The sequence below is a fragment of the Phaseolus vulgaris genome, chromosome 4, assembly GCF_000499845.2.
Source record: "Phaseolus vulgaris cultivar G19833 chromosome 4, P. vulgaris v2.0, whole genome shotgun sequence".
Taxonomy (NCBI): domain Eukaryota; kingdom Viridiplantae; phylum Streptophyta; class Magnoliopsida; order Fabales; family Fabaceae; genus Phaseolus; species Phaseolus vulgaris.
In genome coordinates, this window is record NC_023756.2 from 17766622 (window position 1) to 17838710 (window position 72089).

Sequence of the window (72089 nt, forward strand, 5' to 3'; positions counted from 1 at the left end):
TTCAGGCTGTTCGACTAAGTTACCCATGCAAGGAGTAACTCGGTGCATAGCTGCCTTGGAGCGCGATCTCTTCTAGTGGCGAGCACGGGGTGTCACCATGTACACCTTCTCTGTGGTCTCGTTTGCCGCTATCACGATGTGCTTTACTTGCTCATCGTGTATGTTCTGGTAAGCTGTTCCCTTGCCTCAACCTTTGGCTAGGGAATTATCATCTGATAACTTCGTCCTTCGTACTCGTACCCTCTGAAGGCCCTAAGCAAGCGTTCCTGATCCTTCGGCGATGTCCGTCTTTCGGCGGTCTCTGATCACTTGGTCTCCTAAACTCACATACGGCGACTATGACACAAGCCTGGTGGCCGCCGGTTAGATATGCTAGAGATCGGGAAACGCCAACTTAACGATTGGCGACTACACAGACTTCCCGATGTACTTCCCTTCTGTCAGCCAGGTGTTCCGCTCAACACGCCTATATTATCGCTCGCTGCCACGTCATCACTCCCGACTACCTGGTCGGTACACAAGCCCCCAAGTCTTAGGCAGAGACTTGTCCAGAGAAAAGACTAAGAGGTCACGTCACCGTCGATCTACGTGGCGCTGGTACGAATTTCCGTACGTCCGTACCCTCTTCCTTTCTGACGCTCCACCAAACCCCTTTTTTTAATCGCTCTACACGTGGCTTCATTCACGGTCGTCTTCAGTTGTCGTTTGCCCTTCCGAAAACGTTCAAAAAACCCTTAAACCCCTTGCACTTCCACTGTTCCATCATCTTTCTGCACTCTCAAACGTTCTAAGTGTTTCCTCTGCAACCCACGAAGCTTCTCAACTCTCTCAATCTCCAACTCTCTTCAACGCTCATCCGATCACAAAAAGGTACCCCTTTTACTTCTTCTGTTGATATTTGCTGCATTTTAACCGATTCGCATCATCCATTATCTGTCTGAAGCATACGTTGTGGGCTGTTTTTTCCTTTTCTCCTTTTCTCGTAACCTAGAGCTTCGTTCTTCATAACGTTAATCCCAGCGAACTCTTTTTCGCTCATCCTGTCTTCTTCGTCCTCAATCGAGTCGTCTCTGTTGTCCTCATTTCATCCCTTTCTCTTTCCTTTGCAGTTCCTGCGATGGCTCACACGAAGTCCACCGCGAACCCTCCTCCTCCGTCGCGAACCCTCCTCCTCCGTCGCGAAACCCTCCACCCCAAGCGCGTAGGGTTGCTCCTGGGGAAAATCCTCCACCAGCGCGCAATCCACCACGAGCCTCTCGTGCTCCTTCTAACCAGGCTGAGAGGCCTGCTTCTTCTCACGCCAACCCCACTCAGGCAACTCCTCCAGTCGCCGGAGGAGCTTCCCTTCCTCCACGAGACTACGAAGAACTCTACCCTTGGGCCACCCCAACCTTGCTAAAAGAGACTTCTTCAATAAACACCGAGCTGGGCGTGCACCGATTGAGGAAAGGAGACTAGCCCGACTTTTCCTTCCATAAAGAACATGACAGCAAGGTTGTCGTGCTTCCCTGCTTCCCGGGTGAACCGGTCTGCACGGATGATAAGGGGAGCAACGGCGAGTAGTTCTGCTTCATCTACACCACCGTGTTCAAGAAAGTGAAGCTTAGGCTTCCTTTTACTCGCTTCGAGAGAGAGCTGCTAACCGAGCTCAACATCGCCCCCGCCCAGCTTCATCCCAACAGCTGGGTGTTTATAAGGGCATTCCAAATTCTTTGTGCACATCTGCTGTTACCGACCTCCGTCGACGTCTTTCTCTTCTTATTTGAGGCAAAAAACCCTAGAGATCGCCTCTGGGTCAGTCTGAATGGGATTGCTGGGAGATCCATCTTCTCAATCTTCCAGCAATCTTACAAAGATTGGAAGGGGAAGTTCGTGAAGGTGTGCCAGAACGACCAAGATCCTTCCCTGCTCGACGGCTTCCCCTTATATTGGGTACATAAGGGGGACAAGGACGCTAAGGACAGCTTCAGAAGACCAAGGAGCCCTGACAACATGGGGGAGTTGGACAAGGACCTTTGCCTCTTCTGGAAGAGTGTAGCTGCCACCAACATCACCTTCCCCACTGCCTCAATCATTCCCTACGAGTTCTTCGAAAGCCAACTCGAAATACACATAGGTTAGCTCCTACCTCCACACCAAGTCCTTCACTTCGAGTTAACACTTAACTTAGCGTCTTTCCCGCTCTCCTTTGGCATTTTATTACTCTGTGTTGACTCTGATCTTTCCATCTATGTATTGCTTATGTTGTCTCTATATAAACATGCTTGTATTATCTGCTTCTGTTTTGATTACTCAATCGTTTTTTACCTCAAGAAGATAATATGTTGGGAAAGGGGAAATTAGCAGAACTGAGGGCGATCGCCCGATCCCATAAGCTAGCGGCGGGCTCCCAAGCCGTGCCTAACCCGGTGGTGGCGATCGCTGCTAGTCAAGACAAAACGCCGCCCGGAGGTGCAACCTCTTCCGGGGTACTACCCGTCCCTCAAAGAAAAAAGCTTATCTTGAGGAAACCAAAGAGGAAAACTCCTCAAGTGGTACGAGAAGAAGAAGATGATGAGGCGACTGAGGACGGCCTTGTCACCAAAAGAACAAGGGTGGCTCCCTCTTCACCACCTGCACTCCCAACACCAACACCGCCCTCACCTCCAGCTCCAACACAACCAGTCCAAGCAACACCCTTGGCTGTCGCACCCCCCGTGGTTGAAAACAGCGACCCCAATTTCATAGAGAACCCTCCAAGCGCCTCCACGCCGTTTGTATCTGCTGGAGAGGATCCTCCTTCAACCACCTCTATCGCTGGGGCCGCACCAGGAGGAGATGAGGGTGCTCACAACTCTCCAATACTCATAACCGAATCTCCAACCTCACCACCACGCCAAGAAGCCCCCCTTGCTCTGCAAACTCAAGAGGGTGGTGGTGAGAGTCAGCACCAAGCTCCCCCAGCACCTCCTCCAGCAACAACCTCAAGCCTCTCATCTTCCGTCGACGAGGTCTTGGGGCCCTTCACAGCCAAGCTGAAGATGATGGCGGAGGATCTCCCTTCAATCGTATCGAAGGCCGTGAAGGACTCCCTCAAGAAGCTCCAAGAGGAGAACTCAGCGCTCCAGGAGTCAAACCGCCTGATAAGGATTGAGGCGGAAAAGCTTTCTTGCAACCTGATGGTGGCAGAGATCAATCATTCAAGGCTGGAGGACGCCATGGGCGCTGAGCTAAGGGGCGCGCGTAAGGAGGCCTCCGATCTGTGCCAAAAACTGCACCTCCAAGCTCAAGAGAAAATCGAGCTGGAAAGCAAGCTTGTACCTTACAGGCTCAAGGTGGCCAACTTAGAGGCTGCAATGAAAGCAGATGCAACCAAGGTGGAAAACCTTGAAAAGAGGTCGGCAGATCGGGAGGTCCTCCTCGGGAAGGTCGAGAAGGAGAGGGACGACACCATGGCTGAGCTCGCCAAAGCTCGAAAGGAAAACACGAAGATCGCTGCAGAGCTGGCTCAAGCCCGGGATGAAGGCAAAAAGGCCGCTGAAGAACTTGCTCGGGCTCGTGAAGAAGCCGAAGAGCTGAAGAAACAAACCGATGAGCTGAAGAAACAACCACAAGAGCTCGAGCAAAGTTCCGCCCAAGTCCTTGCCGCCGGGTTCGACGCCGCTTTGGAGCAAGTCTCATGCCAATACACTGAGCTCGACCTCTCCATGGTATCAATCTGCAACGAGGTGGTGGATGGGAAGATCGTGCCATCTGAAGACTAACTGCCTCCCTCCATCACCTTGTTTTTGAAACTTGGCGCTTATCTTTGTTTGTAAAAACTTTATATGTAACAGCTGTTTATGTATAAACTTGAACTGATACTGCTTTATATAACTTCTTCTGCTAAGATGTTGTTTTCTGATACTTGCCTTTGAATACTTCTTACTCTTACTCGCTGTGTGATTAACCAACATAACCGGTAGAACTTACTCAAATGAATCAACTCAGCGATACTCGGGCTTAACCGTTTACTCACAGCTTTGAACTTGAACAAACTGTTAATCTTATAACAATTCATCAAACTGTTAACTCGAAGTAAAACTTGAGTAACTATTAACTCTCAAACGATGACATTTAACACGACTTACAAACTTAAGGCAATAAGTTACTTACTAGGCAGTAGGTTTTAACTTAAACTAGTATCACAATACAGTTTACCTGATCTGCCCAGCAAAGTGACTCTTATCCCTGTCATCGCCTGGAACTCTTCTGATCGCTGTAGGGTTCAGGCGATGTGAACTTTCTTTGCCTTCATAACTTGACTATTGTTCCCTCATCTGGGGGGTAGAGGCGCCTTTCGGATCCTTCTCCACCGCCCTGAGTTTCAGAACGATGAGCTGGATAGCGAGGTGTTCTCTTTGAACCTACCTTAGCCACCTTTCTAACTTCTTTCACCCTCCACGCCATACCTGAACTCGTTCAGGACGAGAAGGATTTTATCTGCCTTCACACCGCCTACAAGCGTGGAAGCCTTCTCTGGTCTTACTAAGTCAATATTGATGTTTCACTTAAAGGGGGAAGGGCGTTTTCCTTCCCTTCCCGCCGTTTAAGGTCACGAACACCCCTGACCTTTCAGTTCGTCTTGGCCGAACTCACTCTGAGGTGAGAAGGACTTTTTCTCGCCTGAACTCGCTCAATGGCGAGAAGGACTTTATCCTGCCTGAACTCGCTCAACGACGAGAAGGACTTTTTCTGGCCTGAACTCGCTCAACGGCGAGAAGGACTTTCTCTTGCCTGAACTCGCTCAACGGCGAGAAGGACTTTCTCTTGCCTGAACTCGCTCAACGGCGAGAAGGACTTTTTCTGGTACCTCAACTTGCCCAGGGTGTACATCTCCTCCCCCCTGGATGCACTGAGGACTTTTTCTCTTTCTCGCCTGCACTCGCTCGAAGGCCAGGAGGTCTTTTACTCTTTCTCGCCTGCACTCGCTCGAGGGCGAGGAGGTCTTTTACTTTTCTTGCCTCAAGATGCACGAGAGCGTTGAGGTCTTTAATCATCGTTGGTGCTTCCGATCGCCGAAAGACGATGAGGACTTTAAAACTTTTAACTGGTGCCGCCAATCGCCGAAAAACGACGGGGACTTTAAACTTTTATTTAGAAAGCATGCAGTATAACTTTAAACTTGCCTTAAATCACGTACGAGTGATAAGGTCTTTTTTCTAAAACTTTCAAAACAACAAGCATGCAATCTTAGAAGCTTTAAACTTTGAAAACTCTTCTTTATTGGGTGGCCTCATTAAAAACCCTCCTTAGGGAAAAAAGAGTGCCCCCTTCAAACTGTTTTAACGGAAAGCTTGTAAATCTCTTCATGTTCGTTTTTACTTACAAAGCTTTAACTGTAATATAACTTGAGGTGTGTGGCGTTCCAGGTGCGAGGAATCGCCCCTCCTTCTAACGTCTCTAAGCGGTAGGCACCGTTCCCGAGCACCTCGGTTATTCTGAACGGTCCTGTCCACTTAGGCGATAACTTGTTCTCCATCTCGTACTGATGGGCCTTCCTCATCACCAGGTCGCCCTCTATAAACTGCCTTGGCATCACCTTCGAGTTATACCTTCGCTCAATCCTCCTTTTCACCGCCTCAGCCTTTACCCTTGCTTCCTCCCTGACCTCATCCAGTAAGTCCATATTCAACCTTCTTTCCTCGTTCGAGTCTTCCGCCACAAAGTTCTGGAATCTCGGCGAGCTCTCCTGGATTTCAACTGGAATCATTGCATCACATCCATAGACCAAGCTGAACGGGGTATCATGGGTTCCTGATTGCTCGGTGGTATGGTACGCCCAAACTATACGGGGTACCTCCTCAGCCCACGATCCCTTGGCTTTCTCTAGCCTTCTCTTCAAACCTCTCAGCAACACCCTATTGGCAGACTCTACTTGGCCATTTGTCTGTGGGTGCTCGACGGATGCAAACACCTGCTGTATTCCCACCTCTTCGCACAGCTTCTTCAGTAGGTGACTTGCAAACTGAGTCCCATTGTCTGACACCAGGCGCTTAGGCACACCAAACCGGCACACGATGTTCTTCCATACAAAACTCTCGATCTTGTGTGCGGTGATCTGGGCTACTGGTTCCGCTTCGATCCACTTGGTGAAGTATTCAATCGCCACCACCAAGTACTTCATCTGCTTGACCGCCAATGGGAAAGGTCCCAGAATGTCAATTCCCCAAGTATGAAACGGCCAAGGGCTGTAAATTGACTTTAACTCTTCTGGAGGCGCCTTGTGCCAATCGGCGTGCTGCTGACATTGCTTGCAACACTGTGCGTACCTCTTGCAATCCTCCCTCATCGTTGGCCAGTAATAACCTGCACGAAGAGTTCTTGCAGCCAGAGCTCGTCCCCCGACGTGACTCCCACATATACCTTCATGGAGCTCGGCCATAATTCTAGTGCTTTTTTCTCCGTGCACACATTCTAGGAGTGGGTGTGTAAACCCAAACTTGTACAGCTCGCCATCGATCATGGTGAACTTGCTGGAGTTCTTCTTTATCTTACTAGCCTCCGTCGGATCCAGCGGGAGAAGGCCATCTGTCAGGCAGCGCTGGTACTGTGTTATCCATGTGTCTGGCTCATGCGTGGCGCAGACCTGCGTCATGTTCACCCTCTCCCCCCGAAATGCTCTTATTCTCGGCGATCTCAAGGTCTCCTGGGTCAAGGACCTGTGACTCCTCGCCGCTTTCTCCGTCGACTTGCTTATCTGCAGAACTAGGTGGTCTGCCACAAATGCTCTAGGCGTCTTCAGAGTTTCTTGGATCACTGTCCTCTGCCTACCCCCCTTGCCCGAACTGGCGAGCTTGGCTAGCAAGTCAGCTCGGGCATTTTGCTCTCTGGGCGCATGCACTACTTCAAATGAGACAAAGGAACTCTTCAACTCCTGCACATACTCCAAGTAAGCCGCCATTTGTGGATCCTTGGCCTGGAACTCGCCTGTTACTTGTCCTGTGACCAACAACGAGTCACTCTTGGCCATCAGCACCCTAGCCCCCATCTCCTTAGCCAGCAAGATTTCGGCGATCAACGCTTCATACTCTGCTTGATTGTTGCTGGCTTTAAAAGCAAATCTCAAGGATTGTTCTATCAGCACGCCGTTGGGCCCTTCTAAAATGACTCCAACACCGCTACCCTGCTGGTTAGACGATCCGTCCACCGAAAGTACCCAACGAAAATCGTCCCCTTCAACTCGTGCTGCTTCTGACGAGAGCTCGACCACAAAATCAGCCAAGATCTGCCCCTTGATCGATCCTCGGGGCTCATATTTGATGTCGAACTCCGATAGTTCCACTGCCCACTTCACCATTCTCCCAGCTACATCAGGCTTCTTCAAGACTTTCTGGATGGGCAGGTCGGTCATCACCAGCACTGTAAAACTGTGAAAATAGTGGCGCAACCTCCTCGCCGAAAATACTACAACCAGTGCAGCTTTCTCCAAGGCCTGATACCTTACCTCCGGGCCTTGTAACACTTTACTGACGAAATAAATAGGCTTCTGAGCCAGGTCTTGATCTTGGGCGAGCACCGCACTCACCGCCGTCTCAGTTACAGCAAAATACAACTTGAGAGGGATTCCTGCTAAGGGTTTGCACAAAACCGGCGGGCTCGCCAGGTACTCTTTAAGCTTCATGAAAGCTTCTTCGCACTCCTTCGACCAGACAAACTTGTTGTTTCGCCTCAAACATTGAAAATACGGATGGCCCTTCTCTCCACTAGCTGATACGAAACGAGACAGGGCAGCCATCCGACCTGTAAGCTGCTGCACTTCCTTCACGGTAGTCGGGCTCCTCATCGCCAATATGGCAGCACACTTATCAGGATTTGCCTCTATTCCTCTTTCAGTTAAGAGGAAACCCAAGAATTTCCCTGCCTCCACGCCAAAAATGCACTTCTCGGGGTTTAGCTTTAATCTGAACTTGGCGATCGTAGTGAACAACTCCTCCAGATCCGAGACGTGCTTGCTCTTCTCTAACGAGGTCACGACCATATCATCTACGTACGCTTGCACATTCCTTCCCAGCATCGGTGCAAGTACCTTATCCATCAGTCTTTGGTACGTGGCCCCCGCATTCTTCAGCCCGAAGGGCATCACCTTGTAATAGTAGCACGACCTCTCAGTCATGAAGGCAGTTTTCTCTTCATCCATAGGATGCATCTTTATCTGATTATACCTCGAGAAGGCGTCCAGAAAACTCAGCAACTTGCACCCTGCTGCACTGTCGACCAGGGCATCTATGCTTGGCAAAGGATACGAATCCTTTGGACAAGCCTTGTTCAGGTCAGTGAAGTCGACGCACATGCGCCACTTCCCGTTGCTCTTCTTCACCAGTACGACATTAGCTAACACTTTAGGGTACTGGACCTCCCTGATATGGCCTACGGCGAGGAGCTTTTGCGTTTCATCCCTAATCGCCTGTCTCCTCTCCTAATTAAACTTCCTTCTTCTCTGTCGCACTGGTCTGGCATGTGTGTCCATTGCCAAATGGAGACACAAGAAGTCGGGGTCAATTCCCGGCATGTCTGAAGCAGACCATGCAAAAGCATCCAGATGTCGTTCTATCACCTTGGCGATCTGGTCTTGGAGCTCACCCTCCAAAGATCTTCCCAGCTTGAAGACCCTTCCCCCGATCTCCCTCTCGAGCCACTCCTCGACGGGTTTGGGTCTGGTTTCCCTGGCGATCACCGCCCTGGTGATTCCCGACTCCCTCGCTTCCTCTGGGAGGTTTCTCGCTTCTTCTTCCCGTCCGGTGCTCTCTCCCTCAGCCTCTATCATGGTGACATCACCTCCGGCGGCCACTTCCATCGCCGCATCAACAACCCGCCATTTTGTTGGCCTGGGCTTCACACCGAGAGGCGGCGTCGTGGTGATGTAACTTACTGACCTTTTATTCTTGAGGCTATTTTCATAGCACTTCTTCGCCTCCTTCTGGTCAGATCTGATGGTGATCACCACTCCCTCCATTGATGGCAACTTAACCTTCATGTGATGGTTGAGGGCACAGCTCCTATTCTGTTGAGGGTTGGTCTCCCCAACAGAATGTTATATGCTGAGGGGGCATTCACAACGAGGTACTTGATTTTCTCCGTCCTCGAGGCCACCTCATTCGTGGACGTAGTTCTCAGCTCAATGTACCCCCTGACCTCCACCTGATCGCCAGCGAACCCATATAAGCATCCTCCATAGGGCCTTAGCTGGTCGAGGGGTAGTTGTAACTGCGTGAAAGTCGGCCAGAACATCACATCTGTCGAGCTTCCTTGGTCCACCAGTACCCGGTGGACTTTCCTTCCCGCCGTGACGAGCGAGATAACTATGGGATCGTTGTCGTGAGGCACAACGTCCCTAAGATCCTCCTTTGTGAACGTGATGTCCACATCTGGCGAGTGATCCTCGAACATATCCACCATCATCACAGACCTTGCGTATTTCTTCCTCTGTGATGCAGTGCATCCGCCACCCGAGAAACCTCCAGCGATGGTGTGGATCTCGCCATGAGTGGGCATCTCATGCTGCTGACCCTCACCACTCGCCGGCTGGGAGCTAGACGCACCCCCCGTCCTCCTGTCCAGCAGGTAATCATTCAAGAAACCGCTCTTGACCAGGTCGTCGAGCTGCTATCCCATGGCCAAACACGAATCAACGGTGTGGCCAAAACTCTGGTGGAACTCACACCAAGCGTTTGGTTTTGGTCCTAATACCTTGTCGCCCACTTTCTCGGGCGCCTTAAGCCTGGCTGCTATGTTGGGAATGGCGATCAGATCCGCCAACCCCATGACAAACTTGTGCTTTGGTGGGTGATTGTACTCCCTAGGACACCCTGGGCCCCTTCCCTTATTCTTCTTGGGATCATACGGATGGCGAGTCCTCTGATCCTTCTTGGCCGCCATCGTCTCCAGCACCCTCTGCGGCTGGATTCTAGTCTGGGCTCGTGGCCTAGCAGGGGCCACGCTTCCTCTCTTCTCGGCGACCTCACTCTCGTCGGCGATGTGGGCCACCGCAAGTCGCCTAACCTCAGCAAATGTGGCGGGGTGGGCCCTAATCAGCACCTCACAGAAAGGTCCCGGTAGCACGCCTTTTTTGAAGGCGTACACCAACATCTCCTCGTCTTTAGCAGGCGAGCGGACCATCTGTGCTCCAAAGCGATTCAAGTAGTCCCTGAGGGACTCTCCCTGGTACTGCCTTACGTCGAACAAATCATAAGACACCCTAGGTGGCGCCTTGTTCACAATGTACTGGTCGACGAAAAGCTTCGAAAACTGCTGGAAATTGGTTATGTGACCTGTAGGCAGGCTGACAAACCATTCCAGCGATGTTCCCTGGAGCGTGCTCACAAACATCTTGCAATATACAACATTTGAGCCTCCTGACAGCATCATTTGCGTGTGGAACGTAGTGAGATGTGCCTCAGGATCCTCCACGCCGGTGAAAGAGGCTTTCACAAAGCCTGCGCTCTCACCACAAACCTTCCGCTTCTCCAGCAAAACTCCCGATTCACCGATCAGAAACGCGAACAAACGGGAAAAACTTCGAATCAACCGATTGTAAACCGCGCAAGCAGCAAGAAACTTCAAGAATCTGATCGAAAGCTCGAACGAACGGTGGAAAACTTCAAACCACCGATTAAAACCCAAACGAGCGGCGGAAAACTCGAATTCACCGAACAAAGCTCGAACGATCGGTGAAAAATGGTTGCACCAGCACACAACCACGCAGAAACTACAGAAACTTCAAGAACTCACGCTGTGGATGGGGACAGGTTTTACACGGCCCCACGGTGGGCGCCTGATGATCCTGCCGGTTGACCAGAGCGCAAGAGTCTTGCCGCGTCAAAGGTATCTTCCTCTGGATCAGCTTTGCACCACGCTAGCTTCCGTCCTTCACACCTCGATTCTCCTCAAGAACTTGCAAAAGACAAAGTGGCGTCGTTGCGGCCGATCGCGCTCCGACGCTCAAGTCAGTGACGGAATCACCAAAACTCTAAGAGAGAAAAGCTAGAAACTCAAGGAACCGTGCAAAAACTCTCTCAGCGTACTCAAGTGTTCTCAAAGCGTAAAGAAGTGTTCTAAACGCGCGTACCTCAGAATCTGTTAAGAGTTCCTTATATACCTGTGCATTTTCTCTCTCCTGACGGTTACACCTCTAGACAAGTGGCTCGCATCCAGCTGTACACGTGTCACCATCTGGAACGTCGTCTGCTTGAGCGCCACTTCCACTCTTCAGGCTGTTCGACTAAGTTACTCAGGTGAGGAGCAACTTGGGGCATAGCTGCCTCAACCTCTGGCTGGGGAATGATCATTGGATAACTTCATCCTCCGTACTCGTGCCCCTTGAAAGTCTTGAACAAGCTTTCCTGATCTTTCGTTGATGTCCCCCTCTTGGCGATCTCTGATCACTTGGTCGCCTAAGCTCGCATACGGCGACTACGACACAAGCCTGGTGACCGCCGGCTTAGATATGCTAGAGATCGGAGCACGCCAACTTAATGATTGGCGACTACACGAGCTTCCTGATGTCTTTCCCTTCTGCCGGCCAGGTGTTCCGCACAACGCGCCAATATTATCGCTTGCTGCCACGTCATCACTCCCGACTACCTGGTCGGTACAATCTCCATCATCTGCGCCATGGTCATGGCGCCTTCTGCAGCAGCTGGCACAACGGGACTTTAACTGTTGCTTCTCATCTTTCTCATGAAAAATCAGCAAATCAAACTTCAGCGAACAAAACCTTCACCAGCAAACGATCGATCCAGCAATCAATCGGTCAAAAACTCTCAAACTCCCAAGAACTTCCAAGAACGCAACCTCAACAGCACGCCGATAGATTCGGACGTCGAAACCTTCACAGAAACTTGCAATCTCACCACGTACCTACCGCTTCTCCAGCAAAACTCCCGATTCACCGATGAGAGACGCGAACGAACGGTAAAACTTCGAATCAACCGATTGAAAACCGCACAAACAACAAGTAACTTCAAGAAACCGATCGAAAGCTTGAACGAACGGTGGAAAACTTCAATTCACCGAACAGAAGCTTGAACGAACGGTGAAAAACTTCAATTCACCGAACAGAAGCTCGAACGAACGGTGAAAAATGGTTGCACAAGCACACAACCACACAGAAACTGCAGAAACTTCAAGAACTCACGCTGTGGATGGGAACAGATTTTGCATGGCCCCACGGTGGGCACCTGATGATCCTGCCGGTTGACCAGAGCGCAAGAGTCTTGCCACGTCGAAGGTTCCTCCTTCTGGATCGGCTTTCCACCACGCTAGCTTCCGTCCTTCACACCTCGATTCTCCTTAGGAACCTGAAAAAGACAGAGTGGCGCCGCTGCGGCCGATCGCGCTCCGACGCTCAAGTCAGTGACGGAATCACAAAAAACTAAGAGAGAAAAGCTAGAAACTCAAGGAACCGTGCAATATTCTCTCAGCGTACTCAAGTGTTCTCACAAGCGTAAAGAAGTGTTCTAAACGCACGTACCTCAAAATCTGTTAAGAGTCCCTTATATACCTGGGCATTTTCTCTCTCCTGACGGTTACACCTCCGGACACGTGGCTCGCATCCAGCTGTACACGTGTCACCATCTGGAGCGTCCTCTACTTGAGCTTCACTTCTACTCTTCAGGCTGTTCGACTAAGTTACCCATGCAAGGAGTAACTCGGTGCATAGCTGCCTTGGAGCGCGATCTCTTCTAGTGGCGAGCACGGGGTGTCACCATGCACACCTTCACTGTGGTCTCGCCTGCCGCTATCACGATCTGCATTACTTGCTCACCGTGTATGTCCTGGTAAACTGTTCCCTAGCCTCAGCCTCTGGCTGGGGAATGATCATTGGATAACTTCATCCTCCGTACTCGTGCCCCTTGAAAGTCTTGAACAAGTTTTCCTGATCTTTCGGCGATGTCCCCCTCTTGGCGATCTCTGATCACTTGGTCGCCTAAGCTCGCATACGGCGACTACGACACAAGCCTGGTGACCGCCGGCTTAGATATGCTAGAGATCGGAGCACGCCAACTTAATGATTGGCGACTACACGAGCTTCCCGATGTCTTTCCCTTCTGCCGGCCAGGTGTTCCGCTCAACGCGTCCATATTATCGCTTGCTGCCATGTCATCACTCCCGACTACCTGGTCGGTACAATATTAATTTGTTTTCTTTTCATAAAAAAAAAGTTGTTATACATTCATGACTTCAATATTTATGCCACTTGATTATAGATGATTTCAATATTTATATCACTACTATTTTGTTTTTAGAGTGTGTAATCAAGACATAACCTTATTAGTAGAAAAAAAAATGTATAATTATGCGTGAGATGCGTGAGATATCTTGTATAATAAAAATATTAAATAAAATTATATACAAATATTATGTAATAACAAGATATAGTAAATTAAATCAATGGGTTAAATAATAAAAAATATAATAGTTATATTACTCTTATTTATAAACTAATTTATTAATTTAGTATTTGAGATGTTATAGATGTAATAGTGGTACAACAGAAAACGAAATTATAAATAAAATATAACTCTCTTTTTTTCTTTCTAAATAACAAACTCATATATATATAGAAAACGAAATTATAAATAAATATATAGAAAACGAAATTATAAATAAATATAACTCTTCTTTTCTTTCTTAATAATATATATATATATGTATGAATGTAGTTTATTTTATTTTATTTATTTAAAATAGATTAATAGGAGGTGATAAATATGCATAAAAAATTTAGAAAATATCAACTTCTTAATTTATCAAAATAATTTATTTAATAATATCATAATATTGGAAAAGAGTGTTAGACTTAGGTATTTCCTGAAGAATCAAATAATGTTAATTGACTAAACTTTAATGATTTGTTTGGATTAAGGGAGTGGAAGTTGAGGGTGTGACAGAGTGGAAAGTTGAGGGTGTGGGGGAATGGAAGTGTGAGGATTTGAGAAGAAAGTGTGAATAAAGTTGAAGGTGTTTGAATTGAGGTATCTTAGAATGGATGTGAGAGGAAAATTGATTGAAGTATGTGAGTAAGGTGATGGTCGTAAGGGTATTTTGAATTATTTTTAATGATATAAATTGTAAGATTACAAATTTACCCTCGTGTATAAAAAATAAATAATAAATCCTTTTGTGCACATTTTAGTTAATTAAATATATAAAATTTCAATTATAAATAAAAGAATATAAAATTAAAATAAATAAATATAATTAAAAATTTAAATATAATTTTATTAATTTAAATTATTTTTTAGTTAAATTAATGTATTTAGATCATTTTAATATTATTTAATTTATATTATATTGTTATATATATATATAAATATATATATATATATATATATATATATTAAGTATTGTTCTCGTCGGTTGACATCGGTTGGATTTAATGATCAAGTGTTTTGTAGAATCCAAATCCAAAGTGTTTGATGCAAGGCTGGTGTTACTGCTGTGTTTGGGAGGGATCTAGGTAGAATAAAATGTAATCCACTCCTTTGTTGAATCTAAAACTGATGTGATTTTAAAACCTTTTAAAAAATAAAGTGTTTTTCCAACTAAGTGAAAAACAACTTGTTGTTTTGTCGAATCAACCGGTTGTTTTACTCTTAGGAGTTTTGAAAAGTTTGAAAACTGTTTTAGTTTGGTTGACTTAACTATCAAACCAAACAATCGGTTGTTTCGTGGTTTCAACTGATTGTTTATTTGAAAATCCTAAGAGAATTTTGTTTTGGTGGTTGACTGTGCTTTAAATGATTTTCAACTGAATACGTTCCTTCATTAATTGCATTGACCAATCTTTGGAAAATATAAATGGTTTGTTTATGTTTTCTAACAAGCAAGAGAAACAGATTTGAGTTTTTCAGTTGTGACAAAGTTGATTCTAAGATTTGAACATTCACATCAAGTTTTGGGTTTTGAAAGAGAGTGGAATAGAATTGCAATTGTATTGATTTCAGTTTGTACTGTGAACAAGTGTAATCCCTTCTCAACCTACTGTATTTCTGGTGTTGTGTTGCCACGAAGTGTTGTGTGCTCTTGAGGTGGTCAAGATCAATACTTTTGGTGTGTTTTGCCAAAGGGAGTGTGTTTCTTGAAGGTTTCAAGGTCACTACTTTGGTGGTTTGTGTGTTGTAATCTGGTTTGATTACTTAGTGGATTATCCAGTGGTTTTCTGGGGACTAGATGTAGCTTTTGGCTTAAGAGTGAACCAGTATAAACTGTTGGTGTATCTCTCTTTTACTCTAAACTCATTTAAATTATGTTTTAAGCTTTACTGGTATAAACAACCGATTGTTTTTCTGTTGCTTTGTTGTTTCATTGCTTATATTCTTGGCTAACCTGATTCTTGTTCTGGATTCACACAAAGAATTTTGTTAAACCTCAAAAAGTTTTCAAAAACCTCTCTTAAACAATTCACCCCCCTCTCGTTTAAGGCCATATATTCTAACATGATTGAATGGGCGAGCTCCACTTCTGGCCTATTTCCAATTGGTGCTTCGAGGTACTGTTCTACTAGGATAAAGGGGACTCTACTTGTTGATCACACTACGACAATCAAGTCACTGAGAGCATTTAAACTATAAAATTGCTTCAATCTAGAGTATTCAGAAAAGTGTACCTTTACTTAGGATCTCAAACCCCTTTTATAATCTCAACATCCAAAATATAATCTTCAACAATAATAATATCATTCAACAATAATTTGTTTTACCGTGTACCTGTTACTTTCGGCTGCCAACATTCTTAACCGCTTTTACTAATTCAATGATTCTTGCATTTAATTAATATACTTCAACTAATTCAATTATTTTTTCTGCTATTTTTAATTATCTTTTCCACGTATACTTACTAAAAAACCTGGACTGACCTCGTAATGAACTTTTGGGTCTGGCCCAGGCCGAGCTAGACACAACTCACACAACCGAGCTAGACACAACTCACACAACCGAGCTGATTATACCTAAAAGTTTGGACCGAGGTCTCGAGCACTCCTGGTTAGTACAAGTATATATCTATTTAGATAAGAAAATTAATATTAATCATGTTTTTCATTATTATTATTACAAAATAAAAATATTTTAAAAAGTAAATGCGTATTTAAAACATAGGATGAACATTAAGTAGTCATTTATTGCAAGCAAAAATATATAAAGTCATTACATTTAATCTGGAGAGAGTGAAAGACATGTTAATTTCTTCGTAATTTTGAAATTATGACAAAATTAAGAGCATAATATTGTTAATTAGAAAAAGAAAACACATGCCCACTAATAATATTTGAATCCTTCTTGTGGAGACCTTCAAACTTATTCCTTTGTCTAACAATAATTGCATATCTTTCATTGTCAACGTCTTCAATGCACCATTTGAAAATAAATACAACCAAGAACCATGCCACTTCTATTTCTTTTTTAAGAAAAGTATAATATTGAACAATCAATAACTTTAAAATAGCATTTTTAAGTTTGCATCAAAAATAATTGAATAAATTTTACCTTGTACTTAGGACAACCCCAAAATCGTTTACCGACATTTTGTTCAGTTTTTGTTGTTCTCAAAACAATAAAATCTCCACAATCACTAATAGGAGCAACAAAGACACTTCTGCTCCCACCAGCATGGGTAAAAGTACAACATTTTTGCACACTACAACCGATACAACTAGACGATGATGAGGTGTGATACGCATACATTGAAGGCCACTGAAGCAATGCTCTTGATTCTCCAATAAAGTTAATGGAGCCTAAATTTGATTTATGCATAATATAAATAAAATGTTACAAAAGTTGCATTTAAAGCAATATCATTCTCTAAATGAGTACCATGTTCAACATGAAAAAATAAAAATAACAATAATAATTTATCAATGTTCAACATGAAACATAAAAATTACAATAACAATAACATAATGATAATACAATCATTGTCGTTGATGACATTCAATCTCATTTATTTGATCCTCAATTCGCTTCATCCTTTGATCAACCCTGTTAAAATGTGTATTCATTGTTCTCATACTTTCCTGGATGTATTGTATCCCTCCGAAAATTTGGGTTAAAATTTTGGCTTGATGGGGGATTACAGGTTGAGGTTGACCGCCTTGAACATCTTCTTGTGCCAATTCAAGGTATTTATCATCTTCTTCGTTTTCCTGGTCAGGCCTACCAAGTTGCCAAACACCATTGACCTGGAATATATTTAATTTCCTCATACTTTTTTCCCCAAAGTAATGATTCCATCTTAGCATTATTGTTGCATCATTTGACAAGTCCAAGCCATACACCTGCATGATCCGTGTTATCGAAATGCCATACGGCAGAGGAATGTTGTTATCTCAACATTTCATCACGTGTTGCATGATGTAATGAGGCCAATTAATCAATATATCATTTTTTATGCATCACAACATGAAATCATCTTCGTTCAAAAGTTGTGTGAATTTGCTACCACGAGGGCACAACATGTGCACCCATGTGTAATGTAATAGTCTATCATTCATATTAAGACTACCTGCATTTATGACATTTTGACCTTGTACATTTTCATGAATCATGGATGATAATGTCAGTGCTTGATCAAAATTTACTCCCGCGATAAGGTGTTATTATTTTTGGTTTTAACATAAAACCTGCATCACCCAAGATAGTATTTTCCTACAAACATTGTGGAAACCTGCATTAGTAATGACTACTATAACCTATTTATTGTTCTACACACCTAAACACCTAAAACTAACCTTATAAAATAACCAAAGGATCGTCTCATATCAAAGCCTCTTTCAATATCCTTGAATCGGAGGCAGTTCCTTCTCATCCAACTAGGACATATGTGAATTTCATGTTAAAGTCACAACCTGCAAATATGTTTTGGGTTGGCCAATCTTTTCTCCCTTGAAAACAAGGTGCATCAACACGTGAGACCTTAACACGTACATGAGTGTCATTTGTGGTCCCTAAACAATCTTAATGTAAACTAAATTTCATAATTTTAATTAAAATAATGTTGTCATGAACAAACCTTAAAGTAGAGGTAAAATCGATTGTTGTTAAGGACGTGCAACAGTACCATTTGGTTGAATTGAGAATTCTCTCTCCAACCTTAAAATCGCACTCAAAACATTATGAAAGTGACGGGAAATTGTTTCTCAAAACCGATGGAAGAAAAATGAAACACTTTGATTCTTCACATTATGCTCAATAATGTGGAGATTTTTTCAACTTGTTCTTCCACGGTTGATCGATATGCATCTTTAAAAAATTTAGTTTCCCTAATTTGTAAACATAATTGAAGGAAGGCTTCTAGTCCCATGCGAATAATATCATCAATTATTGTCTGACGCTCTTTTTATGGTTAAAATTTGGTCATAGAGTTGGTTGTATTACGCAACATACGTAACAAATTCAATCCAAAACCAATCATACAAAGGATCATCACTGATGCACCTTAAATATATATTTTTTTTAATTTGGTTGTATTTGTGAAATTAAATTCATGTTTGCCGCACCAAGATCGTTATAAATTGCAACCGTTTCCTCAAAATTTGTCATCTCTGCCTTGTCAAAATGCCTCGCCGAATTTATATTGTTATCCATGTAATGTTTAACTTTTCATCTTGAACCACGATTACGGTAAGTGTCAATACAACATTACGAATATGGTTACCGTTTCGGTGTAAAACTACATCGATACGATTATTCTAAAAACTAATTATAATAACTCATAAAAATTTAAATAAATGTTTTTAATGTAAAAGACTATATCATATCAATCCTCTAATATAAAAAATGATATAAATATATACAAAAATTAAAATTTCCAATATTAAAAGTTAATTAAACAAAATTTTCAATATTAAAATTTAATCAAACATAAAATATTTCTAAACAGAAAATAATAAATTACATAAATTTATGAATTCAATAATGTAATGTAACAAAAATTGATATAAATATATGCAAAAATATTTATCTAAGGAGATGACATCATTAAAGACGTATTAAAACTTCTAAGGGTAGCATAGAATAAAATCACTCAAGCATAACGAACTACGAACATTTCCTACTATTATTGTTTGAACACAATACAGATGGATGCCTAATTGGTGGATGGATGCCTACAGTATCGGGACAACTAGTACAAGAAAAAATAAGTTAGGAGCATGCTAACTAGAGCCCTAATGTTAACCAGAGCTTTGAGGGCATATAATCTTACTATAACTAGAGCCCTCACTCTCATCTTTCTCTTGATCCTAACAAAGATGACACACTGTCATTCGTCCTCAACTACACTACCACACGCTAAAAGACATATCCTCCTAAAATATATGAAATACTCTCTTGAACTCTTTAATTAAATATTAAAACCTATGATTTTATAATATGATAAAAATTCATATATAGTATAAAATAATTAATATTAATAAAATACATATACTAAATTAAAGTGATATTAATCCGTGTTGTTTGTTTTATTTAATAAATAAATAATTTACAAATTATAACAATTTATTTTAAATATATATATATATATTGTGTATAATAAATATTTATTAACAGCTGTGAAAAATAGTGATTAAATATATTTTTAAATATTTTACTATTTGATAAATATAAAAGAATAACTTTTGTCCTTATATGTTAAACATAATATATATAAATTTTGTATATAGATTTTGTTGGGTGAATAGAAGGGATATGTATATCTGAAATTAACTGCGATACTACGTAGTCATTGATTTGTATTAAAAGAAAATAAAAGGTTTTTGTTTGAGAGGAAATAAAGAAAGGAAGAAATAGTGACACGATGGTGATGATACTGGGCCCATGTGGAGTAGCAGAGTATCCACAGAGCAGAGCATGAGGTCTATAAATTGTGTATAGTTTCTATGAATGGAGACCATGCCACCACACATTCACTTCTCTCATTTCCCCTTTCCATTCACAAAACCCTTCTTCCCTTTCTTCAGGGACCAATTTCTACTTCTTTTCAGTGTTGAGTTTTTAGGATAGAAGAGTTAAGAAAAGATGACTATGGAAGAGGGGAGGGTGGTGAACCAGGACTACACACAAGATGGGACTGTCAACATTAAAGGGAAACCCATTCTTAGATCCAAAAGTGGTGGTTGGAAAGCTTGCTCCTTTGTTGTTGGTAACCTTTTCTATCCTTTTAACATTCCCTCTTTTTCCTCATTAATATCAACCTTTTCTCTCTATCTATAACGTCCAACCCTCTCCTTCCTCCTTTTAACCCTACACGCTTCTTACTTTCTCACTAGCCCTTTTTCCTTTCATTTTATTCTACAAATGTGCAACCATTTTCTTAAATAAAAAGCTTCTCACATTTCATTATTTCTCAACAACACAAACCGTTTAACAAGTCTAAGCAAGTTTCCAACTCTCATAAACACGCACCCCTTTCATGTTAATGCAAGCTTTCACAACCATGTCTCTGATATGGATGCTTTCTGATTTCTGATTGTTTTGCCAATTTCGAAACTTTTCAACTCTGTTGTACCCTATTATGCTGTTCTCGGCAACTGCAAGATGTTTGTGAGAACTGAGAAGAGAAATTTTACATGTTCCGTTTTTTACCTTTGTCCTTCGCTTGCCATTAATTAACCGAGGAGAGGTTTTCCTATTTTCTGCTGCAAATGGGGGCTTTGCTTAGCTGGGCCGCGAAGTGATGGTGTACCTACGGCTTCAGTCCTTGCATAAATATCTCTTGGCATCACATATAAAAAATAAATAAAAGAGTTTTTCAAACACTTTTTACCATCCCATTTTCTCTTTCACTCACTCTATTTTTAACTAATATATTTTACCATTAACCCACCCTTTGTTTCCTTTAGTAGTACACTTTTTTTTATATATATTTTCTATATGTTATGTTATCCATATACGTATTAGTTTAGTATACATATTTTGTACTTTTGTAATTTAATGGATGAAATCAACAAAACATTCACACATCCTTAATTTTTTCGAAATAAATATATGTTCTCCATATATTAATTGAAGTTAATAATATGTAATTTGATTTTTAATAAATTATTTGGCTTTTCTTTCCTAAAAATTATACATGTATACTACTTAGTCCTCCAAACTGAAATTTATTAATAAATTCATCAATGCGTTGGTTTATAAATCAAGTTTAATTTTTATATGTATTTATAAACTAATAAAGGAAAATGACTTTTGAAGTATTTGTAGTTGAATAAATTTATTATTGGATTATGATATTTTGATATCTGTTCTGCAATAAAATATTAATATTTATAATAAAATTTTTTTTTAATAAAAATAAGAAAAATGTAAAATATTAAAATAATTTTTAAAATTAAAAAAATTATAAATTTTTATAAATGATTAAAATATTAATATTTATTGTGAATATAAGTGTAAAAAAACATTTTTATTTATTATTATACATGACTTCTGTATTTATTGAGAAAGTAAGAATCTTATTAATTTGTAATATGTATTATTTTACACTTTTATAAAATAATATGATATTTGAAAAGATTAATCTGTTCGGTGAAACCTTTTAGAAGCTAAGGCAAGGAATATTATTTTTGTAGTGTCCTTGTCGCGGCCTCTTTGTTCACGAGGGTTCTTTGTTATTTTAAAATCAATATTAATATGCTGACAATTAATACTAGTCATACAACAAATTATAACTATTTATTAAAACATCATTGATTATTGATTGATTTAAATATTATTATTATTAAAAAGTATTAATTCAAATAGTTGTGAAAATATAATTTTTGTTGTTTGGATCCAAAAAGGGTGTTGGAAAGGAATGCATGGAAGTCGGAGTTGTCCCTCTCGGAGAGGTGCTCTCTCGATGGTACTGGTTGGTGGGCTCGTGGTGTGAGAGAATCACAAGCTGTTATTCTGCATTAGTGGAATTGGAATGGATGTTTATCAATAGTACAAACTAGATTAGGTTTAGGCGTGGAACCGTTTTTTCCATTTCGATCCTGCCAAATTTCCAAAATCATAAGACCCATAAACTTTTTAAAAAACAATTTTTTCATCTCTTCTAAGTTCTTATCTGAAACCTATTCCTATAAATTAATTTTAAAAAATGAAAACAGAATCAACTAAAAACCCTTGTTATGTTACACTTTCAACGATTGCTATTATTGTATGTTAGGTCGATTAAATAATGCGAGATATTTTATTTACAAACACGTCGTACTGTTTGTTTTATTACATAAGTCATTGTTTTGTCATATAAGTCATTGTTTCATTTTAATTATTAGAAAGTGTACCATATTAAATTACATAAACTGTAAAACAAAGGGTTTGGAAACAAACCGTTGACGAACATAACACGCCTCTGATTGAATTGTCAGGGATACTAATCCATAAAGTTGTATAACTAGTGTGATATATTAGACGATGTGACGTAAGTCCTGTTTTTGTATGTAGACGTAACTTAATTGAATTAGCAAAATGAAAAGATTGGTTAAGAAAAAAGTTAATTGTTTATAATTTGCAAGATGAAGAAAGGTAATTGAGGTTCGAATTGATATGTTGATGCAGTGTATGAGGTATTCGAAAGGATGGCTTATTATGGAATATCATCAAATTTGATCCTGTATCTTACAACAAAGCTTCACCAGGGCACAGTAACCTCTGCAAACAATGTCACCAACTGGGTTGGCACCATTTGGATGACACCAATATTAGGTGCCTATGTTGCTGACGCTTTCCTCGGTCGCTATTGGACTTTTGTCATAGCCTCTACCATTTATCTCTCGGTAATTAACTTCATCTTTTTCTCTTTTTAGTGTAATCTCTTATAATAATCTACTACTAACTTCATACAACATCCTTCAACTACTTTGACTTCTCATCTTAATTATTAGTAGCGTATTCTATTTTCTATATGTCACAAATAATTTACTCCAGACATTGAAATTTTGTCACAAAACAAAAACATATATATAGTGTCTAGGTAGACCTTTGACAATTTAACCTCAATTATTTGGATGTTAAGTGTTCATCTCTTCTAATCTCACATGGAACTTTTGTGGTGGGACAGATGAATTTTTGGAGTTAATGTCCACTGTTAAGCTTACATTTATATAAATCATATTATATTTCTTTAATTAGTAATTAATAGGTAATGAAACAATTGATTATTCTATCAATATACATTTGAAAATTCTGGAAAGTGTAATAAAACAGATTTAAGTCAAAAGCACACTCTGTCTGCCTTTGGTGAATCCCATACCACAGGCCTTGGTGGCATTATCACTACTTTTCAACACCCCACTCCCACATGTTAGAAACTTGGAAAAGTCTCGCCCAAGATCCTTGGTGCTTCTTCGTCTTAAATATAAAAATTATCATAAAGTTTTATCTTACATCTTGATTTTTTAAGCCCACATATTTTGACCATAACTCTGATTCTTATATATGTATATTTCATTATGATTTTTTTTATGAGATTATTAAAATGGTTTAGTATTTTGATACCATATTACATGTCACTTGTTGATTACTCTACACAAAAATCTGTCAAGAACCAACCAACCAAATGAAGCTACTATATAGCCTAACACTCTCAGCCTTTTGATCAACTTGACATTTTTTTTCCTTTTGCACTATTGCTAGTATGATAAGTGGACAGTAGCTATCGCTGGACCAATAATACACTAACTCTCGAATTTGATTAGTGATTCTAGCTAGATAAACAAAAGAATCTTGCAGCTCAGCCAGTGAATCGGAATTTGACTTTTTGAGGATGAACGATTATTGGGATGACATACTATTTCTATGACTACGATGTTTAATGAATTATAAAATATTTAAATATTGCTAATTTTATATTAAGCATTTAAGTTCTATTAAATATAATTAATAGACGACAAGAATTCTGATCCTTTGTATGCAAGAAAAGTTAGAGCAACCGGTAAAAAAAACAAAGAGAAAAGTTAGAGTAATGTTTATCAATTATCAATAATTCTTTTATATATATGTGTGTGATTAAATATGAGTATGTTTTTACATACTTAAATCTAATAACATGAATTAAACAGTACTGAATAAAATTGAGGTTTTGTTCCCCACTGATTTTTTTGATTATTAATATTGTAAGTGATTGAGATAGGAGATGTTATGATAGTGGGGAAGTATTAAAATTTGAGCGCATGAGAGTGCTGTCTTAGAAAAAGACATGAAAGGTAGTAGGAAAGTGTCCCGGTCATTATCTGGTGTCTAGTTTGGTTCAAAGCATGTGGCATTCTTTTCATAGTTGTGACGCTAGTGGACCGCGCTTTTCATGGTTGTGTGTGCACCCTTCTAAAGTATGTATGGTTTTTATGGTCCACAATTTAGGTTATCATGTTTTTGTACCTGCATGAAGTAAAAGCGTAGTCATAGACAAGTAAACCACACTAAGTCCAAAACTATTTATCAAGCTCAAGTCAAGTACTGGGGCAGGTTCGGTCGTGGGGCTTCAGAGTGAGCCACAAATAAAGACAACTAACAAGTTGTATATTATAGGAGAATCTAATAACAAGACAAAATTGTCTAACAGGACCTGTGCAAAAGATGGATGGATGGATGGATAATAATAACAACATATAAAATGAAAATCTGACACGTGTTTTTATAACATCATATGTAAGTAATTATATGATAACTTTCATTCTAATCTTACTATTTTCACTTAATAAATCCAATCATGTATTCGGATAACTTCTTGTTTGCATATAGAAATCTGAACAATAATTTTTAGGTTGGCTCCCTAATTCTTCTTCTTTTAGTCTCTACCCCAACTTTACTTCTATATCCATGCATAAGTAGAAAGGCGATGTAAAATCACCTCACAATTAGTTATGTATATTGAGACATTAAAGCCAGAATTAGACCCATAAAGTAGGGTTTGTAACATCTGAAATTTTTTAATGTGTAGGATAACTTTTTGGACTAATTTGGTGGTTATGCATACAGTTTAAACAGTCAAATTAGTTAGTCGGGGTTGTCTGATTGTTTCATCTATATTTGGATTGCTCATGGCAGGGTATGTCTCTGCTTACACTGGCAGTGTCCCTTCCAAGCCTGAAGCCACCTCATTGCTTTGATAAGGATGTGGCAAAATGCGGGAAAGCCTCCACACTACAGCTAGCAGTGTTCTATGGTGCACTTTACACTCTAGCAGTGGGAACTGGAGGAACCAAGCCCAACATCTCCACCATAGGAGCTGACCAGTTTGATGATTTTCACCCTAAAGAGAAATTTCATAAGCTCTCTTTCTTCAATTGGTGGATGTTCAGCATCTTCTTTGGAACCCTCTTTGCAAACAGTGTTCTAGTGTATATTCAAGATAATGTGGGCTGGACTCTTGGATATGCTCTTCCAACTCTTGGCCTTTTAGTATCAATCATGATATTCCTGGCAGGCACACCCTTCTATAGGCACAAAGTGCCTGCTGGGAGTACCTTCACAAGAATGGCTAGGGTCATTGTGGCTGCTTTGAGGAAATCGAAAGTGCCTGTCCCTAGTAACTCTAAAGAACTATATGAGCTTGACAAGGAAGACTACGCAAAAAAAGGGAGCTACAGAATTGATTCCACTCCAACACTGAGGTACAAAATTCTACCCTTCCTTCTCCTCCAATTGGTATAACAATTATTAATGATCCAAACCGTGTGATTCCTACTGATCTCCTTGTGACATGCACATTTGTGTAGGTTCCTTGATAAGGCCTGCGTCAAAACAGATTCAAACACTAGTCCATGGATGCTTTGCACAGTTACACAAGTGGAGGAGACAAAACAAATGCTAAGGATGATTCCTATCTTGGTTGCTACATTTGTTCCTAGTACAATGATGGCTCAGATAAATACCCTTTTTGTGAAGCAAGGAACTACTCTTGAAAGACATATCGGAAGCTTCAAAATTCCCCCGGCAAGTTTGGCTGCATTCGTTACTGTGTCCTTGCTTGTGTGTGTTGTGCTCTATGATCGTTTCTTTGTGAAGATCATGCAAAGGTTTACCAAGAACCCCAGAGGCATTACCCTTCTTCAGAGGATGGGAATTGGCCTTGTAATCCATACACTGATTATGATCATTGCATCTGGAACTGAAAGCTATAGACTCAAGGTTGCAAGAGAACATGGGGTAGTTGAAAGTGGAGGACAGGTTCCTTTGAGCATATTCATTTTGCTTCCTCAGTTTATACTAATGGGAACTGCTGATGCCTTCTTAGAGGTTGCGAAAATTGAGTTTTTCTACGATCAAGCCCCAGAACATATGAAGAGCATTGGAACTTCATATTCCACGACTACCTTAGGCATTGGTAACTTCATCAGTTCCTTTCTTCTCTCAACAGTGTCACATGTCACCCAGAAAAATGGGCACAAGGGGTGGATTTTGAACAACCTGAATGAGTCTCATCTGGACTACTACTATGCATTTTTCGCAGTACTAAACTTCCTCAACCTCATTTTCTTCGCGTTTGTTACAAAGTTCTATGTATATAGGGTTGAAGTTTCAGATTCCATTGACGTGCTTGCAAAAGAACTGAAGGAAAAGACTGTGTCCAACGTTGTGAATCCCAAAGACTAGCTGATTCGGTATCTAATTAAAGGGAGAAAGATTAAGGCCCAATAGTTTCTAAACTGCTGTTGTGTACAAATTTGGATGGCCAAAGAAGTATTTGTGTGTGTGGGGTGTGTGCGTGTTGACTTTGGAAGGCATCAGTTATAGTTATTGGGGGTCGTTTTAGCATGTGTCATTTTCCTGTGTCCTTTGTAACCTTCGAGAAATGTCACATGCATCTTGAAAAACACAAAATTGGAAAAACAAATGTAATGTGTTTGATGTTTATCTTTTTAGATCTTTTCTGGCCACTCAAGCTTTTTTCTTTAGTTAAGAAATTGTAAAATAAAGGGTGGAAGAAGAAATCTATCAGGTTAGATTTTTATTTTCACTCATCCGATAACTTTGCTTTTTAATATTAAAGCGATTTCTTTGTCGGCAGCTAAAGATTACAAACTGTTTTTGTTTTTATTTTAATTTGAAAACCTAAGGTAAATGAAAATAAGAAATAAAAAAGGTATAAGTGAAAATAAATTACATTACAATTTTATACAATTAACGTTTTAAACTTGAATTCCGAAAAGTTTAGGATTCCAACACCGAAAAGTGAAGTTGCAGAATTCATTTTTTACCTCTAATCGTTTTTGGTTTGAAGGTTTTTTTTTTTTATCAGCAAAGAATGGAATTAAAATTAGAGGAGATATAAATGGGTATCTCAACCCTTTTACATAAAACACCCTCATAGAAAAAAGAGGTTGAACTGTTTGCAATAAAACGCTGCAAAAGATAACACTAAAACAACACCGTACCTCTAATTACACTAAGAAAACAAGGACACACAGAAGCAACAAGGCATCCCCACATGCCACAGCACCTCCGTCCTCCTCTCATTCTATATAGCCTAGCAACAGAGAACATAGGCCAAAGCTGCATAAGTCAGAGATTTATGTTTTTTGAGCAATGTCCACCAGCCAATCTCTTGTTTTTGCTATTCATCTGTATTGACTCGCCATTGCAGAAGTGTGGCCAAAACCAGCTTCCCGGTGTTGGCATTCATCATTCTCCTCGCCACGCGACGAGTTACCCATACACGTTGCATAACTTCGGCGACCACCGACTCCACACAGATGGAGAACGCCGCTTCCTCGACCGGCGATCTTGTTGACCTTTGCATAACTTCGACGAGCACCGACTACGCACGCATGGAGATCGCCGTTTCATCGACCGACGATCATGTTGACCTTTGCATAACTTCGACGACCACCGACTACGCACGCATGAAGATCATCGTTTCATCGACCGACGATCATGTTGACCTTGTATAACTTCGGCGACCACCGACTACACACGAAACGCCGCTTCATCGATCGGCGATCATGTTGACCTATGGAGAACACCGCTTTATCAACCGGCGATCATGTTGACCTTTGCATACCTTCGGCGACCACCGACTACGCACGCATGGAAGTCGCCGTTTCATCGACCGACGATCATGTTGACCTTTGCCTAACTTCGACGATACTTGGAAGCATTTGGAGCAGAAGGAGCCCACAAAAAAGCAGTTCCAAATGATGAGCAGCAGAGTGGTTGTAAGTTTTAACCACGTGATACATATTCGCTTCTTCCATCTCCATACTTTGCTCAATGATTTTGATGACTCCACACACATTCACTAACTACTGCTTTTAGCACTTCTCTCATTCTGCACTGCATGTCACATTTTTTTTTCTTTGCTTTTATAAATAAATTCAGTAGGTTCAATTTCTTAGATTTTCTTACTGTAACGACTCAAAGTTATTAATATAAATAACTTGTTTCAAACCCAAATCATATTCGCAAAACATAACTTATACGTTAACTTTTTTTACAGAATTTTTAACTTTTTATTGAAGTATTTTATTTAATTTTTTTATAATTTGATTAATGAATTAAAATTTAAATATTAACATATTATCATATTTTTAAAATAATCATACATGTATTTTTAATAAATAAGAATAATTAAACTTAATTTTAGTCTAATAAAGTATTTAAATTTTAACTTATTTTACATACACAATGTAAAAAAATATTTACTTTTTAATTAAGTTTATAATTTTTTTATAAGTTTTTAGTAATTAAATTAATTAATTGTTTGTGATAAAATGATAACAAAAAATAATAATTGAGTAGTACTTAGCATACTAAGATTGAGGTAGTTTAAACTTTAAATAGTTAACACAAAATCTTATTCAGTTAAATCTTTTTTCCTTTATTAAAAAAAAGTTCAATTTTTTTATTACGACGTCATAAAAAATAAATTTAAATTTATTAGAAAAATTATAAAAAACGATTTAAAAACAAAAAATGTATTTATATATATATTAAAAAAAAACATAACAAATTTCAAAAAGTAAAAAAACTAATTTTAATTCATTAATCAAATTATCAAAAAAATATAAAAATATATTTACATAAAAATAGAAAAATTTAAAAGATTAAAAAAATTTAAAAATTATAAAAAAGGAAGAAGTCACGCATATCAAAATAAAATTTCAAAGAAAAAAAACATAACACATTTAAAAAAAATTATTATTAAAAATACATAAAAATATTTACTATATAAATAGATAATTTATAAATCAGTTTTATAAAATTGAATTAAACTTAAAATTAATTTTTACGTACTAGATTACCAAATATCTATATCTCTTATGTAAAGAAAATACCAAATACCTAGTTACGTATTTAAAACATAACTTTTGTAAAACAAATTAAAAGTCTTGATTTTAAAGAATAACTATCTTTTTTTAGTCCAAAATTGTATTTTTAAAACATAGTTTCTTCATTTAAAAGTCGTATATTCAAAATGACTTATCTATTTATATATAATTTAAAATTTGTATATTTTAAAATTATATATATAAAGAAATTACTCTCTTGGTTACATACAAAACATTAAAATAAAACATCTCTTAATATATGTATCCTTTTCATTGTTGATATTGTTTGACACGAATTTTTCGTCATATTATTTTTGAGAATTCCCTTGCTTAACATGTGAACACATTTAATTTTAGGAAAAAAAAACATTGTTTTCGCTTTGTTCTTAACCTTGATGTCCCGACCAGTCCTCGGTTATCGATTCCAGTGACTGATCTCAGACATCGTACACCGGTGCCTGATAGTAAAGATGGACCACGTAAGGTGGGTCCCAGATACACATATCAGGGTGGGTGTTGGTCAGTCTTCGGACATCGGTACCATAGACCTCGACATCAGAAGGAGAGATCGGACCTCGCCAACAGAGGGAGAGATCGGACGTCAACAGCCTGAACATATTGGGCCACGTAAGGTGGGTCCCAGAATTACACAGTTATCAGTTGAAAACGTCAGATAAGGGAAAAACCTAAGTCACGAGGGATCCATGCACGTGGTGTGTATAGCGCATTCAGGCGCGACACGAGTAAACAATCCTTGGAGGCGCTAAGAGATTAAGTGCACAAGTTGGTACCCAGGCGACCACTCTGTTAGTCGTTGCACTCCAGTTAAGGGAAGTCCATGTGCCAAATTACGCTAAGATTATGTAATAGCGGCGTAGGGACATTCTCCAAGGAACCCTAGACATGGATAAGGAACCCAAGGTAAACCCTAATTTCAACCTACATAAAGGGTGCTAAGAACCTTAGCAAGGTAAACAGTTTCTAAGACTGAAACTACTTTATACACTTAGTGTTTCTTTGCTCTTATACTGACTTGAGCGTCGGAGTGCAAACGACCGTCAAGGCGCCCTTTGTCTTTGCAGGTGAGAGATTCTTCGATCAAGAAAGTGCGATTCTCAGACAGAGATAGGAGAGCCAAAGGCTGTCGTTCGAGTCAACCGGCGAAGCGAGTCAACCGGCGAGAACACTTGACTATCCCATCTTTTCAACAGATGGTAAATTTTGTCTTCAGTTCAACTTTGCACTATTTGTTATAATGGTTCACTTTATAAGGTCATTTACATCAACTACATCACTTAATTAACATATATTCTTTAAATGGGTGGAATACAAGTGTTTGTTTGTGAGTATTTAATTTATATTACAGATAGTTTGCTTGTTCTATAAATTTTGACAAAAAGTACTAAATCATAGAAGTAATACAAGTAGTAAGAAAGATTGTATCCATGAAAATGTTGTAAAACGATTATGAGTTATATGCATTTATTTTGTAAATCTTATGAATAGTGTTGTTTTAGTTGGTTCGTTTTAAAGATCGGAGAACGTTGTAGAAATATTTGTGTTTTTTTCAATGGTTCGTTTTCTATTTATTTTTCTGATCTAGTTTGTATCTTTGAGATCGGAAGGAACCTCTGGAACATTGTAAGCCTTGTTCCACGTTCCTCCTCCTTTTCTAGTGGTCTCCCACCTTTTCTGGTGATATCTTGGAACCGTCAGAACAACTTTTTTCTTTTTCACTTCTTAGTGGTTTTTGAGCTTCTCTCATTCCCTATAAATAAGAGGCACAAATAAGAGACACGAGTGTTCTCGCCAATTGACATTGGTTAGACTTGACCTCGGTTAGACGGGATAGTGAACTCAGCTTTGACTTGTCTTCATTGGATATTTCGAGATGTTGTTGCTTGGTGACAAAAGGCGGACTCTACCTGTTGATCACACTCCGACGATCAAGTTAGTGAGAGCATTCAAACTTATAAAATATGTTTCAGCTTAAAGTATTCAGAAGAAGTGTACCTTTACTCGGGGTCTTAAACACCTTTTGTAAACATTCCTTCAACAACTTTCCTCCACCACAATATTGCTTTAACAATAAAAGTATAATTTCAACAACTAGAATATAATTTCAATGGTAAAACATTATGTTAACGTGCACATTTATTTTCGGGTGCTATGCCACATCATTCCTAACGACTTTTATTTGTATTTAAAAGATATATGCTTTAATTAATTCAATTATTCCTTGATGTGATTCCACTAGCACACTTTGAATGATTCTTGACATTCTTAGGAATCATCTTGAGTTGGTTATGAGATAGGCACTTTAACATAGAATTGGATCAAGGTTCTATGAACAAGAACTCACCAAAACTAGTACCAAAACACAAACTCATATGGAAGTTCCAATTATTGTCAAATTGAACCGATTAAAGTGAAAGGAAAAGCAATTGCACCGAACAAAACAACATAGAACTGAAATGTACCGAACATAAAAGCTAGAAAATGCAAAAGAAGCAAGGATGAATCGGTAGAAACACAAAACCGAAGCAAGAACAGCAAGAACAACAAAAGTACCGAACAGAAAAATCAAAGGAAGCAAACTAGGACATGAACAATTAAAGAGAAGGAAGGAAGGAGAAGAGAAAGCTCATGAAGATGGATGAATGGTTGGATGATCACGCCACTAGGAGGATGGAGACTCCAAGATAAGTGTGCAAGCCGCCACTTGAGGTAACCATTGAACCATCAAGATAAGACTAGTGAAGAAGGCACAAAGCTCTCCAATGCTCTCTCAAAAATTGAGCATAGTTTCTCTAATCAAAATTCAAATCTGAAATGTACAAGGGCAGCACCTTAATTTATAGCCTAGAGGTGCTGAAATGCAAGGCAGATTAAATTCAAAATTTCCCCCAAAAGCTAATGAAAGTGGCGCCAACTATGGTCATGAAGAAGGTGTGACCTTCTCTCTCACTTTGGCACCTCCCTAGTTATTCCTACACCTATCAACTAACGCACCCCCCCTAAGACTCCTAACCAAAGACCTAAAGATGCTTTAACAAAAGAGGTTTCTAATGTTTCCCTCTTAAGCACCTTTCTAAACAAAATTCTTTATTATTTAAAACTTGGCCTTGCCCCTCATGGGATGGACTTGGGCTCTTTGGGCTTTGGCCTTCTTGGGCTTGGGCTTGGGCTTTGGACTTGGGCCTCATCTTTATGTTATGTCTTCTTTTAATTTTTCAGAAGACTAGAAGGAAGAACTTTAGATTTGAAGGCAAATGACCTCTTCCTTCATCAATAAAAGCCTCCTTTACTTGATTCTCATCATTCCTTCTATTGTTTTTACTCTAATTATCTTTTTCGTATAAACTACTGATCATCTGGGCCTACCTCGTAACGTGCCAGTGAGCCCATACCTGCCCCAGGCCAACCTGTGTATAACTTTATCTAACCGAACTTACTACACTTAAGTGCTTTGGCCGAGGACCCGCACATGTCTGGCCAATACAATGAGACTACTCCAAAACAAATCAACTTTCAAGTTTATCTTTTTTTTTTATCAACAACGAATTAAATGAAATATAAAGGGGGCACTTCAGGAGTGTCCCAACTCATATACAAAAGTCAAGAACGGTTCTTAAGATAAAACCCATTCTTTTAAAGAAAACCCTTTCGCCGGACACAATTGACGTAAAAAAGACCTGCAGGATCATTTCACTTCTTAAAAAGACCAAGTAGATTTATGTAAAAAGCACTTTCCAGCAAAGTGCACCATAAACTAGATAAATACACATATGCAGCAGCTATGCAAGATTTTGGCAGCAACATGACTAGATGGAAGTATTTGGGTAATACACCAAAAGCCTCATGATGGGTTGATACCAAAAGATGGGTTGTTCTTCTTGGAGATTTGAAAAGGGTGGCGGAAGCAATGAATGTGATGGATCAAGGAGGGCTCATATAGAGCTATGGGTTCCTTGTAGGTGCATGAAAGTTATGGAGAGTGATTGGTTGGGCCATATCACTTGGAAAAAGGTGGAGGTGAAGATCAAAGTGTCTAACCTAAAGAGACTAGACAAGGGAGTAAAAGCTTGCAATATTTTGCAGCATTTACAAAACATGAGCCAAGCACCCCATTCTATAGGTTCAAGTGCCTTGGAGAACAAGGAGCAAGGGTAGGAAGGGGAATACTCAAAAGAGCGGCTACTAGGGTTTTGACTAAAGTCAATGTCGCACCCTAGGAGCAAACTTCTAGAAGCTAGTTTAACTTCTTACCCTAAAAGGCTTTACTCAAGCTATAATGATAAGCACACCCCCCATTATGCTAAAGGAACCTTATTCTACTGAAATTACAAGTAAAGAAACTAGCTCTCTTGGCTTGGGCTTTACTTCTTGCGATCCTCTTTTAACATATAAAGAAACATTTCTCTGCCATCAGTAGTAGAGTCCCAATCTTCTTGAATTGGACTTAGTTGTTGGGCTTGAACTAGGGCCCGAGCTTGGGCCTCTTCCATCATCCTCTCCCTCTTGAAGAGGATTTGTCCTCAAATCACATGCTTCTGCCTCTTCATCTTCACTACCTACAAAAGGTGTTAGATCCATAACATTGAAGGTAGTATGTACTCCATATTCTTTAGGCAGGTCAATTTGATATGCTTTATTATTGATTCTTTTGAGAACTCGGAAGGGACCATCACCCCACGGACTAAGTTTAGACTTCCTCTGATTAGGGAATCTATCTTTTCTAAGGTGAAGCCAAACCCAATCTCCCTCCTAAAAAATCACCTCTCTCTTCCCCTTACTGCTATGTTTTCTGTATTTTTCTGTTTGATGTTGTATTTTGTTCTTAATCCTCTCTTGCATTTTCTTTACAAATTCAGCCTTTGTTACTCTTTCCTTATGCACAAAATCTTGTGGATTAGGTAGAGGTAACAAATCCAAAGGAGTAAGAGGATTAAACCCATACACATCCTCAAATGGAGAAATGTTAGTAGTTTTATGAACTACTCTATTATATGCAAACTCAATATGAGGAAGGTACTCATCCTAAGATTTGTGGTTTCCTTTCATGATTGACCTAAGCATAGTGGAAAGAGATCTATTTAAAACTTCAGTTTGTCCATCCGTTTGAGGATGACAAGAAGTTGAGAAATTCAACTTAGTTCCAAGCCTTTCCCAAAGAGTTCTCTAGAAATGGCTTACAAATTTAGGATCTCTATCCGAAACTATGGTCTTAGGTAAACCATGTAGTCTTACCACTTCTCTAAAGAAGAGCTTAGAGATGTTGCTAGCATCATCCACTTTATGGCAGGGTATGAAATGAGCCATTTTGCTAAACCTATCCACTACTGATGTGATTCCACTAGCCATATAGAGAAAGGTTCTTGACCTTCTTAGGAATCACCTTGAGTTGGACATTATAGAGGCACTTTTCTTAGAGTTGGATCATTGTTCTAAGACAAGAACTCACCAAAAACTAGTACCAAATCCCAAACTCATTTTGGATGAACCAATTTTAGTCAAATTGAACCGAACAAAAGAGTAAGAAAAGCAAAGGAACAAGATGGAGGGACAGAATTATAAAACTGCCGAACCAAAATACTCATAAAAACAGCAAGAACACCAAACCAAACTCAAGAACACAAGCTAACAAAAAACAAATGAAAGAGGAGAAAGGAAGGAGAAGAGAATGCTCATGAAGATGGGAGGAGGATGGATGATCTCGCCACTAGAAGTGTGGAATGCTCCTAGATGAGAGTGATGCCGCCACTTGAGGACTCCATTGATCCATCAAGATAAGACTAGAGAAGAAGGCTCCAAAAGCTCTCCAAAGGTCACTCAAAATTTGAGTAGAGTTTTCTTAGATTAATTCCAATCTGAATTTTACAAAGGAAGCACCTCTATTTATAGCCTAAGGTGCTGAAAAATAGGTGGGAAATTTCAAATAAACTCATTTGAAATTCCCACCAAAAACAAGTCACATGGGAGGTGTGACCTTTTTCTACTATGACACCTCCCAAAAACTACACCTACACCACTCTCCTAAGTCACATGGACAATGTGACTTTATTTTACATTTTCACACACCTTTATTTAATAACCACACCTCCTAAAACTATACAAGAGTATTTCAAAGCTTGGCCTTGCCCCTCATGGGATGGACTTGGGCTATTTGGGCTTTGGCCTTCTTGGGCTTGGGCTTGGGCTTTGGGCTTGGGCCTCATCTTTATTTTATGTCTTCTTTTAATTTTGAGAAGACTAGAAGGAAGAACTTCAAATGTGAGGGTGGATGTCCTCTTCCTCCATTAATAAAAGCCTCCTTTATTTGATTCTCATCATACTCCTCGAGTTGGAGAGAATTCGTCCACGAATTCTGAATCCCTGCATATAACAAAGTCAGTTTAGTTTTACAATTAAAAGTGGAAGAAAAATGTAAACATGACTTAGCATTTGTGAATAATGGGATTTCAGAAAAGGAGGTTCTATAAATCGACCAAGTTGGAAAAATTTGTTTGGGAATGATGTGATGTTTTGGAAAAAGACCTCTTAAATGGTGACAACCATTAGGAGGTATGAACAAATCATCCCTAACATTTTTTAACCAAGATGGTGGTGAAATAGGAACCTTGGGTAATGAAAAAGATAAGGAAGGAAAACACCTTGGAGGTGAAAGGATAAGACCCATGTCAACTTGGCCTTCTTTGTCTTTTTCTTGTTTACTTGTGGTAGGTGGGTGAGTTAGGTCTTGTTTTACCTTGTTGATCTTTAAGATTTGCTTTTGTGGACAATGAAGAGCTATGTGCCCAAAACCTAAACATTTAAAACATTTGATATTTGAAGTTTTGGTAGGTGACTTAGGAGTAGAAAGATTTGTAGTAGAAACTTTGTTTGGAAACATGGTTTGTTTGGAAAAATTGGAAGGAGAAATTTTGTTTGCATCCTTCCTAGAAGAGTTGTAGAAATCATCATCATGAGTATTTTTGAAAGTTTTGTTCAAAAGATATGATTCTACCTTGATGGCTTTGCGAAACACGCTCTTTAAAGAAGAATATTCTTTTAATTCTACAAAATCTCTAATATCTCTTTTCAAACCACGTACAAACCATTTAATCTTTGACTCTTCATTAGCATGCATATTCATTTTAGTCAAAGTTGTTTCAAAATCTTTAAAGTATTCATCTACCATCCTATGTCCTTGAGGAAGCCTTTGGAACTTCAACAAGTGTTCCTTCCTAGAAGGAGGAACAAACCTCGCGCGCATACACTCTTTCAAAGCATTCCAAGAAACCACGGGAGGTTTCTTGCGATATATAATGTCCATTACAATTTTATGCCACCATTCTTTGGCATAGCCCAAAAAGGATAAAGAAACTAATCTAAGTTTTTGGTCATCTTGGACCTTATACACATGAAAATAATGGTCAACCTTAGTCTCCCATTCTAAATACACATTAGGATCACTATCACCATTAAAACTAGGGACTTTTTTACAAGCAATGTTGAACACTTGGTGATATCTTTGGTCACGGTTATAGCTCTCTTCATGAGAATGATGGTGATGCCTCCTTCTTCTATGTTCTTCTTCACCAAGGACTGAAGCTTTGGAAGGAGAATGTTGTTTGTAAGATGCACCACTTGAATAGCCAGCCATTTTGCAAATAAAAAACAGCAAACACACAAAAACAGCAAACAAGTTAAGAAACAAAATTAGCAAAAACAGTGAGCTTGGCAATGAAACCGCCGAAGTGAAATGAGGCTGAAAAAAGAGATCACTCTCAAAGAAATAATGTTCTTGCACCAATCTGATCTTGAGGCCTTGGAATCCTCAAATGAAATATGTCAAAGCAAGCACACCAATCTCAAAAGCAACCACCACAAAACCAATGAAACAATAAAGACAAACAAGAAAAGGTATAAGCAAGGAAAGGTAATTGCAAAAGGAATACTATATGTAAGACAAACTCAAAGAGTAAGAATGAAAGACAATCAAGAAAATAAAGAACTCAATGAGAAAAGTAGGCACACAAAAGAATACTTAAGGAAAAGCACTAGAGTAGATGAAGAAAACAAAAAATTAGCTACTGGAAATTTTTTTTTTTAAAATGCAAACTGTGCTTGATATTCACTGATTTAACTGGAATGATGTAGAGAGAACTGGATTATGAAATTTAAACCACAGAAACTTCAAGATGTTAACTCAATAATGGCACTGGAATCAATTAAAAACAATAAGCCAATTGAGAGAAATAAATTTTTTAAAATCGCTGCCAGATTACCGTATTTTTTCGGCAGGAATGTACACTTTTTTTATTTTATTTATCATTTTTTGTGTACTTCATATTTTTGAATGATTCTTTTTTTTATTCTTTTCTAACACTTTGAATATCTCAAATCCAGAATTTCAGAATTTTACAGTACGTAAATCAATTGCAATAAGGAAAAACAGTAAGCACTTTTTTCAGAAACAGAGGAATCCTAATAGGAATAAAAAACAGGATGATGAACTAGGAAAGACATAATAGAAAATGATGTATTGGAACTTGTATAGGTCTAGAATACAAGTATGAACTCAATTATAAAAAGAAAATGCACAAAGGATCAACATCAATTCAGAAAATTATATGACACCAAAGCAAGAAACAATCAAAACAATAAAAGTACTACTAGAAGTAATGACATATATGGAATAACATGACTAAGACAAAACTTGACATGATTAAAAAATTAAAAGACACATCACAAATTTTAACAAGTGAAAGGAAGCTTAAGGTAAACTCTAGGAAGGATAATGCCATTCCAAAAGAGCAACCATACTCATAAGAATTATGAGTGCCATAAACCTTTTCACAAGCACTTGGTGTAAAAGAAAAACAGCAAGAATACTCAAGTAAAATTCTAAAACAGAAACTTAAATTGCAAGAAATTAAAAAGAGCTCTTGAAATAAAGTGCACACAACTCAACAATTAAACAAGAATGAACCTAAGACTCATGATACCACATGATGTGATTCCACTAGCCATATAGAGAAAGGTTCTTGACCTTCTTAGGAATCACCTTGAGTTGGACATTATAGAGGCACTTTTCTTAGAGTTGGATCATTGTTCTAAGACAAGAACTCACCAAAAACTAGTACCAAATCCCAAACTCATTTTGGATGAACCAATTTTAGTCAAATTGAACCGAACAAAAGAGTAAGAAAAGCAAAGGAACAAGATGAAGGGACAAAATTATAAAACTGCCGAACCAAAATACTCATAAAAACAGCAAGAACACCAAACCAAACTCAAGAACACAAGCTAACAAAAAACAAATGAAAGAGGAGAAAGGAAGGAGAAGAGAATGCTCATGAAGATGGAAGGAGGATGGATGATCTCGCCACTAGAAGTGTGGAATGCTCCTAGATGAGAGTGATGCCGCCACTTGAGGACTCCATTGATCCATCAAGATAAGACTAGAGAAGAAGGCTCCAAAAGCTCTCCAAAGGTCACTCAAAATTTGAGTAGAGTTTTCTTAGATTAATTCCAATCTGAATTTTACAAAGGAAGCACCTCTATTTATAGCCTAAGGTGCTGAAAAATAGGTGGGAAATTTCAAATAAACTCATTTGAAATTCCCACCAAAAACAAGTCACATGGGAGGTGTGACCTTTTTCTACTATGACACCTCCCAAAAACTACACCTACACCACTCTCCTAAGTCACATGGACAATGTGACTTTATTTTACATTTTCACACACCTTTATTCAAAGGAGACAAAGGAACTCTTCAACTCCTGTACATACTCCAGGTAAGCCGCCATTTGTGGATCCTTGGCCTGGAACTCGCCTGTTACTTGCCCCGTGACTAACAGCGAGTCACTCTTAGCCATTAGCACCCTAGATCCCATTTCCTTGGCCAGCAAGATTCCGGCGATCAGTGCTTCATACTCTGCTTGGTTGTTGCTGGCTTTGAAGGCAAACCTCAGGGACTGTTTAATCAGCACGCCGTTGGGCCCTTCCAAGATGACTCCAGCACCGCTGCCCTGCTGGTTCGACGATCCATCCACCGAAAGCACCCAACGAAAATCATCCCCCTCAACTCGTGTCGCTTCTGACGAGAGCTCGACCACGAAATCTGCGAAAATCTGCCCCTTGATCAGACCTCGGGGCTCATACTTGATATCGAACTCCGACAGCTCCACCGCCCACTTCACCATCCTCCCAGCTACATCGGGCTTCTTCAGAACCTTCTGGATGGGCAAGTCGGTCATCACCAGTATTGTGAAGTTGTGGAAATAGTGGCGTAACCTTCTCGCCGAAAAAACCACTGCCAGTGCAGCTTTCTCCAAGGCCTGATATCTCACTTCGGGGCCCTGCAGCACCTTACTGACAAAATAAATAGGCTTTTGGGCTTGATCTTGGTCTTGGGCGAGCACCGCACTCACCGCCCTCTCAGTCACAGCAAAATACAACCTGAGAGGGGTTCCCACCAGCGGTTTGCACAAAACCGGCGGGCTCGCCAGGTACTCTTTAAGCTTGACGAAGGCCTCTTCACACTCCTTCGTCCAGGCGAATTTGTTGTTTCGCCTTAAACACTGAAAATACGGATGGCCCTTCTCCCCGCTGGCTGACACGAAACGAGACAGGGCGGCCATCCGACCTGTAAGTTGCTGCACTTCCTTCACGGTAGCCGGGCTCCTCATCGCCAAGATGGCAGCACACTTATCAGGATTGGCTTCTATCCCTCTTTCAGTCAAGAGAAATCCCAAGAACTTTCCCACCTCCACGCCAAAGATGCACTTCTCGGGATTTAGCTTTAACCTGAACTTGGCGATCGTAGTGAACAACTCTTCCAAGTCCGCAACATGCTTGCTCTTCTCCGGCGAGGTCACGACCATGTCATCCACGTATGCTTGCACATTTCTTCCCAGCATTGGTGCGAGTACCCGATCCATCAACCTCTGGTACGTGGCCCCTGCGTTCTTCAGCCCAAAAGGCATCACCTTGTAGCAGTAGCACGATCTCTCGGTCATGAAGGCAGTCTTCTCTTCATCCATGGGATGCATCTTTATCTGGTTGTACCCCGAGAAGGCATCCAGAAAACTCAGCAACTTACACCCTGCAGCACTGTCAACCAGGGCGTCTATGCTTGGTAAAGGATACGAATCCTTTGGGCAAGCCTTGTTCAGATCAGTGAAATCAACGCACATGCGCCACTTGCCATTGCTCTTCTTCACCAGCACGGCATTGGCTAGCCACTCAGGGTACTGGACCTCCCTGATATGGCCTGCAGCGAGGAGCTTCTGGGTTTCATCCCTGATCGCCTGTCTTCTCTCCTCGTTGAATTTCCTTCTTCTCTGTCGCACTGGTCTGACCTGGTTGTCCATTGCTAGATGATGGCACAAGAAGTCGGGGTCAATTCCTGGCATGTCTGAAGCAGACCATGCGAAAGCATCCAGATGCCGCTCTATCACCTTGGCAATCTGGTCTTGGAGCTCAGCCTCCAAGGATCTTCCCAACTTGAAGACCCTTCCCCCGATCTCCCTTTCGAGCCATTCCTCGACGGGTTTTGGTCTAGCTTCCTTGGCGATCACCGCCCTGGCGATTCCCAGCTCCCTCGCTTCCTTAGGGCGATTCCTCGCCTCTTCTTCCCGCTCGGCGTTCTCTCCTTCAGCCTCAGCGTCCATCATGGAGACGTCTTCCCCGACGGCCACCTCCATCGCTGCACCAACAACCCGCCACTCTGTTGGCTTGGGCTTCACACCGGGAGGCGGCGTCGTTGTGATGTAACTCACTGACCTCTTGTTCTTAAGGCTATTCTCATAACACTTCTTTGCTTCCTTCTGGTCAGATTTGATGGTGATCACCACCCCTTCCATCGATGGCAACTTCACCTTCATGTGCCTGGTCGAAGGCACATCTCCTATTCTGTTGAGTGTTGGTCTTCCCAACAGAATGTTATATGCTGAGGGAGCGTTCACGACGAGGTACTTGATTTTCTCCGTTCTTGAGCCCGCCTCATCCGTGAAGGTAGTTCTCAACTCTATATACCCCCTGACCTCCACCTGATCACCAGCGAAACCATACAAACACCCTCCATAAGGCCTCAGCTGGTCAAGGGGCAACTGCAACTGCGTGAAAGTTGGCCAGAACATCACATCTGCCGAGCTTCCTTGGTCCACCAATACTCTGTGGACCTTCCTTCCCGCCGTAACAAGCGAGATGACTATTGGATCGTTGTCATGAGGCACAACGTCCCTGAGATCTTCCCTTGTGAACGTGATGTCCACGTCTGGTGAGTGGTCCTCGAACATGTCCACCGTCATCACAGACCTCGCATACTTCTTCCTCTGTGACGCGGTGCATCCCCCACCCGAGAAACCTCTTGCAATAGTGTGGATCTCTCCGTGAGTAGGCATCTCGTGCTGCTGAGCCTCACCACCTGCGGGCTGGGAGCTCGACGCGCCCCCAGTCCTTCTATCCAGCAAGTAATCGTTTAGGAACCCGCTCTTGACCAAGTTGTCGAGCTGGTATCCTAAAGCCAAACATGAGTCCACGGTGTGGCCAAAGCCCTGGTGGAATTCGCACCAGGCGTCTGGCTTTGGTCCCAACACCTTGTCGCCCACCTTCTCGGGCGCCTTCAGCCGGGCTGCTATATTGGGAATGGCGATCAGGTCCGCTAACCCCATGACAAACTTATGCTTCGGCGGGCGATTGTATTCCCGACGTGCTAGTTGAGGGCGCTCTGGGCCCCTGCCCTTGTTCTTCCTTGGATCATAAGGATGGCGAGTCCTCTGATCCCTCTTGGCCGCCGCTGTCTCCAACACCCTCTGTGGCTGGATCCTGGTCTGGGCACGTGGCCTAGCGGGGGCCACGCTTCCCCACTTCTCGGCGACCTCACTTTCATCGGCGATGTGGGCCACCGCAAGTCGCCTAACCTCAGCAAACGTGGCGGGGTGAGCCCTAATCAACGCCTCGCAGAAGGGTCCCGGCAGCACGCCCTTCTTGAATGCGTAGACCAACATCTCTTCATCCTTGGCCGGCGAGCGGACCATCTGCGCCCCAAAACGATTCAAGTAGTCCCTGAGGGACTCTCCCTGGTATTGCCTTATGTCGAACAGATCATAAGACACCCTAGGCGGCGCCTTGTTCACTATGTACTGCTCGACGAAGATCTTCGAAAACTGTTGGAAATTGGTTATGTGACCTGTAGGCAGGCTCACAAACCACTCCAGCGCCGTTCCCTGGAGTGTGCTCACAAACATCTTGCAATACACAACATCCGATCCTCCTGACAGCATCATCTGCGTGTGAAACGTGGTGAGATGTACCTCAGGATCCTCCACGCCGGTAAAAACGGCTTTCACGGGTACTACACTCGCAGGGATAGGCGTGTCCGTAATCGCCTGAGCGAAAGGCATGGGGAAAACGCGAGGCGGCGTTGACGGCGCGACCTCTTCAGCGACTGGGCGCCCCCGCTGCTCCTGGAGAGCTTGGCGCAATTCCTCAGTAACTCTGCTAAGCTCTTCATTCCTGGCCTGAGAGGCGACCAGGTCCTCATGCATTTTTGCCTGCTTTATGCGCGAGGCTTCCACATTCGCCTGCAGCGAACGCATGATTTCCACCATTTGCGCCATAGTCATGGCGTCTTCAGCAGCAACGGGCGCAACTGGACTTGAACGGTTGCTTCTCATCTTTCTCATGAAAACCTGACAGATCACAAAGAGCGATGAACACTTTCTCTCTCCAGACAGTTACACATCTGGACACGTGGCTCGCATCCAGCTGTACACGTGTCACCATCTGGAGCATCCTTGACTTGGGCGCCACTTCTTACTCTTCAGGTTTTTTGGCTAAGTTACTCATGCATGACACAACTCAGTGCATAGCTGCCTTGGAGCGTGATCTCTTCTGAGTGGCGAGATCGGGTACCTTCGTATACACCTTCCCTGTGGTCTCGCCGGCCGCCTTCACGATCTACTTTACTTGCTTCACCGTGTATGTCAGGTAAGCTGTCTCCCGAGCTCATCCTCTGGCCAGCTAGGAAATGACTATCTGACTTCATCTTCGGCGATGTCCTTGTTTCGGTGATCTCTAATCACTTGGTCGCCTGGGTTCACATCTGGCGACTTCATCTCAAACCCGGTGACCGCCGGTTTAAGTATGCTAGAGATCGGAGCACGCCAACTTAATAACTGGCGACTACACGAGCCTCCCGACTTCCTTCCCTTCTGTCAGCCAGGTGTCCCGTTCAACACGCCTATATAATAGCTCGATGCCACGTCATCACTTCCGACTACCAGGGCGGTACATAAAGCTTCATCTTTTGCCTATACTCCTCTACACTCATGTTCTTTTGTTGGAGTCTTTGAAGCTTGTCCATTAACTCCCTATTGTAGTATGAAGGAATATGGCGGTGTCTCAGGGCTTCCCTAAGTTCATTCCAATATTCTATGGGAGGATCCCTGTGGAGGCGCCTATCTCTTTCTAAGGTTGTCCACCAATACATAGCGTTTCCTTGAAAGCTTAAAGTGGCTAAGGGTACCTTCCTCTCCTCATTAACATGATGGCAAGCAAAAAGTTGTTCTACTTTCATTTCCCAATCTAGATATGTTTCAACATTTTCCTTTCCATAAAAATGAGGTAGGTCTACCTTAGTCTCTTTGTGGCTCTCTCTTCTAGTTCTTCTTGGTGGAGGTTGATAATAATCATTAACTCTCCGACTCCCCTCAGCATGTAAGTCACTCCACCTAGAACTAGATGCATGTGATTTTTTTAAGTTTCTAATGTATTCATCCTTTTCTTTCACAATTTTCAACTCCTCTTCTAAAATAGCAAAATGAGCATCCGTTTCTTTTTTATCTTCTATGAATTGGGCCTCATGTTGCAATTGTCTATGTGATAGTGATTGAAAGTCTTTGGCTAATTGTTTTAAAAGATATTTTATAGACTGTCTATCACTTTCACTTGGACTAGAAGAATGAGAAGACATGTTGAAAGTTATATGTTAAAAGCAATTTACCGAAAGAAAGATAGGTGGAGTACCGTAGGTAGATTCCCAAGAAAGGGAGGTGGATCCCTTGGATCACTTAAGTACCAAGCCTTTCCTAGCCAGATTCTATTTCACAATACTTTCACAAACCCTTCTCTAAGTAATTCACTTAGAGCACAATCAAAGATGAAAACAAAGTTTTATGCAAGAAAACAATGTAAAGCAATAAAACACACAAGAAAATTGTTATCTAGAAAGCTTTAAAACTAGTCGAATCCTAAGGTGAGACTTCTTGACACTGTGGAACCTTGAAGACACACTCACTGACTAAAGCGTATTAATCCACTAATTAATCAAAGTTCTTGCAAATTACAACTCCAAGAAATACAATGAAATTAGGTCAACAATTTTTTTTATGCACAAAAATTAAAGTCTTATTCTATGCACACTTGTAGTTCCTTTGTGTATATTTGTGTATTTTTCAAGCGAAGTTGTTGTTGTCCCTTGTTTTGTCTCCTTAGGTTATTCAACCTTGAGTCTTTAATCCAACTCCCTTTTAGTGATATAGCTTTCACCAAAACAAAATTTTAGCTCCACTACTCACCAAAAAACACTTTTTAGGTATATGCCACCAAAGAGAGGTCAAACAAGTTTTAAAGCAACAAAACTCATTTAAAAATCAAGGACTACTGCAAATGGAGTTGATATTTGACAAGATTTGAAATAGTATTTAATAAAATTGACAAGCAAAAATTAAGGCACACAAAAAACGGTAGCACACAAAGTGGAATCCTAGTGAAAGGAACTATAATAGATGAATAAAACCAAAACAACATTACAAATTTTTTTGTGTGTAAATTTTTCACAATTTCCCAAATTTATGTTGGACAGAATACTTCAAAATTGAGCTTGACCACAAAAACTTCAATGTTTTAGCTTAAAATAGGCGTTGGAATTTCACCAAAACAGTGAGCCAAATAATTTTAATATTTTTTTCAAGATCACTGTCGCATCACCGTTTTTCCAAAGTCAGACATTTTGCACTCTGTTCGTATTTCATTTATCATTTTTTTTTGTATTTTGAATTTTGATGTACTTCTTTTTTTCACTTTTTCTCAACACATAAAAATACTCAAATACAAAATTTCAGAATATTTCACCCACAAAATTAATTTATGGGAAAGATTCAAGCCAGCACAGTAACAGTGAAAACAGAGAAATCCTAATCTGGAATTAGAAAACAGCAAGGAAACTTCAAAAACACAACAGAAATTATTGGAAAAGAACTTGTATGGAACTAACACACAAGTATGAACTCAATTATGAAAATATAAAAGGCACCAAAGCTTCATATACATAAATATAAACTGCACTCAAAATCAAAATCAAGCAACCAAATCAACAATAAAAGGCACCACTAGGAATTTATGACATTGTAGGATGAACATGACTTTGACAAAACTTGTATGGATTCAAAAATAATAAAGACTCAAGCACAAAAACTTTGGACTGATTAAAACATCAATAAGACTCAAATAAAATTAAAAACAAAACAACCAACACAAAATACACAATGGAACCTAAAAACAGTTTGGAAGCTCAAGAACAATTTGAACCAAAATAAAACTGTACAATAATTTAAAAACAACAACATAATTAAAATGACATAAAAAACAACAAGACAATCAAGGCAAGATGAACAACACGGATTTGAATAAAAATCAAAAATAAAATGAAGAGAACACTTATATCTTGAAGAACCTTGGCTCTAGATACCAAATGATGGGTTGATACCAAAAGATGGGTTGTTCTTCTTGGAGATTTCAAAAGGGTGGCGGAAGCAATGAATGTGATGGATTAAGGAGGGCTCATGGAAGTATTTCCAAAAAGGAATACCTGGATTAACTCTAAAGAGAGAAGTAGAATGCTACATTGATTTGGTACCTGGAGTTGGACCAATGACAATCAAACCTTACAGAATGACTCCAGCTGAGTTGACAAAATTGAAGAAACAAGTAGAAGAGTTGTTAGAGAAGTGGTTAATCTGGCGCAATATATTTTCATGGGGTTTCCAGTGTTGTTAGTTAAAAAGAAAGATGGAGGGTCTCGGTTGTGTGTGAACTACAAGCAGTTGAATAAGTTGACCATCAAGGACAAGTATCCTCTACCCAAAATTGATGAATTGGTGGATCAGTTACATGGAGCCACAGTTCTCAAAGTTTGATCTGGGATCTCGATAGCACGAGATTTTGGTAAAGGCTGAAGATGTGCAGAAGACAACCTTTAAGTCTCAATATGAACTTTATGAGTATGTATTATCAGCTCATTGGTCTCATTGGATCCAACCAGGATGTGAGCAAAGTTTCATAAAGTTGAAGAAAAGGTTGACAAGTGCTCCAGTGTTGGTGATTCTTGATACAGGAAAAACCTTTTGAGGTTTAGTATGATGCTTCACATCAGAGGTTGAATTGTGTCTTAATACAAGAGAAGATAGGAGTTGCATATGTTTCAATGCAACTCAAAGTCCATGAGAGAAATTATTCTACTTATGACTTAGAGGTGGCAGTGGTGGTGTTTGGTTTGAAGATTTGAAGACATTATTTATATGAAGCTCAATTTCAGATGTTCAGTGAATACTTGTTGGATCAGAAAGAGTTGAGCCTGAGGTAGAGAAAATGGGTGAAGTTTATGAAAGATTATGATTTTCCCACTGATGTACTATCTAGGGAAGGCTAATGTAGTTGCATATGCTCCTAGAAGAGAGTCAGCACAAATGTCAACCATGATGATTGAAGAGCAGAAGTTGATTGAGCAGTTCATAAATCTAAATTTGGTAGTACAATTCCATGTTAATCATATTAGTTGTAGTAAGTTAACTATAACTAATGATTTCCTTGGAATGATTAAGGAAAAACAATTAAGAGAATCCTAATCTGAAGTGTATTGTGAATTTTCTAGGTATATATCAAACTAAGGACTTTGTGATGGAGAAGATGAGATCTTGAGATTCAAAGGAAGAGTTTGCATATCTACCAATGAAGAACTGAAGAGAATGATTCTAGAAGAGGGTTATAAGGGTTATATAAGTTTACGTCCCAGTATGAATAAGATGTACCAAAATTTGAAGGAATCCTTTTGGTGGTCAGGCATGAGAAAAGAAGTAGCTTAGTATGTTGTGACAAGTTTGACATCTCAGAAGGCAAAGGTAGAACATTAGAGACCTAGTGGTTGTTGCAGTAGTTGGATATTCTTGAGTTAAAATGGGATATCATTGTTATGGATTTTATTACCTTTATGTCGAGAATAGTAAGAGACCATGATGCAGTCTGGGTGATAGATGATCGACTAACGAAGAGTGCTCATTTTCTTCCAGTTAATTTGAGAATAATATGGCCAAGTTGACACAGTTGTACATCAGAGGGATTGTGAAATTGCATGGAGTGCCTTCGAATATTATTTTTGATAAAGATCTCAGATTTACTTCATAGTTTTGGCAGATTCTACAAGATTCTTTGGGGTCTAGATTGAGAATGAGATCTGCATATCATCCTCAAAGAAATGAGCAGTCTGAGAGAACGATCTAGTCCTTCAAAGATTTGTTGAGGACATGTGTATTGGATCATGTGGGAAGTTGGAATGAGATGTTGCCTTTGATGGAGTTTGTATGGGAGGAAATGCAAAACTCTTTTATGTTGGTATCAGAATGGTGAGACAGTATTGGTTGAGCTAAAGTTAATTCAACAGATCACTGAGAAGGTGGAATAGATACAGGACAAAATGAAAATTTCTCATAATAGGCAGAAATCATATGCAGATCAGAGGAGAAAGCCTTTGGAATTTGCAGCTGGAGATCATGTGTTCATGAGAGTGACACCAACCAAGGGTGTAGGACGAGCTATCAGATCAAGGAAGTTATCTCCTAAGTTTATTGGACCATATCAGATCTTAAGGAAGATAGGTCCAGTGGCTTATGAGATTGCTCTACCTCCCCAATTAGCAAACATGCATAATGTATTTCACATATCACAGCTAAGGAAGTATATCCCAGACCCTAGTCATGTGTTGGAAGTGGATAATGTGCAAATCAAGAATAACTTGTCTTTTGAAGCAAAACCAGTTAGGATTGAAGACCATCAGAGTAAACAGCTCAGAGGCAAGACCATCAGTATGGTGAAGGTGGTGTGGGATGATAAATCTGGTGATTCAACTTGGGAATTAGAAGAAACCATTAGAGAAACCTATCCATATCTCTTTTCTGGTAAGTCAATTTTCGGGGACGAAAATTTTTCTTGTTGGGGAGAATGTAAGGGTCTAGAAAATAACCTTAGAGTAGAAGTGGTATATTTTAAATGATACCTAAATATTTTTTTATTAAAATGAAAATGACATATAAATAGAAAATTCAGTTATTCAGGTTTCATTTTAAAAGAACCACCATATCTCTAAAAGTTTCCCTTCTCCTTTCTCTCCCTTCTCTCTAAGATTCTGATCTCCTCGCTTATCAGTTTGGCGATCGCAGTCTGCCATTGGACTCATGGCAGCGAAGACTACAAGACTGCCCGATCAGAATCTCTTATAGAATAAGTTCAGTTTTGTTCCTCTTTTTCCTTTTCTCTCCCGTCTCTCTAAGATTCTGATCTCCTTGCTTATCAGTTTGGCGATCGAAGTCTGCCATTGGACTCCTGGCAGTGAATCCTATAAGATTGCCCGATCAGAATCTCTGATAGAGTAAGTTCAATTTTTACCCTTCTCTGAGTCAAATTTTGAACGTGTAGGTCTATCTCAATCTAAGTGTATGCATGTGCATCTTTTAGTTTTAGGATTAGTCTTTAGTAGATCAAAGTCTTAGAGATATAGTTAGATTTTTGATTAGGACTCTATGGTGCAGGTTAAGCTACTTTTGAAGATTTTGGTAGGTGTGGAGCTATTCGTGAGCATATGCTCAAGTAAAGGTAAGGGAAGCTAGTTTAAAATCTTCAATAGAACCCTAGGTTAGAAGATTTGAATGTGAGTGTGACGTGGTCACCAATTCCAAATTTTATTGCAAGATTTCTTGTTTTGAGTAGATTTTAGTTTGATTGAAATTGAAAGTGTTGTGATTGAGAATTGGTTGTTTGATTTAAATGGTTTTGGAATCAGAAATCATATATATATGTATAGATGGACATAATAGCGCAATGATTCAATGAGAGTGATTGTATCATGCTGAATAGGAACTGTCAATGAAATGTGTAGATTTATAATTTATGAATTGAATGAGATATTGATTTATAATCTAATAAGTATATTAAGTTATGCAGAATTTTTCTACAGATTTCGCTCAAGCTAGCAAGTTCTAGCTTAAGCTAAAAGATTATGGGCACTCTCTGGAGGATTTTAGCTCAAGCTAGCGAATTTTAGCTCAAGCTAAAATTCTGGATGCTCTCTGGAGGATTTTAGCTCAAGCTAGTGAATTCTAGCTCAAGCTAAAATTCTGGGTACTCTCTGGAGGATTTTAGCCCAAGCTAGCGAATTTTAGCTCAAGCTAAAATTTTGGGTGCTCTCTGGTGGATTTTAGCTCAAGCTAGCGAATTCTAGCTCAAGCTAAAGTCTAAAAAAAAAGTAATAATAATAATAAATAAAAATAAAAATATTAAACTAATTTTTATTTGCTTTTAAAAGATTGATTTATTTATTTCTATATAGTTTTTCTTATAAAGTATGTAAAATTTTATTTCATGTATAGTTAATTGAAAATCTCTTTAATTAGACATTTATATCATTAGTCAATTAATTGTTGTGTATTTTGGAAATTCTAAACATTGGTATGATTTGATTGTTTGATGGTGGATATTATGAGGTTGAAAATATGAATTTTAATCAAGACATAGTATTTTCAGGAAAGAAAATACCGTGTTAAGATTGTTTAGGATGTGCATTGACTAGGGATTCATCTAGAAAGAGATATCCTGACTCTACTGAGATAATGAAATCATATAGATGAAGTTATTCAGGTGGTGAGAGTCGAAGGAGGTTCATATGAATGGGTAAGTTGTTTGAAAGATAACTAACTTGACCTGTTATATGAGTTAACCCTGTCATACTAGGAGAGAGATGATATTGAGATTAATTATGCGCATAGCTGTGTGGATTTCACAGTGATGTAGTATGACAGGTGCAGATCTCTGAGTCTAAGTCAACGCACGAGTCTTCCGGAAGTAGAGTCAAGTGTCTATGTGTTATGAGTCAGTAGAAGTTTGTCATGAGAAAGATGAATATTGAAATTGTTGATAGACACTTGATGGTTATGTGAAATGCATGAGAAAGGATGAATTTATGTGGATGTTTAAAGTCATATTTGTGTTATAAGTTTTAAAAATACCTAGCTTACCCTTTGTTTTGTTTTGTGGTTGTTTTTCTTTGATTTGTGATGAGGTTACAGGTGATAAAGTTTCTCGGTGAGAAGATGGATGAGGGAAAATGTTTATTTTTCTTTTGAAATTGTGTTTTAAATTTTATGTAAACGATCCTGCCAGTTGACTTAGCGCTAAAGCGTTGCCTCGTCACGAACCTCTTCACCAGCTTGACTCCACGTGCCCTTCAAGTCCACACCACGAAAGCTTCTTCAGAGAACCTGAAAACACAGGGTGGCGCCTCTGCGGCCGGTGGCGCTCCGACGCTCAAGTCAGTAACAAGAACACCCAAAACTCAGAGAAAATATGCTCTGTAGGACCGTACTAAAGCACACAACCCTAGCAAATAAGCCGTAATGAAAAACGTACCTCTACAAATTCTGTTAAGTTTACCTTTATAGCTAGGTTTCTTCTCTCTCCAGGTCGTTATGCTTTTGGACGCGTGGCTCGCATCCAGCCCTGCACGTGTCGCCATCTGGGCTGGGATAGCAGGTAGCGCCCAGCCCTACACGTGTCATCATCTGAGCTAGGGTAACTCGAACGTCATTTCTCTATTGCTCCCAACCCTACACGCGTCATCACCTGGGTTGGGGTATGATGTGATTCCACTAGCCATATAGAGAAAGGTTCTTGACCTTCTTAGGAATCACCTTGAGTTGGACATTATAGAGACACTTTTCTTAGAGTTGGATCATTTGTTCTAAGACAAGAACTCACCAAAAACTAGTACCAAATCCCAAACTCATTTGGATGAACCAATTTTAGTCAAATTGAACCAAAAAAGAGGAGAAACTAAAAGGAACCGAACAGAATTGAAATTAAAAGGCAAGAACAGAACATAGGTGCTAGAAAAACAGAAAAACCGAACCAAAAAACTCAAGAACACAAGACAACATGAACAATTGAAAGAGAAGAAAGGAAGGAGAAGAGAGTGCTCATGAAGATGGAAGAATGTTGGATGATCTCGCCACTAGAAGTGTGGAATGCTCCTAGATAAGAGTGATGTCGCCACTTGAGGACTCCATTGATCCATCAAGATAAGACTAGAGAAGAAGGCTCCAAAAGCTCTCCAAAGTTCACTCAAAATTTGAGTAGAGTTTTCTTAGATTAATTCCAATTTGAATTTTACAAAGGAAGCACCTCTATTTATAGCCTAAGGTGCTGAAAAATAGGTGGGAAATTTCAAATAAACTCATTTGAAATTCCCACCAAAAACAAGTCACATGGGAGGTGTGACCTTTTTCTACTATGACACCTCCCAAAAACTACACCTACACCACTCTCCTAAGTCACATGGGTAATGTGACTTTATTTTACATTTTCACACTCCTTTATTTAATAACCACACCTCCTAAAACTATACAAGAGTATTTCAAAGCTTGGCCTTGCCCCTCATGGGATGGACTTGGGCTCTTTGGGCTTTGGCCTTCTTGGGCTTGGGCTTTGGGCTTGGGCCTCATCTTTATTTTATGTCTTCTTTTAATTTTGAGAAGACTAGAAGGAAGAACTTCAAATGTGAGGGTGGATGTCCTCTTCCTCCATTAATAAAAGCCTCCTTCATTTGATTCTCATCAGGGTAACTGGTAGCATCCAACCCTACACGTGTCGTCATCTGGGTTGGGGCAACTTGAACGTCATTTCCATGTAGTAATTAGCCGTGCAGCTAAGTCCTCTACTCAAGGAGCAAGCTAGCACACAGTGTGCCCTAGAACGTCACCTGACAAGGCGAGTATCGGGAGCAGCAAAGTGCACCATCTCTATGATATCGCTTGTCGTTGGTGGTACCTTCCTTACTGCTACACCATGCATGTTCTGGCTGGGGGAACCTTGCCACCAGCGAATGTCCACCCTGGGAATCCTGTCGCTGACGGGCAAGCTGTTCCCTCCCACCTGCTCGACCTCTAAGTCTCACGCCAGCGCAGCAATTGTAGCGTTGGACTTACTCGCCAGATTTTCCAGTGGCCTCAACTGAGTCTGTTGGGAAATCTGGCGACGTGCTTCCTGCGACGATGTTAAGCTATCTGGTCGCCAATCGCCAAACACGTCAATGACAGATAACCCGGCGACAACCGACCATGTTCACTGCAAAACGCCAGTTCCATGAATCGGCGACTACGCTCACCTCTGAACCATCCCTCTTTCTCTTGCCCATGTGTTCCGCTGAGCAGGCCCCACCTAGTCACGTGCAAGACACGTCATCACCCGATGACCTGGTCGGTACAGTAAATGTTTCAAGTCTTATGAAGAGAGAGATAATTTGAAACATTATAATAATGAAATTTTAGATATATTTGTATTATGTTTATATATTTATTTTAATATTTCATATAAATTATGGTTATAGATATGGGAAAATTTAGGGATGTTATAATAAGAACCAAATTATCACCCATATACCTCGCTTTTAACATAGTCATCCCCTCCTTAACAATTTCTTCACACAACTCATCAAAGTTAAGATCGGGTGATTGGCGGCCCACCACACTCTTTGTCATCCAAAGGAGTATTTGTGATTTGGTTTCGACTATGGCTCCTTTCGACATACCTTGTGAAGTATTTCTCACTACTTCTGCGTAAGACTTCTTCTCATTTGGAGGCCTTCAAACTTCCTTCCCTTTTTTTTCCCTCTATACCTCCTTACTTTTCATCTTCACAGGTAAAAAAGCTTGTTGTTTCCTTACCTCTCTTACTCCCCTAAGCATCCCATCCTTCTTGACAAGCTCATCTCTCCTGTATTTTGGGACGTTAACATAGAGTTTCATGTTGCCAATGTAGATATGATCCAATTCCTTCTCCAATCTAACCACATTTTCTACCTCAAAAAATCTCACAAATTCAAATCTTCTTCCCCACCTATTAAGATGATGAGATATGAACACCTCTTTTTAGCATATCATACTCCTCATGGCTACTTGGGAAATTTGAAAAGAAGAATGTAGTATGATTGTTCATCGAATTCTGACGATTACATTTCTCTGGCTTCCTCCATCGCTCCTCTCTCGCCTCCGGCCACCTCCTTCGCTCCTCTCTCACTCTTGAGTGGTAGTATCCACACTCGTGTAGCAAAAGAAGAGAAGGTTGAGATTAGTGAGTCGATCACCGCTCAAGGGAGGAAATCGATGGGTGAAGAAAATGGGTTCTCCTTTGTGAATTGTACCATTGTTGGGAGTAGAAGAGTGTGGCTTGGAAGAGCTTGGGGACCTATAACTTTCAAATTTATCTATTTTTCTCTTTTCTACTTCTCTCCAAAATATAATTTATTTTGGCTCTTATCTTTTCTTCTATTTCCAATATCCTGAATTTTTTATTCTTAAAAAGAGTTGCTTGCTAGTTTTGATATTTTAGATATTATTAAAAAAAAAATCTTGTTGAATAAGGGAAGACTAGGAGATTATAAGTAGTAATCATCCACAAATCAACCTTATTAGTATTTTAAAGTTTTATTTACTAAAAATATATATACAATAACTGGATAAAAAAATATTATTTATAAAATAGGAGAATTTAAGTAATATAAAGTGACTAAATTTATGTCAATTGCATTTAAAAAATATGAACCGAACATTTGACGTGCCCGGTGGTATAAATAGATTGGAGCATCCTATCCTAAATACTTTTGATTATAAATTTGTAATATTCTTTTGGCGAAAAAAATATATTGAAATGTATGATTTTCGTTAACATAGATCCATACTTGTGAAACAAAACAAAATAATATATATAATTTTTATTATTTTTTACAAATTTTGAAAATATTTTTTATTAATTATTTAAATAATATAAAATGTTATTTTTTAATAAACTATTATTATTAATTTCAATTTTATAAATTAATTACTCATATTAAATCATATCTTAATTTAAATTTATATTAAATCATACTTCAATTTTAACTAAAATTAGTTTGGTCATTATTATTACACAGTTTATTTATCCTGTCAAATCAGTCACATCTATTAAAAAGTTTACACTTTTACTTTTACTTTTTATTCTAACCATATAATTAACCTTATTTTTTATTCTTTTTTTTCTTTACTATTTTTCTCGAGTTCATTATCAGTCCTAACTATAGGTTACTTGATTCCATTATCAATCTCTTAATTAGTGCAATCGACTACATTGAGAAAAATAATTTTTATAATAGCCAAAGCCATCAATAGGCGTTAAAAAATTGTTTGTCTTTTTCGTTCGTAACTCACAATTTTTTTAACAACAATTAAAATTATAAAATCATATCATTGATCTATAGTTTCCCCATCCGAATAACACAAATATTAATAACAATAATCACTAACCAATAATTGAAAAAAATAAAGTGTCGCGATTATATAAAAGCACATCCAATTATATTAAATATAATCAAAATTGAAAACTTTGATGCTAATAGCCATGTGATCCTGCCGGTTGACCTGAGTGCAAGAGTCTTGCCACGTCAGGTTTCTCTTTCTGGATCAGCTTCGCACCACGTTAGCCTCTGTCCTTCACGCCTCAATTCCTCGCAAGAACCTGAAGAAAACAGAGTGGCGCCGCTGCGGCCGATCGCGCTCCGACGCTCAAGTCAGTGACGGAATCACCAAATACTAAGAGAGAATATCTCAACTCAAGGAACCGTGCGCAGTGAATCTCAGTGTACTAGCAAGTATTCTCAAAGCGTACTGAAGTGTTCTAAAAACGTACCTCAAAAGTCTGTTAAGAGTTTCTTATATACCTGAGCACTTTCTATCTCCTGACGGTTACACCTCTGGACACGTGGCTCGCATCCAGCTGTACACGTGTCGCCATCTGGAGCCCCCTCCACTTGAGCGTCACTTCTACTCTTCAAGCTATTCGACTAAGTTACCCATACAAGGAGTAACTTGGTGCACAGCTTTCCTTGGAGCGCGATCCTTTAAGTGGCGAGTACGGGGTGTCACCATGCACACCTTCTCTGTGGTCTCGTCTGCCGCTATCATGATCTGCTTCACTTGCACATCATGCATGTTCTGGGAAACCGTTCCCTTGCCTCGACCTCTGGCTAGGGAATGATCATCTGATAACCTCGTCCTCCGTACTTGTACCTCTTGAAAGCCTTAAGCAAGCCTTCCTGATCTTTCGGGGATGTGCCCCTTTCGGCGGTCTCTAACCACCTGATCTCCTAGTACTCATGTATGGCGACTATGGCGCAACTCTGGCGACCGCTGGTTACACACACTAGAGATCGGAGAACGCCAACCCAGCGATTGGCGACTACACAGACTTCCCGATGTACTTCCCTTCTGTCAGCCAGGTGTCCCGTTCAACACGCCTATATTATCGCTTGCTGCCACGTCATCACTTCCGATTACCTGATTGGTACACAGGCCCCCCAGTCTTAAGCTGAGACTTGACCAGCGAAAAGACTAAGAAGTCAAATCATCGTCGATCTACGTGACGCTTGTACGGATCTCCGTACGTTCGTAGCCTTTGCCTTTCTGACGCTCCACCAACCCCCTCTTTAATCAAACGACACGTGGCTTCATCAACGGTCGTTTTTAATCGTCGTTTGCGCTTCCTACAACGTTCGAAACCCTTAAACCCTTCGCGCTATTCACTGTTTCATCATCTTTCTTCATCCTCAAGCATTTCAAACACTTTCTCTGCGAACCACGAAACTTCTCGTCTCTCTCAATCTTCAACTTTCTTCAGCGCTCATCCGATCATAAAAAGGTAACCCTTTTACTCCTCCTATTGATATTTACTGCATTTTAATCGGTTTGCATCATCCATTAACTGTCTGAAGCATACGTTGTGGGCTGTATCTCTTTTTTTCGTAACCTAAGGTTTCGTCCTTGACAACATCTGTCCCAGCGAACCCTTGTTCGTTCGTTCTATCTTCTTCGTCCTCAATCGAGTTTTTCTCTGCTATCCTCATTTCATCCCTTTTCTTTCCTTTGCAGTTCCTGCGATGGCTCACACAAAGTCCACCGCTAATCCTCCTTCTTCATCGCGAAACCCTCCACCCAAAACTCGTAGGGTTGCCTCTGGTGCTCCCTCCACACAGGCTGAGAGGCCTGCCTCTTCTCATGCCAACCTTACCCAGGCAACTCCACCACTCGCCGGAGGAACCTCCGTTCCTCCGCAAGACTATAAAGAGCTCTATCCTTGGGCCACCCCAACTCTGCTGAAAGAGACCTCCTCGATAAATACTGAGTTGGGCGTGCACCAACTGAGGAAAGGAGATCAATCTGACCTTTCCGTTCACAAGGAGCATGATAGCAAAGTGACCGTGCTGCCTTGGCTCTCGGGAGAACCGATCTGCGCGGACGATAAGGGGAACAACGACGAGTTGTTCTGCTTCATCTACGCTACATTGTTCAAGAAAGTGAAGCTTAGGCTTCCTTTTACTCGTTTCGAGAGAGAGCTACTGACCGAGCTCAACATCGCCCCTGCCCAGTTTCATCCCAACAGCTGGGCGTTCGTGAGGGCGTTCCTAATTCTCTGTGCATAGTTGGGGCTGCCGGCTTCGGTCAATGTCTTCCTCTTTTTATTTGAGGCAAAGAATCCTGGCGATCGCCCCTGGGTCAGCTTGAACGGGATTGCTGGGAGGTCGATCCTCTCAATCTTCCAGCAATCTTATAAAGACTGGAAGGGGAAGTTCGTCAAGGTGTGCCAGAACGACCAAGACCCCTCACTGCTTGACGGCTTCCCCCTGTATTGGGTAAACATGGGGAACAAAGACTCCAAGAAGTCCTGACAACATGGGGGAGCTAGACAAAGATCTTTGTCTCTTCTGGAAGAGTGTGGCTGCTGCCAACATCACCTTCCCCACTGCCTCAATAATTTCCTTCGAGTTCCACGAGGGCCAACTCGAAGCTCACATAGGTCAGCCCCTACCTCAACTCCAAGTCTCTCACTTCGCGTTAAAACTAACTTAGAATCTTTACCACTCTATTTTTGGCATTCCATTATTCTGTATTGGCATTAATCATTCATTCATGTGCTACTTGTGTTATCTCTGTATGAACATACTCGCATGTTCTGCTTCTGCCTTGGTTGCTCATCTATCCTTTACCTTGTGCAGATAACATGTTGGGGAAAGTAAAACTGGCAGAATTGAGGGCGATCGCCCGATCTCACAAGCTCGCGGCGGGCTCCCAAACCGTGACTAACTCGGTGGTGGAGATCGCCGCTGCCCAAGGCAAGACTCCTCCCCGAGGTCCAACTTCTTCTGGGGTACTACCCGCCCCAGAAAGGAAAAAACTAATTTTGAGGAAACCCAAAAGGAAGACTCCTCAGGTGGTGCAAGAGGAAGAACATGACGACGAAGAGACTGAGGATGGCCTTATTACTAAGAGGACAAGGGTGGCCACCTCTACACCACCTACACTCCCAATACCAACCCCTCCCTCACCTCCAGCTCCACTACAACCAGTCCAAGCAACGCCCCTAGCCGCCGCACCCCTAGTGGTCGAAAGCAGCGGCCCTAACTACGCAGAGGACCCTCCAAGCGCCTCAACACCGTTCGTATCTGTTGGAGAGAGTCCTCCTTCCACCACATCCATTGTTGGGGCCGCGTTAGGAGAAGATGAGGGCGCTCAGGTCTCGCCAACACTAATAACAGAATCCCCGACCTCACCACCACACCTAGAAGCCCCCCTTGCCCTACAAACTCAAGAGGGTGGTGGTGAAAGTTAGCATCAAACCCCTCCAACACCTCCAGCAGCAACCTCAAGCCTCCCAACTTCCTTCGAAGAGACCTTGGGACCCTTCACAACCCAACTGAAGACTATGGCGGAAGATCTTCCTTTGCTCGTATCAAGAGCTGTGAAGGGCTCACTCAAGAAGCTTCAAGAGGAAAACTCCACGCTCAAGGAGTCAAACCTGATGATAAGGGCTAAGGCTGAAAAGCTCACGTGCAACTTGCTGATGACTGAGCTGGAACACTCAAGGCTGGAGGATGCAATGGACGCGGAGCTAAGAAGCACGCGCAAGGAAGCCTCCGATCTGCGCCAGAAACTGCACCTCCAACTCCAAGAGAAGATTGACTTGGAGAGCAAGCTGGTCCCATATAGGCTCAAGGTTGCAGATTTGGAGGCTGCAAAAAAGGTGGAAGCGTCCAGGGTGGAGAACCTCGAGAAGAGATCGGCAGATCGGGAGATTCTCCTTGGGAAGGTCGAGAAGGAAAGGGACAATGCTCTCGTCGAGCTCGCCGAAGCTCGCGAGGAGGCCAAAAAGATCGCTGCAGAGCTGGCCCATGCTCGGGACGAAGGCAAAAAAGCTGCTGAAGAACTCGCTCGAGCTCGTGAGGAAGCGGAAGAGCTGAAGAGCTGAAGAAACAAACACACGAGCTCGAGCAGAGCGCTGCCCAAGTCCTCACCGTCGGGTTTGACGCCGCTCTGGAGCAAGTCGTATGCCAATACCCTGAGCTCGACCTTTCCATGGTGTCGATCTGCAACGAGGTGGTGGACGGGAAGATTGTACCTTCTGAAGACTAGCTACCTTCCTCCATCACCTCTTCTTTGTAAAAAGTTTATCCGCAATTATACTGCTTATGTAATTGTTTATATATGCATGCAAACTTGAATTGCCACTCCTTATATAATTTTCACTTCCTGTGTATCGTCTTTCCATTTACTTTACACGCCTTAAACGCCTCTTATTCGCTGTGTGGTTAACCAACATAACCGGTGAAACTTACTCAAACGAATTAGCTCAGCAATACTCGGGCTTAACCACTCACACACTGCTTTGAACTTGAGCAAACTGTTAATCTTATAACAATTTATCGAACTGTTAACTCAAAGTAAAACTTGAGCAACTATTAACTCTTAAGCGATGACATTTAATATAACTTGTGGACTTAAGGCAACAAACCTTAGCGTAAAATCACTTACTAAACAGCAGGTTTTAACTCAAACTGGTATTAAAATACAATTCACCTGATCTGCCAAGCGAAGCGACCCCTTACTTCTGTCATCGCCTGAAACTCTTCTGATCGCCGTACCTGAACTCGTTTAAGACGAAGAGGATTTTGTCTATCTCCACACCGCCTGCAAGCGTGGAAGTTTTATCTGGTCTTACTGGGTCAATATTGATGTTTCACTTAAAGGGGAAAAGGCGTTTTCCTTCCCTTCCCACCGTTTAAGGTCACGAACACCCTTGACCTTTCAGTTCATCTTGCCTGAACTCACTCTGAGGTGAGGAGGACTTTTTTGGTGCCTCAGCTTGCCCAGGGTGTACATCTCCTCCCCCCTGGACGCGCTGAGGACTTTTAATCTTGCCTCTATCTGCTTGTGCAGAGAGGTCTTTCGATCTGTTCTTGCCTGCACTCGCTCAAAGGCGAGGAGGACTTCTTCTGTTCTCGCCTGCACTCGCTCAAAGGCGAGGAGGACTTTTCTCTTCTTGCCTGCACTCACTCAAAGGAGAGGAGGACTTCTTCTGTTCTCGCCTGCACTCGCTCAAAGGCGAGGAGGACTTTTCTCTTCTTGTCTGCACTCGCTCAAAGGCAAGGAAGACTTTTTCTGTTCTCGCCTGCACTCGCTCAAAGGCGACGAGGACTTCTTCTGTTCTCGCCTGCACTCGCTCAAAGGCGAGGAGGGCTTCTTTTGTTCTCGCCTGCACTCGCTCAAAGGCGAGGAGGGCTTCTTCTGTTCTCGCCTGCACTCGCTCAAAGGCGAGGAGGGCTTCTTCTGTTCTCACCTGCACTCGCTCAAAGGCGAGGAGGGCTTCTTCTGTTCTCGCCTGCACTCGCTCAAAGGTGAGGAGCACTTCTTCTGCTGCCTCAAGACGCACGAGAGCGTTGAGGTCTTTAATCATTACTGGTGCCTCCGATCGCCGAAAGACGATGAGGTCTTTTAAACTTTCAACTATTGCCGCCGGTCGCCGAAAAACGATGGGGACTTTTAAAACTTTCAACTGATACCGCCAATCGCCGAAAAACGATGGGGACTTTAAAACTTTCAACTGATGCCGCCAATCGCCGAAAAATGATGGGGACTTTTAAAACTTTTAACTGAAAGCATGCAATATAACTTTGTCGTTGCCTTAGATCACGTACGAGTGATAAGGTCTTTTTTCTAAAAACTTTCAAAACAACAAGCTTGCAATCTCAGAAACTTAAGCTTGAAAACTCTTCTTTATTGGGTGGCCTCATTAAAAACCCTCCTTAGGGAAAAAAGAGTGCCCCCTTGAAACTGTTTTAACAGAAAGCATGTAAATTTCTTCATGTTCGTTTTTACTTACAAAGCTTTAACTGTATTATAATAAGAGATGTGTGGCATTCCAGGTGCGAGGAATCGCCCCTCCTTCTAATGTCTCTAAGCGGTAGGCGCCGTTCCCGAGCACCTCGGTTACTCTGAACGGTCCCGTCCACTTAGGCGATAACTAGTTGTCCATCTCGTACTGATGGGCCTTCCTCATCACCAGGTCGCCCCCTCTAAACTACCTTGGCATTACCTTAGAGTAATACCTTCGCTCAATCCTCCTTTTTACTGCCTCGGCCTTTACTCTTGCCTCCTCCCTGACCTCATCCAGTAAATCCAGATTCAATCTTCTTTCTTCGTTCGAGTCTTCCGCCACAAAGTTCTGGAATCTCGGCGAGCTTTCCTGGATTTCAACTGGAATCATCGCATCACATCCATAAACCAAGCTAAACGGGGTCTCGTGGGTTCCTGACTGTTCAGTTGTATGGTACGCCCAAACTATGCGGGGTACCTCTTCAGCCCACGATCCCTTACCTTTCTCCAGTCTTCTCTTTAAACCTCTCAGCAACACACGATTGGCAAACTCTACTTGGCCATTTGTCTGTGGGTGCTCGACGGATGCAAACACCTGCTGTATTCCCACCTCTTCGTAGAGCTTCTTCAATAGGTGACTTGCAAACTGAGTCCCATTGTCCGATACCAGGCGTTTAGGCACACCAAACCGGCACACGATGTTCTTCCATATAAAGCTTTCGATCTTATGTGCAGTGATCTGGGCTATTGGCTCCGCTTCGATCCACTTGGTGAAGTATTCAATCGCCACTACCAAGTACTTCATCTGCCTGACCGCCAATGGGAAGGGTCCCAGAATGTCAATTCCCCAAGTGTGAAACGGTCAGGGGCTAAAAATTAACTTCAGCTCTTCTGGGGGTGCCTTGTGCCAATCGGCGTGCTGCTGACATTGCTTGCAACATTGAGCATACTTCTTGCAGTCCTCCCTCATCGTTGGCCAGTAATAACCTGCACGGAGAGCTCTTGCCGCCAGAGCTCGACCCCTGATGTGACTCCCACATATACCCTCATGGAGCTCGGCCATGATTCTTGTACATTTTTCTCCATGCACACATTCTAGGAGTGGGTGCGTAAACCCAAACTTCTACAGCTCGCCGTCGATCAAGGTGAACTTGCTAGAGTTCTTCTTTATCTTCCTAGCCTCCGTCGGATCCAGCGGGAGAACGCCATCTGCCAGGCAGCGCTGGTATTGCGTTATCCATGTGTCTGGCTTATGCGTAGCGCAGACCTACGCCACGTTCACCCTCTCCCCTCGACATGCTCTTATTCTCGGCGATCTCAAGGTCTCTTGGGTCAAGGACCTGTGACTCCTCGCCGCTTTCTCCGTCGACTTACTTATCTGAAGAACCTGATGGTCTGCCACAAACGCCCTAGGCGTTTTCAGGGTTTCTTGGATAACTGTCCTCTGCCTACCCCCCTTGCCTGAACTGGCGAGCTTGGTTAGCAAGTCAGCTAGGGCATTTTGCTCTCTGGGTACATGCACCACCTCAAACGAGACAAAGGAACCCTTCAACTCCTGCACCTACTCCAAGTAAGCCGCCATTTGTGGATCCTTGGCCTGGAACTCGCCTGTTACTTGTTCCGTGACCAACAATGAGTCACTCTTGGCCATCAACACCCTAGCCCCCATCTCCTTAGCCAACAAGATACCTGCGATCAACGCCTCATATTCTGCTTGATTGTTGCTAGCTTTAAAGGCAAACCTCAGGGACTGTTCTATCAGCACACCGTTGGGCCCTTCTAGAATGACTCCAGCACCGCTACCCTGCTGGTTAGACGATCCGTCCACCGAAAGTACCCAACGAAAATCGTCCCCCTCAACTCGTGCTGCTTCCGACGAGAGCTCGACCATAAAATCAGCGAAAATCTGCCCCTTGATCGGTCCTCGGGGCTCGTATTTGATGTCGAACTTTGACAGCTCCACTGCCCACTTCACCATTCTCCCAGCTACATCAGGCTTCTTTAAGACTTTCTGGATAGGCAAGTCGGTCATCACCAGCACCGTAAAGCTGTGAAAATAGTGGCGCAACCTCCTCGCCGAGAATACGACCGCCAGTGCAGCTTTCTCCAAGGCCTGATACCTTACTTCTGGGCCTTGTAACACCTTGCTAACGAAGTAGATAGGTTTCTGAGCCTGATCTTGATCTTGGGCGAGCACCGCACTCACCGCCCTCTCAGTTACAGCAAAATACAACCTGAGAGGGGTTCCTACCAAAGGTTTGCACAAAACCGGCGGGCTCGCCAGGTACTCTTTAAGCTTCACGAAAGCTTCTTCGCATTCCTTCGACCAAATAAACTTATTGTTTCGCCTTAAGCATTGGAAATACGGATGACCTTTCTCTCCACTAGCTGACACGAAACGAGATAGGGCGGCCATCCGACCTGTAAGCTGCTGCACCTCCTTCACGGTAGCCGGGCTTCTCATCGCCAAGATGGCAGCACACTTATCAGGATTTGCTTCAATTCCCCTTTCAGTTAAGAGGAAACCCAAGAACTTCCCTTCCTCTACGCCAAAAATGCACTTCTCGGGGTTCAGCTTCAATTTATACTTGGCAATAGTGGTAAACAACTCCTCCAGATCTGAGATGTGCTTGCTTTTCTCTAGCGAAGTCACGACCATATCATCTACGTACGCTTGCACATTCCTTCCCAACATCGGTGCAAGTACCTTATCCATCAACCTTTGGTACATGGCCCCCGCATTCTTCAGCCCGACGGGCATCACCTTGTAGCAGTAGCACGATCTCTCAGTCATGAAGGCGGTCTTCTCTTCATCCATCGGATGCATCTTTATCTGGTTGTACGCTGAGAAGGCGTCCAGAAAGCTCAGCAACTTGCACCCTGCTGCGCTGTCGACCAGGGCATCTATGCTTGGCAAAGGGTTTGAATTTTTTGGACAAGCCTTGTTTAGGTCCGTGAAGTCGACGCACATGCGCCACTTCCCGTTGCTCTTCTTTACCAGCACGACATTAGCTAACCACTCAGGGTACTGGACCTCCCTGATATGGCCTGCGGCGAGGAGCTTTTGCGTTTCATCCCTAATCGCTTGTCTCCTCTCCTCATTGAACTTTCTTCTCCTCTGTCGCACTGGTCTGACCTGTGTGTCCATTGCCAGGTGGTGACACAAGAAATCGAGGTCGATTCCCGGCATGTCTGAAGCAGACCATGCAAAAGCATCCAGATGCCTTTCTATCACCTTGGCGATTCGGTCTCGTAGCTCACCTTCCAAAGATCTTCCCAACTTGAAGACCTTGCCCCCGATCTCCCTCTCGAGCCACTCCTTGACGGGTTTGGGCCTGGTTTCACTGGCGGTCACCGCCCTGGCGATTCCCGATTCCCTAGCCTCCTCTGGGCGGTTTCTCGCTTCTTCTTCCCGACTGGCATCCTTTCCCTCAACCTCAGCGTCTACCATGATAACATCGCCTCCGGCGGTCACTTCCATCGCCGCACCAACAACTCGCCCTTCTGTTGGCCTGGGCTCCACACCGGGAGGCGGCGTCGTGGTGATGTAGCTCACCGACCTCTTATTCTTGAGGCTATTTTCGTAGCACTTCTTTGCCTCCTTTTGGTCAGATCTTATGGTGATCACCACCCCCTCCATTTATGGCAACTTAACCTTCATGTGCCTGGTTGAGGGCACAACACCTATTCTGTTGAGGGTCGGCCTTCCCAACAGAATGTTATACGCCGAGGGGGCATTCACGACGAGGTACTTGATCTTCTCTGTCCTCGAGGCCGCCTCGTCTGTGAACGTAGTTCTCAACTCAATGTACCCCCTGACCTCCACCTGGTCGCCAGCGAACCCATATAAGCATCCTCCATAGGGCCTTAACTGGTCAAGGGGTAGTTACAGCTAGGTGAAAGTCGGCCAGAACATGACATCTGCCGAGCTTCCTTCATCCACCAGTACCCGGTGGACCTTCCTTCCCGCCGTGACCAGCGAGAAAACTATGAGATCGTTGTAATGAGGCACAACGTCCTTGAGATCCTCCTTCGTGAACGTAATGTCCACATTTGGCGAGTGATCTTCGAACACATCTACTGCCATCACAGACCTTGCATATTTCTTCCTCTGTGATGCAGTACATCCACCACCTGAGAAACCTCCAACGATGGTGTGGATCTCGCCGTGAGTGGGCATCTCATGCTGCTGGCCCTCACTGCTCGCCGGCTGAGAGCTCGACGCTTGCCCCGTTCTCTTGTCCAGCAGGTAGTCATTCAAGAAGCCGCTCTTGACCAAATCGTCGAGTTGGTATCCCAGGGCCAAGAACGAGTCAAGGGAGTGACCAAAACTTTGGTGGAATTCGCACCATGCGTTCGGTTTTGGCCCTAACACCTTGTCTGAGACCTTCTCAGTCGCCTTAAGCCTGGCAGCTATGTTAGGAATAGCGATCAGGTCCTTTGATCCTTTTTAGCCGCCGCCGTCTCCAGCACCCTCTGCGGCTGAATTCTAGTCTGGGCCCATGGCCTAGCAGGAGCCACACTCCCTCTCTTTTCTGCGACCTCACTCTCGTCGGCGATGTTGGCCACAACAAGTCGCCGAACTTCAGCAAACGTGGCGGGGTGTCCCCTAATTAGCGCCTCGCAGAAAGGTCCAGGCAGTACGCCCTTTTTGAAGGCGTATACCAACATCTCCTCGTCTATGGCAGGCGAGCGGACCATCTGTGCTTCGAAACGATTCAGATAGTCCCTGAGGGACTCTCCCTGATACTGCCTCACGTCGAACAAGTCGTAAGACACCCTAGGTGGCGCCTTGTTCACGATGTACTGGTCGACGAAAAGCTTTGAGAACTGTTGGAAATTGGTTATGTGACCCGTGGGCAGGCTAACGAACCATTCAGCGCTGTTCCCTGGAGTGTGCTCATAAACATATTGCAATAAACTGCATCTGAGCCTCCTGACAGCATCATCTGCGTGTGGAACGCAGTGAGATGTGCTTCAGGATCCTCCACGCCGGTGAAAGAAGCTTTTACGGCCACTACGCTCGCAGGGATTGCCGTGTCCGTGATCGCCTGAGTAAACGGCATCGGAAAAACGCGCGGTGGCGATGACGACGCAACCTCTTCAACGATTGTGCGTCCTCTCTGCTCGTGAAGAGCTTGAGGCAATTCCTCAGTGACCTTGCTGAGCTCCTCATTTCTGGCCTGAGAGGTGACCAAGTCTTCGTGCATCTTCGCTTGCTCTACGCGCGATGCCTCCACATTTGCTTGCAACGCACGCATGATGTCCATCATTTGCGCCATGGTCATGGCGCCTTCTCCAGCAGATGATCATTCCACCACGTTAGCCTCTGTCCTTCACGCCTCAATTCCTCGCAAGAACCTGAAGAAAACAGAGTGGCGCCACTGCGGTCGATCGCGCTCCGACGCTCAAGTCAGTGACGGAATCACCAAATACTAAGAGAGAATATCTCAACTCAAGGAACCGTGCGTAGTGAATCTCAGTGTACTAGCAAGTATTCTCAAAGCGTACTGAAGTGTTCTAAAAACGTACCTCAAAAGTCTGTTAAGAGTTCCTTATATACCTGAGCACTTTCTCTCTCCTGACGGTTACACCTCTGGACACGTGGCTCGCATCCAGCTGTACACCTGTCGCCATCTGGAGCCCCCTCCACTTGAGCGTCACTTCTACTCTTCAAGCTATTCGACTAAGTTACAAGGAGTAACTTGGTGCACAACTTTCCTTGGAGCGCGATCCTTTATGTGGCGAGTACGGGGTGTCACCATGCACACCTTCTCTATGGTCTCGCCTGCCGCTATCTTGATCTGCTTCACTTGCACATCATGCATGTTCTGGGAAACCGTTCCCTTGCCTCGACCTCTGGCTAGGGAATGATCATCTGATAACCTCGTCCTCCGTACTTGTACCTCTTGAAAGCCTTAAGCAAGCCTTCCTGATCTTTCAGCGATGTGCCCCTTTCGGCGGTCTCTAACCTTCTAATCTCCTAGTACTCATGTATGGCGACTATGGCGCAACTCTGGCGACCGCCGGTTACACACACTAGAGATCGGAGAACGCCAACTCAGCGATTGGCGACTACACAAACTTCCCGATGTACTTCCCTTCTGTCAGCCAGGTGTCCTGTTCAACACGCCTATATTATCGCTTGCTGCCACGTCATCACTTCCGATTACCTAATCGGTACACCATGTATAAAGATTTTTGGAAGAAGAATTTCCCCATCTCTAGTATGTAAAAATAGGATTCAACATTGTTTTTTCCTATGAAAGACTTTCGGAAAAGATGGGCAATCTTAAAAAATAAATTTTCATCAAAATAGAATATTTTTTTTTATATTTATTAAAATGGACATAATATTTTAAATTTATGTTATTAATAAGTCGTGTTCCATGGAAGGACTTTGTAGAATAGAAATCGTAATTTAATAACACAATTTTTAATATAAAATTATTTTTGAATTGAAATTGTGTGAATAAATCATAACTTTTGTGTTAAAACGTATGATAAAGAAGTCGTGGGACCTGAAAACAATTCCAATTAATAGAGAAGTCATCAACTTTGTGGAATAACTGTAAGGCTGAGATCTTACATGTAGATCACGATTTTAATATAAATTTTATACAATTAAGTTATACATGTAGGTGACTTCAGTTCTATAAATTTTACATTCAAGTCGTACTTTTGCATATACGAGTATAGTTTTGCCTTTTTTTTGAAATTTTAGGTTAATTAAAAATACAAAAAATAGTTGTTTTTTTTAATTTGAAACATAATTTGATTGAGTTGTAAAATATTTTTTAAAAAATTACTTGTTTTTTAAATTGAGAAATACATAAAAAAATTAAAAATGATGTTAAAATTATTTAACAAATGAAGAAATTCATACTCTATAATGTTTTTTAAAAATGTAATAAAAAAATAGAGAATTTGTATAATATGTACTAAATTATTATTTAGAATTATTTAGGGAATTTGTTATTAATATATGTGTAGAAATTTATATTTTTCGGTTGTTTTAGAGATTATTTAATAATAGAATTGTTTTTTATTAAATGATAATATGTTGATGTTGACTTTGTATATGTGTAATTTAGGTATATATTAATGTGTTGTATATGTATTTATTTATATGTGTAAAAAAAGTAAGATTAAGTAAAACAACATAAAATTATGACGTTTAAGTAAGACACCTGGATATATAGAGAGCTTCATGATAAAATCAACGACGACAACATTAACTTCATGAATACATATTTAACTGTATCATTGTTATTATTCTTCGAGATAGGATGTGCATTTCATATTTTGTTTTCATATATATAATTGTAACGTGTTTTGTTTAATATTTATTATGCACACACTTTATCGATGAAAAAAAAAATAAAACAATCGAATATGAGAAGTAAATTTGGATAATAACCTAATTGTTATTACATAAGGAGATAAAAGTTATTTGTAACACCCTAAAATATACATGTTTTTATACAAAAGTGAATAAGAGAAAATAATGATCTCCACTCTTTTTCCAAAGTCCCTTCTACATCTGCACCAATATCAGGTTGTGTACATATTAAAATCATCGCAGTTCATGCACAAACAAAACATGCAAAGGTAAGTTATCAAAATAAAATTCTAACATACGAAAATATAAATAAAATAATTAAATTAATCATTCATTTATATAATTTCATTTTATTTTTCCATCAATCACAATCATATAATACTCAATACCAATAATCACAACCAAACTTCATTCCACTATCATACTCAACAATCATATGGACTACACATGGATCCATACACCAAACATATCCAACATACGCCTTTCGAAAGACTTGTATTAAGTAGGTTCTAATAGAGATTAACATCTGATCCAATACCCAAGACTTAGATTTGCAAAGGCTGACTTGAGCGTCGGAGTGCAATCGGCCGCTAGAGGCGCCGTTTGTTGTGTTTCGCAGGTTTGCTTGGAGTTCTTGTGGAGTGCTTGGAGCGTCCTTGCGGAAGACAGAGTTTGACGTGGCGAATCCTTCGACGTTCAAATCACCTGCGAGATCACCTGGATTGGGTTTTAACCCACAAAACAAACAAGATAGATTTTCAAAGTCATTTTCGAAAATTCCAGAAAAACAACCGATTGGATCATCGAAACTACCGGTTGTTACATGCTTCTACTGCATGAAGAGAGGCCATTCTGTGAGGTTCTGTAAAATCAGAAAATATGATGTTCCTAGGGGCTTTATGAAGTGGATTCCTAAGTGCAGTAAAGGTTCAATTGATGAATGTAAACCAAATGGACCCATATTCATAAGGGGACCAAATCTTTGTACTTGAAAATCTTCTTTGTAGGAAAACTTGGAGGAGAGCAAGCAACAATGGTACTTGGACAGTGGATGCTCCAAGCATATGATAGGGGACAAATCAAAGTTCCTAAGTATCTCCTTTAAGCAAGAAGGGCATATCACCTATGGGGACAACAACAAGGGAAGGATTCTTGGGAGAGGATCCATAAGAGACAAATACATCTTGGTCATCCATGATGTGCTCTATGTAGAAGGGCTAAAGCACAATCTGTTGAGCATTAGCCAACTGTGTGACAAGGGATATCAAGTGATGTTCAAGACAAACACATGTGAAATTTGTCTACCCAACATCAAAGAGGTAATGTTGGTAGGTAAGAGAATCAATAATGTTTATCTTCTAGATATCTCTTCACCATGCTCAATTGGTTGTCTTATATCCAAGCAAGATGAATCTTGGCTTTGGCATAGAAGAATTTCTTATATTCACATGAATCACTTGAACAAGTTAATTTCAAGGGATCTTGTGATTAGGCTACCAAAGCTCAAGTTTGAGAGGGATCACATTTGTGAAGCTTGCCAAAAAGGGAAACAAGTGAAAAGCTCTTTTAAAATAAAAAATGTTGTTTCTTCTTTAAAACCTCTTGCGCTACTTCACATGGATCTCTTTGGACCCTGAAGAACTATGAGTCTTGGTGGAAATTACTATGCTCTTGTTATTGTTGATGACGTTTCTAGGTTCACTTGGACTCTCTTCTTGGAATCAAAGAGTGATGCCTTTTCTGCATTCAAGAAGCTAGCAAGAAGGTTGCAAAATACAAAGAACAACAACATAGGCTCTATTAGAAGTGATCATGGAGGAGAATTCCAAAATGAGAAGTTCAACAAGTTCTGTGAAAAGATGGGGATTCTGCATAATTTCTCTGCTCCAAGAACTCCACAACAAAATGGTGTGGTAGAGAGGAAGAACATGTCTCTTGAGGATCTAGCAAGGACAATGCTTAGTGAATCATCTCTTCCTAAGTACTTTTGGGCTGATGTAGTGAGCACTTTTTGTTATGTGATGAATAGAGTGCTTATTAGGCCTATTCTGAAGAAGACTCCTTATGAACTCTTCAATGGAAGGAAGCCTAACATCAATCATCTCAGAGTTTTTGGCTGCAGCTGTTTCGTTCTCAAAAATGGAAAGGAAAACTTGGGGAAGTTTGATGAGAAAGTTGATCTTGGCATCTTCATAGCGTATTCTCTCACAAGTCATGCATACAAAATCTACAACAAGAGGTTGATGACTGTAGAAGAGTTAGTTCATGTTGTCTTTTGAAGTAGATCGCAGAAACATCCAAATCCCGAAGACCAGTGTTGAAGAAGATGAACAGAGCATCAGTTTGGAGAAGCTGGAAATCTGTGCAGAAAAACAACCGGTTGATTCGCAACAACAACCGATTGAAATTCTACAACAGCCTGAGCTGCCCAAAGAGTGGAGGATTCCTAGAGATCTGTTAGTGGAAAACATCATAGGGCAGATAAAGGAAGGTGTCTCCACACGTACCTCCATCTCAAACTTCTGCAGGCACACAACTTTCGTCTCACAAATTGAACCAAAGTCAATTGATGAAGCTCTCAAGGATGAAAAGTGGGTTGAAGCTATGCATGAAGATTTGAATCAGTTTTGAAGGAATGAGGTATGGTTTCTTGTCCTTAGATCAGCTGAGATGAACATCATAGGTTCACAGTGGGTGTTTAGAAACAAGTTGGATGAAGATGGTGTGATCACAAGGAACAAAGCAAGGCTAGTTTCCAAAGGCTACAATCAAGAGGAGGGCATAGATTATGGTGAAACCTTTGCCCCTGTAGCAAGGTTGGAGGCTGTGAGGCTGCTGCTGACTTTTTCTTGTATGAGTGGTTTCAAACTTTTCCAAATGGATGATGATCCTGCCTGTTGACCGGAACGCTGGAAACTGCCTCGTCAAAGGATCGACGTGCGCACCGCTTCAAACCTCCGTTCCTCTTCGAGATCCACCTCAAGAACCTGCAAAGAAACAGAGCGGCGCCGCTGCGGCCGATCGCACTCCAACGCCCAAGTCAGTGACCGAATCACCAAATACTAAGAGAACAAGAACCGTGCAAATCCTCTCTCACAGTAAGCTCTATAACTCGCAAGCGTAAAGAATGTATTCTGAACGTGCGTACCTCAGAAAGTTCGTTGAGAACTCTTATATACCTGGTTACTTTCTCTCTCCTGGCAGTTACAGACTTGGACACGTGGCTCGCATCCAACTGTACACGTGCCATCATCTGGAGCCTCCTTGACTTGGGCGCTGCTTCTGACTCTCTTTTTGGCTAAGTTATTTATGCATGGTGCTGCCCAGTACATAGCTAACTTGTTGCCTTCATCTTTAACCCGGTGATCGCCGATTCTGGTATAATGGAGATCGGAACACGCCAACTTAATAATTGGCGACTTCACGAGCCCCCCGACTTCCTTCCCTTCTGCCAACCTGGCGCCTTGTCAACACGCCTATACTGTAGCTTGATGCCACGTCATCACTTCCGACTACCAGGGCGGTACACAAGCCCCCCAGTCTTAAGCGAAGACTTGTCCAGCGAAAAGACTGAAAGAGTCACGTCAACACCGATCTACGTGGCACTGACGCAGAATTCCAAGCGGTTGTACTTTCTGCTGCTCTGACGCTCCACCAAACCCCTCGTCCATCGCTCGACACGTGGCTTCATCAACGGTTACCTTCAGTTACCGTTTGCGCTTCCCAAACCCATTTTGAAAAAACCCTTAAACCCATTTTCACTCCACACTGTTCCATCACTTTTCTTCGTATCTTCAAACGCTCTCACCTTCTCCTGCAAAAACTCTCCAAGCGCTCTTCAACATTCCGAATCACCATCAACCTTCATCGTCTTCCTGATCATCGAAAGGTACCTACTTTCCTTCTTCTGCTGGTTTTTCTTGCATTT

The 72089-nt window shown here is 41.4% G+C and overlaps 3 protein-coding genes across 3 annotated transcripts; all 3 read left to right on the top strand.

Moving 5' to 3' along the window:
* The first annotated feature begins 3023 nt into the window (after positions 1–3023).
* Positions 3024–3743, top strand: LOC137838398 (uncharacterized). Its single transcript, XM_068647643.1, has one exon. It carries the CDS (start codon positions 3024–3026, stop codon positions 3741–3743), a length of 720 nt encoding a protein of 239 aa, XP_068503744.1.
* A 15960-nt stretch (positions 3744–19703) lies between these two features.
* On the top strand, positions 19704–26863 carry LOC137837372 (protein NRT1/ PTR FAMILY 5.2-like). The gene is made up of 4 exons (XM_068646349.1): positions 19704–20157; positions 22560–22777; positions 25047–25612; positions 25718–26863. Exons 1-4 carry the CDS (start codon positions 20034–20036, stop codon positions 26592–26594), a joined length of 1785 nt encoding a protein of 594 aa, XP_068502450.1. The 5' UTR covers positions 19704–20033; the 3' UTR covers positions 26595–26863.
* Positions 26864–58372: 31509 nt separating this feature from the next.
* Positions 58373–58915, top strand: LOC137838399 (uncharacterized). Its single transcript, XM_068647644.1, has one exon. The coding sequence runs from the start codon at positions 58373–58375 to the stop codon at positions 58913–58915; it is 543 nt and encodes a 180-aa protein (XP_068503745.1).
* Positions 58916–72089: the final 13174 nt, after the last annotated feature.

Bases quoted from the DNA above. Each gene is read 5' to 3' on its own strand.
- LOC137838399 (XM_068647644.1), top strand. From the start codon at position 58,373: ATGGCGGAAGATCTTCCTTTGCTCGTATCAAGAGCTGTGAAGGGCTCA.
- LOC137837372 (XM_068646349.1), top strand. From the start codon at position 20,034: ATGACTATGGAAGAGGGGAGGGTGGTGAACCAGGACTACACACAAGAT. The intron at 20,158-22,559 runs GTAACCTTTTCT...ATGTTGATGCAG, and splicing joins AGCTTGCTCCTTTGTTGTTG to TGTATGAGGTATTCGAAAGG. The intron at 22,778-25,046 runs GTAATTAACTTC...TGCTCATGGCAG, and splicing joins CCTCTACCATTTATCTCTCG to GGTATGTCTCTGCTTACACT.
- LOC137838398 (XM_068647643.1), top strand. From the start codon at position 3,024: ATGGCGGAGGATCTCCCTTCAATCGTATCGAAGGCCGTGAAGGACTCC.